At 48.0% G+C, this 54,594-nt stretch overlaps 2 protein-coding genes across 2 annotated transcripts in view; both read right to left on the bottom strand.

Annotated features, from left to right (window-relative positions):
* Positions 1 to 1,452: 1,452 nt before the first annotated feature.
* Positions 1,453 to 49,770, bottom strand: LOC120035948 (lysosomal-trafficking regulator-like). Its single transcript, XM_038982434.1, has 11 exons — positions 49,185 to 49,770; positions 48,789 to 48,979; positions 46,195 to 46,440; positions 44,729 to 44,776; positions 40,739 to 40,864; positions 33,370 to 33,519; positions 32,315 to 32,452; positions 7,597 to 7,795; positions 1,958 to 2,089; positions 1,559 to 1,738; positions 1,453 to 1,472 (listed from the first exon to the last, which is right to left on the bottom strand). Exons 1-11 carry the CDS (start codon positions 49,768 to 49,770, stop codon positions 1,453 to 1,455), a joined length of 2,016 nt encoding a protein of 671 aa, XP_038838362.1.
* Positions 49,771 to 53,201: 3,431 nt separating this feature from the next.
* The window catches only part of LOC120035947 (lysosomal-trafficking regulator-like), a 9,180-nt gene continuing 7,787 nt past the window's right edge, over positions 53,202 to 54,594 (bottom strand). The window contains exon 4 of the mRNA XM_038982433.1: positions 53,202 to 53,382. Within this exon, the coding sequence (XP_038838361.1) occupies positions 53,202 to 53,382 (181 nt within the window). The remainder of the gene's footprint in view (positions 53,383 to 54,594) is intronic.

Raw genomic sequence — 54,594 nt, 5'->3', positions numbered from 1 at the left:
AACAGGGTAGTCTATCTAACAGGGTAGTCTGTATAAGAGCATGAGATCTAACAGGGTAGTCTGTATAGGAGCATGAGATCTAACAGGGTAGTCTGTATAGGAGCATGAGATCTAACAGGGTAGTCTGTATTGGAGCATGAGATCTAACAGGGTAGTCTGTATTGGAGCATGAGATCTAACAGGATAGTCTGTATAAGAGCATGAGATCTAACAGGGTAGTCTGTATAAGAGCATGAGATCTAACAGGGTAGTCTGTATAAGAGCATGAGATCTGACAGGGTAGTCTGTATAGGAGCATGAGATCTAACAGGGTAGTCTGTATTGGAGCATGAGATCTGACAGGGTAGTCTGTATTGGAGCATGAGATCTAACAGGGTAGTCTGTATAAGAGCATGAGATCTAACAGGGTAGTCTGTATAAGAGCATGAGATCTAACAGGGTAGTCTGTATAAGAGCATGAGATCTAACAGGGTAGTCTGTATAGGAGCATGAGATCTAACAGGGTAGTCTGTATAGGAGCATGAGATCTAACAGGGTAGTCTGTATAAGAGCATGAGATCTAACAGGGTAGTCTGTATAGGAGCATGAGATCTAACAGGGTAGTCTGTATAGGAGCATGAGATCTAACAGGGTAGTCTGTATAGGAGCATGAGATCTAACAGGGTAGTCTGAATAAGAGCATGAGATCTAACAGGGTAGTCTGTATAGGAGCATGAGATCTAACAGGGTAGTCTGTATAGGAGCATGATATCTAACAGGGTAGTCTGTATAGGAGCATGATATCTAACAGGGTAGTCTGTATAAGAGCATGAGATCTGACAGGTGTAGTGGGTGTGTTATTCTATAGAGTAGTGTACCTGTCGTTGCTAGAGTCTTTGCTGTAGGCCCTCTCGTATCCAGGGGAGTATGAGTAGCTCTCCCAGTCTTCTGGTAGCGTGCCACGGTCGGCCACGCTGGGCCAGCGACCCAGGGCCAGGCTCCCATTCTGGGCAGGGAAGGCCAGGCCCAGGCTGGATGAAGGAAGGTATTAGACATATTTTAAAAGGCAGAGTCAGTGATGTACAAAATAAACAGCAATATCAGTTTGATTTCTGCGACTATTATGAGAGGTGAAGTACGAGGCTAAACGTCTGATTTGGTTCCTATGGGCCCCAAAAGCACTTTATAAGGAAAAGGTGCCGTTTGGGAGCAACATATCCAGTCACCTGGCCAGGTTAGAGGAGCTCCTCTGAAACGATGTGATCCCCTTCAGACTGTCCGGCCTCTGTGGCACTTCATCGCTCGCCCAATCAAAACGGTCCTCAGATTCGGCACCGCCCACGCTGCCCTCAACCAGACTATCCACCTCCCCCCTCTCCTCCACCCCCTCCTCCCCATCTACCTCCCCCCCTCCCCTCCACCTCCTCGATACTGATGGACGGGGTATGTGGTGCCTCTCCTCCCTCTCGGGAGTCACAGATGGTTTTCGCCGACTCACAGCTCGACAGAAGCTGTTCCTCCCCAACCCCTCCTCCTCCTCCTCCTCCTCCTCCTCCTCCTCTCTTTAGAGTCTCTGTGCTTCCCAGAATCACCCCCTCTCCCTCCTGGCCCTCCCTGGGGCTCCCAGCCCCTCCATGGCTCACACAGGGCCTGAGCAACGGGGAGGAGTTGGGCGAGGGCGTCAGGTTGGCGGGCCGGAGGGACAGGGACTGGTCGTCTCCTCCGTGTTCAGGTGACGGAGGCTGAAGGTGGATGGTACCTTCAGAGGGAAACAGATGTACCTCAATATAAATCTCATGCCGCTCCCAACATGTTTAACAGGAAAGGGAAAAGGTAATGGACAGGACAAGGTAATAACAAAGTGCAGAAGAACATGTATATTTGTTTCCTGGGCGGATATTCGCGTACAGGTGTTCTGCACCAATGGAGAGTGAGAAACATGTCACTGCACGAAGACAAAAAGAATGATTCTAGGTACCTTCAGGAAGAGGGTCCTCAGTGAAGACAGCCGTGGAGAGAGAGACAGCTGAGCTACCAGCTGACTTCCATCCACTGTTGATATTTCTCATATACATTATGGACTGGACTTTCTCCTGGTACAGCTTACCATCTACAGGACAACAGACAACATATATATATACTGGTCCTGGTACAGCCTCACCATCTACAGGACAACAGACAACATATATATACTGGTCCTGGTACAGCCTCACCATCTACAGGACAACAGACAACATATATATACTGGTCCTGGTACAGCCTCACCATCTACAGGACAACAGACAACATATATATACTGGTCCTGGTACAGCCTCACCATCTACAGGACAACAGACAACATATATATACTGGTCCTGGTACAGCCTCACCATCTACAGGACAACATATATATACTGGTCCTGGTACAGCCTCACCATCTACAGGACAACAGACAACATATATATACTGGTCCTGGTACAGCCTCACCATCTACAGGACAACAGACAACATATATATACTGGTCCTGGTACAGCCTCACCATCTACAGGACAACAGACAACATATATATACTGGTCCTGGTACAGCCTCACCATCTACAGGACAACAGACACCATATATATACTGGTCCTGGTACAGCCTCACCATCTACAGGACAACAGACAACATATATATACTGGTCCTGGTACAGCCTCACCATCTACAGGACAACAGACAACATATATATACTGGTCCTGGTACAGCCTCACCATCTACAGGACAACAGACAACATATATATACTGGTCCTGGTACAGCCTCATCATCTACAGGACAACAGACAACATATATATACTGGTCCTGGTACAGCCTCACCATCTACAGGACAACAGACAACATATATATATACTGGTCCTGGTACAGCCTCACCATCTACAGGACAACAGACAACATATATATACTGGTCCTGGTACAGCCTCACCATCTACAGGACAACAGACAACATATATATATACTGGTCCTGGTACAGCCTCACCATCTACAGGACAACAGCCAACATATATATACTGGTCCTGGTACAGCCTCATCATCTACAGGACAACATATATATACTGGTCCTGGTACAGCCTCATCATCTACAGGACAACATATATATACTGGTCCTGGTACAGCCTCACCATCTACAGGACAACATATATATACTGGTCCTGGTACAGCCTCACCATCTACAGGACAACAGACAACATATATATACTGGTCCTGGTACAGCCTCACCATCTACAGGACAACAGACAACATATATATACTGGTCCTGGTACAGCCTCACCATCTACAGGACAACAGACAACATATATATACTGGTCCTGGTACAGCCTCACCATCTACAGGACAACAGACAACATATATATACTGGTCCTGGTACAGCCTCACCATCTACAGGACAACAGACAACATATATATATACTGGTCCTGGTACAGCCTCACCATCTACAGGACAACAGACAACATATATATACTGGTCCTGGTACAGCCTCATCATCTACAGGACAACAGACAACATATATATACTGGTCCTGGTACAGCCTCACCATCTACAGGACAACAGACAACATATATATATACTGGTCCTGGTACAGCCTCACCATCTACAGGACAACAGACAACATATATATACTGGTCCTGGTACAGCCTCACCATCTACAGGACAACAGACAACATATATATACTGGTCCTGGTACAGCCTCACCATCTACAGGACAACATATATATACTGGTCCTGGTACAGCCTCACCATCTACAGGACAACATATATATACTGGTCCTGGTACAGCCTCATCATCTACAGGACAACAGACAACATATATATACTGGTCCTGGTACAGCCTCACCATCTACAGGACAACATATATATACTGGTCCTGGTACAGCCTCACCATCTACAGGACAACATATATATACTGGTCCTGGTACAGCCTCATCATCTACAGGACAACAGACAACATATATATACTGGTCCTGGTACAGCCTCACCATCTACAGGACAACAGACAACATATATATACTGGTCCTGGTACAGCCTCACCATCTACAGGACAACATATATATACTGGTCCTGGTACAGCCTCACCATCTACAGGACAACAGACAACATATATATACTGGTCCTGGTACAGCCTCACCATCTACAGGACAACAGACAACATATATATACTGGTCCTGGTACAGCCTCACCATCTACAGGACAACAGACAACATATATATACTGGTCCTGGTACAGCCTCACCATCTACAGGACAACAGACAACATATATATACTGGTCCTGGTACAGCCTCACCATCTACAGGACAACATATATATACTGGTCCTGGTACAGCCTCATCATCTACAGGACAACAGACAACATATATATACTGGTCCTGGTACAGCCTCACCATCTACAGGACAACAGACAACATATATATACTGGTCCTGGTACAGCCTCACCATCTACAGGACAACAGACAACATATATATACTGGTCCTGGTACAGCCTCACCATCTACAGGACAACAGACAACATATATATACTGGTCCTGGTACAGTCTCACCATCTACAGGACAACAGACAACATATATATACTGGTCCTGGTACAGCCTCACCATCTACAGGACAACAGACAACATATATATACTGGTCCTGGTACAGCCTCACCATCTACAGGACAACAGACAACATATATATACTGGTCCTGGTACAGCCTCACCATCTACAGGACAACAGACAACATATATATACTGGTCCTGGTACAGTCTCACCATCTACAGGACAACAGACAACATATATATACTGGTCCTGGTACAGCCTCACCATCTACAGGACAACAGACAACATATATATACTGGTCCTGGTACAGCCTCACCATCTACAGGACAACAGACAACATATATATACTGGTCCTGGTACAGCCTCACCATCTACAGGACAACAGACAACATATATATACTGGTCCTGGTACAGCCTCACCATCTACAGGACAACAGACAACATATATATATACTGGTCCTGGTACAGCCTCACCATCTACAGGACAACAGACACCATATATATACTGGTCCTGGTACAGCCTCACCATCTACAGGACAACAGACAACATATATATACTGGTCCTGGTACAGCCTCACCATCTACAGGACAACATATATATACTGGTCCTGGTACAGCCTCACCATCTACAGGACAACAGACAACATATATATACTGGTCCTGGTACAGCCTCACCATCTACAGGACAACATATATATACTGGTCCTGGTACAGCCTCACCATCTACAGGACAACAGACAACATATATATACTGGTCCTGGTACAGCCTCACCATCTACAGGACAACAGACAACATATATATACTGGTCCTGGTACAGCCTCATCATCTACAGGACAACAGACAACATATATATACTGGTCCTGGTACAGCCTCACCATCTACAGGACAACAGACAACATATATATACTGGTCCTGGTACAGCCTCACCATCTACAGGACAACAGACAACATATATATACTGGTCCTGGTACAGCCTCACCATCTACAGGACAACAGACAACATATATATACTGGTCCTGGTACAGCCTCACCATCTACAGGACAACAGACAACATATATATACTGGTCCTGGTACAGCCTCACCATCTACAGGACAACAGACAACATATATATACTGGTCCTGGTACAGCCTCACCATCTACAGGACAACAGACAACATATATATATACTGGTCCTGGTACAGCCTCATCATCTACAGGACAACAGACAACATATATATACTGGTCCTGGTACAGCCTCACCATCTACAGGACAACAGACAACATATATATATACTGGTCCTGGTACAGCCTCACCATCTACAGGACAACATATATATACTGGTCCTGGTACAGCCTCACCATCTACAGGACAACAGACAACATATATATACTGGTCCTGGTACAGCCTCACCATCTACAGGACAACAGACAACATATATATATACTGGTCCTGGTACAGCCTCACCATCTACAGGACAACAGACAACATATATATACTGGTCCTGGTACAGCCTCACCATCTACAGGACAACAGACAACATATATATACTGGTCCTGGTACAGCCTCACCATCTACAGGACAACAGACAACATATATATACTGGTCCTGGTACAGCCTCACCATCTACAGGACAACATATATATACTGGTCCTGGTACAGCCTCACCATCTACAGGACAACAGACAACATATATATACTGGTCCTGGTACAGCCTCACCATCTACAGGACAACATATATATACTGGTCCTGGTACAGCCTCACCATCTACAGGACAACAGACACCATATATATACTGGTCCTGGTACAGCCTCATCATCTACAGGACAACAGACAACATATATATATACTGGTCCTGGTACAGCCTCACCATCTACAGGACAACATATATATACTGGTCCTGGTACAGCCTCACCATCTACAGGACAACAGACAACATATATATACTGGTCCTGGTACAGCCTCACCATCTACAGGACAACAGACAACATATATATATACTGGTCCTGGTACAGCCTCACCATCTACAGGACAACATATATATACTGGTCCTGGTACAGCCTCACCATCTACAGGACAACAGACAACATATATATACTGGTCCTGGTACAGCCTCATCATCTACAGGACAACAGACAACATATATATATACTGGTCCTGGTACAGCCTCACCATCTACAGGACAACAGACAACATATATATACTGGTCCTGGTACAGCCTCACCATCTACAGGACAACAGACAACATATATATACTGGTCCTGGTACAGCCTCACCATCTACAGGACAACAGACAACATATATATATACTGGTCCTGGTACAGCCTCACCATCTACAGGACAACATATATATACTGGTCCTGGTACAGCCTCACCATCTACAGGACAACAGACAACATATATATACTGGTCCTGGTACAGCCTCATCATCTACAGGACAACAGACAACATATATATACTGGTCCTGGTACAGCCTCACCATCTACAGGACAACAGACAACATATATATACTGGTCCTGGTACAGCCTCACCATCTACAGGACAACAGACAACATATATATACTGGTCCTGGTACAGCCTCACCATCTACAGGACAACAGACAACATATATATACTGGTCCTGGTACAGCCTCACCATCTACAGGACAACAGACAACATATATATACTGGTCCTGGTACAGCCTCACCATCTACAGGACAACATACAACATATATATACTGGTCCTGGTACAGCCTCACCATCTACAGGACAACAGACAACATATATATACTGGTCCTGGTACAGCCTCACCATCTACAGGACAACAGACAACATATATATACTGGTCCTGGTACAGCCTCACCATCTACAGGACAACAGACAACATATATATACTGGTCCTGGTACAGCCTCACCATCTACAGGACAACAGACAACATATATATACTGGTCCTGGTACAGCCTCACCATCTACAGGACAACAGACACAATACTGTCTGTGGTGTTCAGTAACAGCAGACACCTTAGTAGAAAATTACTATTCAAAGTAAAAGTCACCTATTAAAATAGCCGATTTTGACTTTATTAATTGAACCAGGAAGTGTGTAAAAAACCCACCTATGTGTAGTGAGAAGTAGAAGCTTGTAGGCGTATGACAGACGTAGGTGTTAGTGGGCGGGTGCACGGCGAGGAGGAAGTTGTAGACCAATCGGAGGAGGTCTAGGTCCGGAGGTGAACCCAACACTTCCTGGATGATCTTAACGAAAGACAGACACACTTCCTGTGGGATGGAGGTCAGGTGCTCGTCCCGATGCTCCTGGGGGACAAACACAGAGGATAAGGAAGTCTGATAGTTAACGTGTTAGAAAAGGCCAGAGGAACGTGCAGTCGTTTAATTACATTGACTTAAATAGTGAGTCATTTAGCAGACTCTCTGATCCAGAGACACTACAGTAGTGAGTCATTTAGCAGACTCTCTGATCCAGAGCCACTACAGTAGTGAGTCATTTAGCAGACTCTCTGATCCAGAGACACTACAGTAGTGAGTCATTTAGCAGACTCTCCTATCCAGAGTCATTTAGCAGACTCTCTGATCCAGAGACACTTACAGTAGTGAGTCATTTAACAGACTCTCTGATCCAGAGCCACTACAGTAGTGAGTCATTTAGCAGACTCTCTGATCCAGAGACACTTACAGTAGTGAGTCATTTAACAGACTCTCTGATCCAGAGCCACTACAGTAGTGAGTCATTTAGCAGACTCTCCTATCCAGAGCCACTACAGTAGTGAGTCATTTAACAGACTCTCCTATCCAGAGATACTACAGTAGGGAGTCATTTAGCAGACTCTCCTATCCAGAGGACACTACAGTAGTGAGTCATTTAGCAGACTCTCTGATCCAGAGACACTACAGTAGTGAGTCATTTAGCAGACTCTCTGATCCAGAGACACTACAGTAGTGAGTCATTTAGCAGACTCTCTGATCCAGAGCCACTACAGTAGTGAGTCATTTAGCAGACTCTCCTATCCAGAGACACTACAGTAGTGAGTCATTTAACAGACTCTCCTATCCAGAGACACTACAGTAGGGAGTCATTTAGCAGACTCTGATCAAGAGTCACTACAGTAGTGAGTCATTTAGCAGACTCTCCTATCCAGAGACACTACAGTAGGGAGTCATTTAACAGACTCTCCTATCCAGAGACACTACAGTAGGGAGTCATTTAACAGACTCCCTGATCCAGAGATACTACAGTAGGGAGTCATTTAACAGACTCTCCTATCCAGAGTCATTTAGCAGACTCTCTGATCCAGAACCACTACAGTAGTGAGTCATTTAGCAGACTCTCCTATCCAGAGACACTACAGTAGTGAGTCATTTAGCAGACTCTCTGATCCAGAACCACTACAGTAGTGAGTCATTTAGCAGACTCTCTTATCCAGAGACACTAACTCTTCCGGTTCCGGTTTGGAGCGAGTAGTCGCATTCCCGCTGGGCTCCCCAGGTAGTATTTCCATTTCATTTCATTTTCATTACAGTACAACGGTTTGATTTGTTTGATCTTAGCTAGCTACATAGCCGTCTTTGTATCAAAGATAATTGTGTAGTTATTGAGGTTCGCTAGCCAGCTATTTTCGTCGTAACGTCGTAACGTAACGTAACGTAGTCAACACTGCTAGCTAGCCAGCTAGCCACCGAATAGCAGCACTGCAGTAACGATTACATTACAACGGAACGACTTGATTAGTGTAGTGTAGTGTTAGCTAGCTACATAGTTGTCTTTGCTATCTTTGTATCTAAGATAATTGTGTAGCTTAGAGTAGTTTAGAGTAATTATTCGGTTAGCTTCGGTTAGCTTATTCGGTTAGTTAGCTAGCCAGCTATTTTCGTCCGCCGCGCTGCCGTTCTCCTACCTAGTCAACACTGCTAGCTAACACTGCTAACTAGCCAACTTCTACCGAATAGCAGCACTGTAGAAACTCACATTACAACTTACATTGCAACGGAACGACTTGATTAGCGTAGTGTTAGCTAGCTACATAGTTGTCTTTGCTGTCCTTGTATCCAAGATAATTGTGTAGTTTTGAGAAATTGTCGAGGTTACCTAGCCAGCTATAGGTTACCTAGCCAGCTACACTTTCAAACAGTCAACAACGCAGCCACTGCTAGCCAGCCTACTTCACCGCCAGCAGTACTATATCATTTTAGTCAATAAGATTTTATTTTATTTTTGCAACGTAAGCTTAACTTTCTGAACATTCGAGACGTGTAGTCCACTTGTCATTCTAATCTCCTTTGCATTAGCGTAGCCTCTTCTGTAGCCTGTCAACTATGTGTCTGTCTATCCCTCTTCTCTCCTCTCTGCACAGACCATACAAACGCTTCACACCGCGTGGCCGCCGCTACTCTAACCTGGTGGTCCCAGCGCGCACGACCCACGTGGAGTTCCAGGTCTCCGGCAGCCTCTGGAACTGCCGATCTGCGGCCAACAAGGCAGAGTTCATCTCAGCCTATGCGTCCCTCCAGTCCCTCGACTTCTTGGCACTGACGGAAACATGGATTACCACTGATAACACTGCTACTCCTACTGCTCTCTCCTCGTCTGCCCACGTGTTCTCGCACACCCCGAGAGCTTCTGGTCAGCGGGGTGGTGGCACTGGGATCCTCATCTCTCCCAAGTGGACATTCTCTCTTTCTCCCCTGACCCATCTGTCTATCGCCTCCTTTGAATTCCATGCTGTCACAGTTACCAGCCCTTTCAAGCTTAACATCCTTATCATTTATCGCCCTCCAGGTTCCCTTGGAGAGTTCATCAATGAGCTTGACGCCCTGATAAGTTCCTTTCCTGAGGATGGCTCACCTCTCACAGTTCTGGGTGACTTTAACCTCCCCACGTCTACCTTTGACTCATTCCTCTCTGCCTCCTTCTTTCCACTCCTCTCCTCTTTTGACCTCACCCTCTCACCTTCCCCCCCTACTCACAAGGCAGGCAATACGCTTGACCTCATCTTTACTAGATGCTGTTCTTCCACTAATCTCATTGCAACTCCCCTCCAAGTCTCCGACCACTACCTTGTATCCTTTTCCCTCTCGCTCTCATCCAACACTTCCCACACTGCCCCTACTCGGATGGTATCGCGCCGTCCCAACCTTCGCTCTCTCTCCCCCGCTACTCTCTCCTCTTCCATCCTATCATCTCTTCCCTCTGCTCAAACCTTCTCCAACCTATCTCCTGATTCTGCCTCCTCAACCCTCCTCTCCTCCCTTTCTGCATCCTTTGACTCTCTATGTCCCCTATCCTCCAGGCCGGCTCGGTCCTCCCCTCCTGCTCCGTGGCTCGACGACTCACTGCGAGCTCACAGAACAGGGCTCCGGGCAGCCGAGCGGAAATGGAGGAAAACTCGCCTCCCTGCGGACCTGGCATCCTTTCACTCCCTCCTCTCTACATTCTCCTCTTCTGTCTCTGCTGCTAAAGCCACTTTCTACCACTCTAAATTCCAAGCATCTGCCTCTAACCCTAGGAAGCTCTTTGCCACCTTCTCCTCCCTCCTGAATCCTCCTCCCCCTCCTCCCCCCTCCTCCCTCTCTGCGGATGACTTCGTCAACCATTTTGAAAAGAAGGTCGACGACATCCGATCCTCGTTTGCTAAGTCAAACGACACCGCTGGTTCTGCTCACACTGCCCTACCCTGTGCTTTGACCTCTTTCTCCCCTCTCTCTCCAGATGAAATCTCGCGTCTTGTGACGGCCGGCCGCCCAACAACCTGCCCGCTTGACCCTATCCCCTCCTCTCTTCTCCAGACCATTTCCGGAGACCTTCTCCCTTACCTCACCCATCAACTCATCCTTGACCGCTGGCTACGTCCCTTCCGTCTTCAAGAGAGCGAGAGTTGCACCCCTTCTGAAAAAACCTACACTCGATCCCTCCGATGTCAACAACTACAGACCAGTATCCCTTCTTTCTTTTCTCTCCAAAACTCTTGAACGTGCCGTCCTTGGCCAGCTCTCCTGCTATCTCTCTCAGAATGACCTTCTTGATCCAAATCAGTCAGGTTTCAAGACTAGTCATTCAACTGAGACTGCTCTTCTCTGTGTCACGGAGGCGCTCCGCACTGCTAAAGCTAACTCTCTCTCCTCTGCTCTCATCCTTCTAGACCTATCGGCTGCCTTTGATACTGTGAACCATCAGATCCTCCTCTCCACCCTCTCCGAGCTGGGCATCTCCGGCGCGGCCCACGCTTGGATTGCGTCCTACCTGACAGGTCGCTCCTACCAGGTGGCGTGGCGAGAATCTGTCTCCGCACCACGTGCTCTCACCACTGGTGTCCCCCAGGGCTCTGTTCTAGGCCCTCTCCTATTCTCGCTATACACCAAGTCACTTGGCTCTGTCATATCCTCACATGGTCTCTCCTATCATTGCTATGCAGACGACACACAATTAATCTTCTCCTTTCCCCCCTCTGATAACCAGGTGGCGAATCGCATCTCTGCATGTCTGGCAGACATATCAGTGTGGATGACGGATCACCACCTCAAGCTGAACCTCGGAAAGACGGAGCTGCTCTTCCTCCCGGGGAAGGACTGCCCGTTCCATGATCTCGCCATCACGGTTGACAACTCCATTGTGTCCTCCTCCCAGAGTGCTAAGAACCTTGGCATGATCCTGGACAACACCCTGTCGTTCTCAACTCACATCAAGGCGGTGACCCGTTCCTGTAGGTTCATGCTCTACAACATTCGCAGAGTACGACCCTGCCTCACACAGGAAGCAGCGCAGGTCCTAATCCAGGCACTTGTCATCTCCCGTCTGGACTACTGCAACTCGCTGTTGGCTGGGCTCCCTGCCTGTGCTATTAAACCCCTACAACTCATCCAGAACGCCGCAGCCCGTCTGGTGTTCAACCTTCCCAAGTTCTCTCACGTCACCCCGCTCCTCCGCTCTCTCCACTGGCTTCCAGTTGAAGCTCGCATCCGCTACAAGACCATGGTGCTTGCCTACGGAGCTGTGAGGGGAACGGCACCTCCGTACCTTCAGGCTCTGATCAGGCCCTACACCCAAACAAGGGCACTGCGTTCATCCACCTCTGGCCTGCTCGCCTCCCTACCTCTGAGGAAGTACAGTTCCCGCTCAGCCCAGTCAAAACTGTTCGCTGCTCTGGCACCCCAATGGTGGAACAAACTCCCTTACGACGCCAGGTCAGCGGAGTCAATCACCACCTTCCGGAGACACCTGAAACCCCACCTCTTTAAGGAATACCTAGGATAGGATAAAGTAATCCGTCTAACCCCCCCCTCCCCCTTAAAAGAGTTAGATGCACTATTGTAAAGTGGTTGTTCCACTGGATATCATAAGGTGAATGCACCAATTTGTAAGTCGCTCTGGATAAGAGCGTCTGCTAAATGACTTAAATGTAAATGTACTACAGTAGTGAGTCATTTAGCAGACTCTCCTATCCAGAGACACTACAGTAGGGAGTCATTTAGCAGACTCTCCTATCCAGAGGACACTACAGTAGTGAGTCATTTAACAGAATCTCTGATCCAGAGACACTACAGTAGTGAGTCATTTAGCAGACTCTCTGATCCAGAGCCACTACAGTAGTGAGTCATTTAGCAGACTCTCCTATCCAGAGCCACTACAGTAGGGAGTCATTTAGCAGACTCTCCTATCCAGAGTCATTTAGCAGACTCTCTGATCCAGAGCCACTACAGTAGTGAGTCATTTAGCAGACTCTCCTATCCAGAGCCACTACAGTAGTGAGTCATTTAACAGACTCTCCTATCCAGAGACACTACAGTAGGGAGTCATTTAGCAGACTCTCCTATCCAGAGGACACTACAGTAGTGAGTCATTTAGCAGACTCTCTGATCCAGAGACACTACAGTAGTGAGTCATTTAACAGACTCTCTTATCCAGAGACACTACAGTAGTGAGTCATTTAGCAGACTCTCTGATCCAGAGACACTACAGTAGTGAGTCATTTAACAGACTCTCTTATCCAGAGACACTACAGTAGTGAGTCATTTAGCAGACTCTCTGATCCAGAGACACTACAGTAGTGAGTCATTTAGCAGACTCTCTGATCCAGAGACACTACAGTAGTGAGTCATTTAGCAGACTCTCCTATCCAGAGACACTACAGTAGTGAGTCATTTAGCAGACTCTCTGATCCAGAGACACTACAGTAGTGAGTCATTTAGCAGACTCTCTGATCCAGAGACACTACAGTAGTGAGTCATTTAGCAGACTCTCCTATCCAGAGTCATTTAGCAGACTCTCTGATCCAGAGACACTTACAGTAGTGAGTCATTTAACAGACTCTCTGATCCAGAGCCACTACAGTAGTGAGTCATTTAGCAGACTCTCCTATCCAGAGCCACTACAGTAGTGAGTCATTTAACAGACTCTCCTATCCAGAGATACTACAGTAGGGAGTCATTTAGCAGACTCTCCTATCCAGAGGACACTACAGTAGTGAGTCATTTAGCAGACTCTCTGATCCAGAGACACTACAGTAGTGAGTCATTTAGCAGACTCTCTGATCCAGAGACACTACAGTAGTGAGTCATTTAGCAGACTCTCTGATCCAGAGCCACTACAGTAGTGAGTCATTTAGCAGACTCTCCTATCCAGAGACACTACAGTAGTGAGTCATTTAACAGACTCTCCTATCCAGAGACACTACAGTAGGGAGTCATTTAGCAGACTCTGATCAAGAGTCACTACAGTAGTGAGTCATTTAGCAGACTCTCCTATCCAGAGACACTACAGTAGGGAGTCATTTAACAGACTCTCCTATCCAGAGACACTACAGTAGGGAGTCATTTAACAGACTCCCTGATCCAGAGATACTACAGTAGGGAGTCATTTAACAGACTCTCCTATCCAGAGTCATTTAGCAGACTCTCTGATCCAGAACCACTACAGTAGTGAGTCATTTAGCAGACTCTCCTATCCAGAGACACTACAGTAGTGAGTCATTTAGCAGACTCCCTGATCCAGAACCACTACAGTAGTGAGTCATTTAGCAGACTCTCTTATCCAGAGACACTAACTCTTCCGGTTCCGGTTTGGAGCGAGTAGTCGCATTCCCGCTGGGCTCCCCAGGTAGTATTTCCATTTCATTTCATTTTCATTACAGTACAACGGTTTGATTTGTTTGATCTTAGCTAGCTACATAGCCGTCTTTGTATCAAAGATAATTGTGTAGTTATTGAGGTTCGCTAGCCAGCTATTTTCGTCGTAACGTCGTAACGTAACGTAACGTAGTCAACACTGCTAGCTAGCCAGCTAGCCACCGAATAGCAGCACTGCAGTAACGATTACATTACAACGGAACGACTTGATTAGTGTAGTGTAGTGTTAGCTAGCTACATAGTTGTCTTTGCTATCTTTGTATCTAAGATAATTGTGTAGCTTAGAGTAGTTTAGAGTAATTATTCGGTTAGCTTCGGTTAGCTTATTCGGTTAGTTAGCTAGCCAGCTATTTTCGTCCGCCGCGCTGCCGTTCTCCTACCTAGTCAACACTGCTAGCTAACACTGCTAACTAGCCAACTTCTACCGAATAGCAGCACTGTAGAAACTCACATTACAACTTACATTGCAACGGAACGACTTGATTAGCGTAGTGTTAGCTAGCTACATAGTTGTCTTTGCTGTCCTTGTATCCAAGATAATTGTGTAGTTTTGAGAAATTGTCGAGGTTACCTAGCCAGCTATAGGTTACCTAGCCAGCTACACTTTCAAACAGTCAACAACGCAGCCACTGCTAGCCAGCCTACTTCACCGCCAGCAGTACTATATCATTTTAGTCAATAAGATTTTATTTTATTTTTGCAACGTAAGCTTAACTTTCTGAACATTCGAGACGTGTAGTCCACTTGTCATTCTAATCTCCTTTGCATTAGCGTAGCCTCTTCTGTAGCCTGTCAACTATGTGTCTGTCTATCCCTCTTCTCTCCTCTCTGCACAGACCATACAAACGCTTCACACCGCGTGGCCGCCGCTACTCTAACCTGGTGGTCCCAGCGCGCACGACCCACGTGGAGTTCCAGGTCTCCGGCAGCCTCTGGAACTGCCGATCTGCGGCCAACAAGGCAGAGTTCATCTCAGCCTATGCGTCCCTCCAGTCCTTCGACTTCTTGGCACTGACGGAAACATGGATTACCACTGATAACACTGCTACTCCTACTGCTCTCTCCTCGTCTGCCCACGTGTTCTCGCACACCCCGAGAGCTTCTGGTCAGCGGGGTGGTGGCACTGGGATCCTCATCTCTCCCAAGTGGACATTCTCTCTTTCTCCCCTGACCCATCTGTCTATCGCCTCCTTTGAATTCCATGCTGTCACAGTTACCAGCCCTTTCAAGCTTAACATCCTTATCATTTATCGCCCTCCAGGTTCCCTTGGAGAGTTCATCAATGAGCTTGACGCCCTGATAAGTTCCTTTCCTGAGGATGGCTCACCTCTCACAGTTCTGGGTGACTTTAACCTCCCCACGTCTACCTTTGACTCATTCCTCTCTGCCTCCTTCTTTCCACTCCTCTCCTCTTTTGACCTCACCCTCTCACCTTCCCCCCCTACTCACAAGGCAGGCAATACGCTTGACCTCATCTTTACTAGATGCTGTTCTTCCACTAATCTCATTGCAACTCCCCTCCAAGTCTCCGACCACTACCTTGTATCCTTTTCCCTCTCGCTCTCATCCAACACTTCCCACACTGCCCCTACTCGGATGGTATCGCGCCGTCCCAACCTTCGCTCTCTCTCCCCCGCTACTCTCTCCTCTTCCATCCTATCATCTCTTCCCTCTGCTCAAACCTTCTCCAACCTATCTCCTGATTCTGCCTCCTCAACCCTCCTCTCCTCCCTTTCTGCATCCTTTGACTCTCTATGTCCCCTATCCTCCAGGCCGGCTCGGTCCTCCCCTCCTGCTCCGTGGCTCGACGACTCACTGCGAGCTCACAGAACAGGGCTCCGGGCAGCCGAGCGGAAATGGAGGAAAACTCGCCTCCCTGCGGACCTGGCATCCTTTCACTCCCTCCTCTCTACATTCTCCTCTTCTGTCTCTGCTGCTAAAGCCACTTTCTACCACTCTAAATTCCAAGCATCTGCCTCTAACCCTAGGAAGCTCTTTGCCACCTTCTCCTCCCTCCTGAATCCTCCTCCCCCTCCTCCCCCCTCCTCCCTCTCTGCGGATGACTTCGTCAACCATTTTGAAAAGAAGGTCGACGACATCCGATCCTCGTTTGCTAAGTCAAACGACACCGCTGGTTCTGCTCACACTGCCCTACCCTGTGCTTTGACCTCTTTCTCCCCTCTCTCTCCAGATGAAATCTCGCGTCTTGTGACGGCCGGCCGCCCAACAACCTGCCCGCTTGACCCTATCCCCTCCTCCAGACCATTTCCGGAGACCTTCTCCCTTACCTCACCCATCAACTCATCCTTGACCGCTGGCTACGTCCCTTCCGTCTTCAAGAGAGCGAGAGTTGCACCCCTTCTGAAAAAACCTACACTCGATCCCTCCGATGTCAACAACTACAGACCAGTATCCCTTCTTTCTTTTCTCTCCAAAACTCTTGAACGTGCCGTCCTTGGCCAGCTCTCCTGCTATCTCTCTCAGAATGACCTTCTTGATCCAAATCAGTCAGGTTTCAAGACTAGTCATTCAACTGAGACTGCTCTTCTCTGTGTCACGGAGGCGCTCCGCACTGCTAAAGCTAACTCTCTCTCCTCTGCTCTCATCCTTCTAGACCTATCGGCTGCCTTTGATACTGTGAACCATCAGATCCTCCTCTCCACCCTCTCCGAGCTGGGCATCTCCGGCGCGGCCCACGCTTGGATTGCGTCCTACCTGACAGGTCGCTCCTACCAGGTGGCGTGGCGAGAATCTGTCTCCGCACCACGTGCTCTCACCACTGGTGTCCCCCAGGGCTCTGTTCTAGGCCCTCTCCTATTCTCGCTATACACCAAGTCACTTGGCTCTGTCATATCCTCACATGGTCTCTCCTATCATTGCTATGCAGACGACACACAATTAATCTTCTCCTTTCCCCCCTCTGATAACCAGGTGGCGAATCGCATCTCTGCATGTCTGGCAGACATATCAGTGTGGATGACGGATCACCACCTCAAGCTGAACCTCGGAAAGACGGAGCTGCTCTTCCTCCCGGGGAAGGACTGCCCGTTCCATGATCTCGCCATCACGGTTGACAACTCCATTGTGTCCTCCTCCCAGAGTGCTAAGAACCTTGGCATGATCCTGGACAACACCCTGTCGTTCTCAACTCACATCAAGGCGGTGACCCGTTCCTGTAGGTTCATGCTCTACAACATTCGCAGAGTACGACCCTGCCTCACACAGGAAGCAGCGCAGGTCCTAATCCAGGCACTTGTCATCTCCCGTCTGGACTACTGCAACTCGCTGTTGGCTGGGCTCCCTGCCTGTGCTATTAAACCCCTACAACTCATCCAGAACGCCGCAGCCCGTCTGGTGTTCAACCTTCCCAAGTTCTCTCACGTCACCCCGCTCCTCCGCTCTCTCCACTGGCTTCCAGTTGAAGCTCGCATCCGCTACAAGACCATGGTGCTTGCCTACGGAGCTGTGAGGGGAACGGCACCTCCGTACCTTCAGGCTCTGATCAGGCCCTACACCCAAACAAGGGCACTGCGTTCATCCACCTCTGGCCTGCTCGCCTCCCTACCTCTGAGGAAGTACAGTTCCCGCTCAGCCCAGTCAAAACTGTTCGCTGCTCTGGCACCCCAATGGTGGAACAAACTCCCTTACGACGCCAGGTCAGCGGAGTCAATCACCACCTTCCGGAGACACCTGAAACCCCACCTCTTTAAGGAATACCTAGGATAGGATAAAGTAATCCGTCTAACCCCCCCCTCCCCCTTAAAAGAGTTAGATGCACTATTGTAAAGTGGTTGTTCCACTGGATATCATAAGGTGAATGCACCAATTTGTAAGTCGCTCTGGATAAGAGCGTCTGCTAAATGACTTAAATGTAAATGTACTACAGTAGTGAGTCATTTAGCAGACTCTCCTATCCAGAGCCACTACAGTAGTGAGTCATTTAGCAGACTCTCCTATCCAGAGACACTACAGTAGGGAGTCATTTAGCAGACTCTCCTATCCAGAGTCATTTAGCAGACTCTCCTATCCAGAGCCACTACAGTAGTGAGTCATTTAACAGACTCTCCTATCCAGAGACACTACAGTAGGGAGTCATTTAGCAGACTCTCCTATCCAGAGGACACTACAGTAGTGAGTCATTTAACAGACTCTCTGATCCAGAGACACTACAGTAGTGAGTCATTTAGCAGACTCTCTGATCCAGAGCCACTACAGTAGTGAGTCATTTAGCAGACTCTCCTATCCAGAGCCACTACAGTAGGGAGTCATTTAGCAGACTCTCCTATCCAGAGTCATTTAGCAGACTCTCTGATCCAGAGCCACTACAGTAGTGAGTCATTTAGCAGACTCTCCTATCCAGAGCCACTACAGTAGTGAGTCATTTAACAGACTCTCCTATCCAGAGACACTACAGTAGGGAGTCATTTAGCAGACTCTCCTATCCAGAGGACACTACAGTAGTGAGTCATTTAGCAGACTCTCTGATCCAGAGACACTACAGTAGTGAGTCATTTAGCAGACTCTCTGATCCAGAGACACTACAGTAGTGAGTCATTTAGCAGACTCTCCTATCCAGAGCCACTACAGTAGTGAGTCATTTAACAGACTCTCCTATCCAGAGACACTACAGTAGGGAGTCATTTAGCAGACTCTCTGATCCAGAGTCAATACAGTAGTGAGTCATTTAGCAGACTCTGATCAAGAGTCACTACAGTAGTGAGTCATTTAGCAGACTCTCTGATCCAGAGACACTACAGTAGTGAGTCATTTAACAGACTCTCTTATCCAGAGACACTACAGTAGTCAGTCATTTAGCAGACTCTCTGATCCAGAGACACTACAGTAGTGAGTCATTTAACAGACTCTCTTATCCAGAGACACTACAGTAGTGAGTCATTTAGCAGACTCTCTGATCCAGAGACACTACAGTAGTGAGTCATTTAGCAGACTCTCTGATCCAGAGACACTACAGTAGTGAGTCATTTAGCAGACTCTCCTATCCAGAGTCATTTAGCAGACTCTCTGATCCAGAGACACTTACAGTAGTGAGTCATTTAACAGACTCTCTGATCCAGAGCCACTACAGTAGTGAGTCATTTAGCAGACTCTCCTATCCAGAGCCACTACAGTAGTGAGTCATTTAACAGACTCTCCTATCCAGAGATACTACAGTAGGGAGTCATTTAGCAGACTCTCCTATCCAGAGGACACTACAGTAGTGAGTCATTTAGCAGACTCTCTGATCCAGAGACACTACAGTAGTGAGTCATTTAGCAGACTCTCTGATCCAGAGCCACTACAGTAGTGAGTCATTTAGCAGACTCTCCTATCCAGAGACACTACAGTAGTGAGTCATTTAACAGACTCTCCTATCCAGAGACACTACAGTAGGGAGTCATTTAGCAGACTCTGATCAAGAGTCACTACAGTAGTGAGTCATTTAGCAGACTCTCCTATCCAGAGACACTACAGTAGGGAGTCATTTAACAGACTCTCCTATCCAGAGACACTACAGTAGGGAGTCATTTAACAGACTGCCTGATCCAGAGATACTACAGTAGGGAGTCATTTAACAGACTCTCCTATCCAGAGTCATTTAGCAGACTCTCTGATCCAGAACCACTACAGTAGTGAGTCATTTAGCAGACTCTCCTATCCAGAGACACTACAGTAGTGAGTCATTTAGCAGACTCCCTGATCCAGAACCACTACAGTAGTGAGTCATTTAGCAGACTCTCTTATCCAGAGACACTAACTCTTCCGGTTCCGGTTTGGAGCGAGTAGTCGCATTCCCGCTGGGCTCCCCAGGTAGTATTTCCATTTCATTTCATTTTCATTACAGTACAACGGTTTGATTTGTTTGATCTTAGCTAGCTACATAGCCGTCTTTGTATCAAAGATAATTGTGTAGTTATTGAGGTTCGCTAGCCAGCTATTTTCGTCGTAACGTCGTAACGTAACGTAACGTAGTCAACACTGCTAGCTAGCCAGCTAGCCACCGAATAGCAGCACTGCAGTAACGATTACATTACAACGGAACGACTTGATTAGTGTAGTGTAGTGTTAGCTAGCTACATAGTTGTCTTTGCTATCTTTGTATCTAAGATAATTGTGTAGCTTAGAGTAGTTTAGAGTAATTATTCGGTTAGCTTCGGTTAGCTTATTCGGTTAGTTAGCTAGCCAGCTATTTTCGTCCGCCGCGCTGCCGTTCTCCTACCTAGTCAACACTGCTAGCTAACACTGCTAACTAGCCAACTTCTACCGAATAGCAGCACTGTAGAAACTCACATTACAACTTACATTGCAACGGAACGACTTGATTAGCGTAGTGTTAGCTAGCTACATAGTTGTCTTTGCTGTCCTTGTATCCAAGATAATTGTGTAGTTTTGAGAAATTGTCGAGGTTACCTAGCCAGCTATAGGTTACCTAGCCAGCTACACTTTCAAACAGTCAACAACGCAGCCACTGCTAGCCAGCCTACTTCACCGCCAGCAGTACTATATCATTTTAGTCAATAAGATTTTATTTTATTTTTGCAACGTAAGCTTAACTTTCTGAACATTCGAGACGTGTAGTCCACTTGTCATTCTAATCTCCTTTGCATTAGCGTAGCCTCTTCTGTAGCCTGTCAACTATGTGTCTGTCTATCCCTCTTCTCTCCTCTCTGCACAGACCATACAAACGCTTCACACCGCGTGGCCGCCGCTACTCTAACCTGGTGGTCCCAGCGCGCACGACCCACGTGGAGTTCCAGGTCTCCGGCAGCCTCTGGAACTGCCGATCTGCGGCCAACAAGGCAGAGTTCATCTCAGCCTATGCGTCCCTCCAGTCCTTCGACTTCTTGGCACTGACGGAAACATGGATTACCACTGATAACACTGCTACTCCTACTGCTCTCTCCTCGTCTGCCCACGTGTTCTCGCACACCCCGAGAGCTTCTGGTCAGCGGGGTGGTGGCACTGGGATCCTCATCTCTCCCAAGTGGACATTCTCTCTTTCTCCCCTGACCCATCTGTCTATCGCCTCCTTTGAATTCCATGCTGTCACAGTTACCAGCCCTTTCAAGCTTAACATCCTTATCATTTATCGCCCTCCAGGTTCCCTTGGAGAGTTCATCAATGAGCTTGACGCCCTGATAAGTTCCTTTCCTGAGGATGGCTCACCTCTCACAGTTCTGGGTGACTTTAACCTCCCCACGTCTACCTTTGACTCATTCCTCTCTGCCTCCTTCTTTCCACTCCTCTCCTCTTTTGACCTCACCCTCTCACCTTCCCCCCCTACTCACAAGGCAGGCAATACGCTTGACCTCATCTTTACTAGATGCTGTTCTTCCACTAATCTCATTGCAACTCCCCTCCAAGTCTCCGACCACTACCTTGTATCCTTTTCCCTCTCGCTCTCATCCAACACTTCCCACACTGCCCCTACTCGGATGGTATCGCGCCGTCCCAACCTTCGCTCTCTCTCCCCCGCTACTCTCTCCTCTTCCATCCTATCATCTCTTCCCTCTGCTCAAACCTTCTCCAACCTATCTCCTGATTCTGCCTCCTCAACCCTCCTCTCCTCCCTTTCTGCATCCTTTGACTCTCTATGTCCCCTATCCTCCAGGCCGGCTCGGTCCTCCCCTCCTGCTCCGTGGCTCGACGACTCACTGCGAGCTCACAGAACAGGGCTCCGGGCAGCCGAGCGGAAATGGAGGAAAACTCGCCTCCCTGCGGACCTGGCATCCTTTCACTCCCTCCTCTCTACATTCTCCTCTTCTGTCTCTGCTGCTAAAGCCACTTTCTACCACTCTAAATTCCAAGCATCTGCCTCTAACCCTAGGAAGCTCTTTGCCACCTTCTCCTCCCTCCTGAATCCTCCTCCCCCTCCTCCCCCCTCCTCCCTCTCTGCGGATGACTTCGTCAACCATTTTGAAAAGAAGGTCGACGACATCCGATCCTCGTTTGCTAAGTCAAACGACACCGCTGGTTCTGCTCACACTGCCCTACCCTGTGCTTTGACCTCTTTCTCCCCTCTCTCTCCAGATGAAATCTCGCGTCTTGTGACGGCCGGCCGCCCAACAACCTGCCCGCTTGACCCTATCCCCTCCTCTCTTCTCCAGACCATTTCCGGAGACCTTCTCCCTTACCTCACCCATCAACTCATCCTTGACCGCTGGCTACGTCCCTTCCGTCTTCAAGAGAGCGAGAGTTGCACCCCTTCTGAAAAAACCTACACTCGATCCCTCCGATGTCAACAACTACAGACCAGTATCCCTTCTTTCTTTTCTCTCCAAAACTCTTGAACGTGCCGTCCTTGGCCAGCTCTCCTGCTATCTCTCTCAGAATGACCTTCTTGATCCAAATCAGTCAGGTTTCAAGACTAGTCATTCAACTGAGACTGCTCTTCTCTGTGTCACGGAGGCGCTCCGCACTGCTAAAGCTAACTCTCTCTCCTCTACTCTCATCCTTCTAGACCTATCGGCTGCCTTTGATACTGTGAACCATCAGATCCTCCTCTCCACCCTCTCCGAGCTGGGCATCTCCGGCGCGGCCCACGCTTGGATTGCGTCCTACCTGACAGGTCGCTCCTACCAGGTGGCGTGGCGAGAATCTGTCTCCGCACCACGTGCTCTCACCACTGGTGTCCCCCAGGGCTCTGTTCTAGGCCCTCTCCTATTCTCGCTATACACCAAGTCACTTGGCTCTGTCATATCCTCACATGGTCTCTCCTATCATTGCTATGCAGACGACACACAATTAATCTTCTCCTTTCCCCCCTCTGATAACCAGGTGGCGAATCGCATCTCTGCATGTCTGGCAGACATATCAGTGTGGATGACGGATCACCACCTCAAGCTGAACCTCGGAAAGACGGAGCTGCTCTTCCTCCCGGGGAAGGACTGCCCGTTCCATGATCTCGCCATCACGGTTGACAACTCCATTGTGTCCTCCTCCCAGAGTGCTAAGAACCTTGGCATGATCCTGGACAACACCCTGTCGTTCTCAACTCACATCAAGGCGGTGACCCGTTCCTGTAGGTTCATGCTCTACAACATTCGCAGAGTACGACCCTGCCTCACACAGGAAGCAGCGCAGGTCCTAATCCAGGCACTTGTCATCTCCCGTCTGGACTACTGCAACTCGCTGTTGGCTGGGCTCCCTGCCTGTGCTATTAAACCCCTACAACTCATCCAGAACGCCGCAGCCCGTCTGGTGTTCAACCTTCCCAAGTTCTCTCACGTCACCCCGCTCCTCCGCTCTCTCCACTGGCTTCCAGTTGAAGCTCGCATCCGCTACAAGACCATGGTGCTTGCCTACGGAGCTGTGAGGGGAACGGCACCTCCGTACCTTCAGGCTCTGATCAGGCCCTACACCCAAACAAGGGCACTGCGTTCATCCACCTCTGGCCTGCTCGCCTCCCTACCTCTGAGGAAGTACAGTTCCCGCTCAGCCCAGTCAAAACTGTTCGCTGCTCTGGCACCCCAATGGTGGAACAAACTCCCTTACGACGCCAGGTCAGCGGAGTCAATCACCACCTTCCGGAGACACCTGAAACCCCACCTCTTTAAGGAATACCTAGGATAGGATAAAGTAATCCGTCTAACCCCCCCCTCCCCCTTAAAAGAGTTAGATGCACTATTGTAAAGTGGTTGTTCCACTGGATATCATAAGGTGAATGCACCAATTTGTAAGTCGCTCTGGATAAGAGCGTCTGCTAAATGACTTAAATGTAAATGTACTACAGTAGTGAGTCATTTAGCAGACTCTCCTATCCAGAGCCACTACAGTAGTGAGTCATTTAGCAGACTCTCCTATCCAGAGACACTACAGTAGGGAGTCATTTAGCAGACTCTCCTATCCAGAGTCATTTAGCAGACGGCTCCTATCCAGAGTCATTTAACAGACTCTCCTATCCAGAGACACTACAGTAGGGAGTCATTTAGCAGACTCTCCTATCCAGAGGACACTACAGTAGTGAGTCATTTAACAGACTCTCTGATCCAGAGACACTACAGTAGTGAGTCATTTAGCAGACTCTCTGATCCAGAGCCACTACAGTAGTGAGTCATTTAGCAGACTCTCCTATCCAGAGCCACTACAGTAGGGAGTCATTTAGCAGACTCTCCTATCCAGAGTCATTTAGCAGACTCTCTGATCCAGAGCCACTACAGTAGTGAGTCATTTAGCAGACTCTCCTATCCAGAGCCACTACAGTAGTGAGTCATTTAACAGACTCTCCTATCCAGAGACACTACAGTAGGGAGTCATTTAGCAGACTCTCCTATCCAGAGGACACTACAGTAGTGAGTCATTTAGCAGACTCTCTGATCCAGAGACACTACAGTAGTGAGTCATTTAGCAGACTCTCTGATCCAGAGACACTACAGTAGTGAGTCATTTAGCAGACTCTCCTATCCAGAGCCACTACAGTAGTGAGTCATTTAACAGACTCTCCTATCCAGAGACACTACAGTAGGGAGTCATTTAGCAGACTCTCTGATCCAGAGTCAATACAGTAGTGAGTCATTTAGCAGACTCTGATCAAGAGTCACTACAGTAGTGAGTCATTTAGCAGACTCTCTGATCCAGAGACACTACAGTAGTGAGTCATTTAACAGACTCTCTTATCCAGAGACACTACAGTAGTGAGTCATTTAGCAGACTCTCTGATCCAGAGACACTACAGTAGTGAGTCATTTAACAGACTCTCTTATCCAGAGACACTACAGTAGTGAGTCATTTAGCAGACTCTCTGATCCAGAGACACTACAGTAGTGAGTCATTTAGCAGACTCTCTGATCCAGAGACACTACAGTAGTGAGTCATTTAGCAGACTCTCCTATCCAGAGTCATTTAGCAGACTCTCTGATCCAGAGACACTTACAGTAGTGAGTCATTTAACAGACTCTCTGATCCAGAGCCACTACAGTAGTGAGTCATTTAGCAGACTCTCCTATCCAGAGCCACTACAGTAGTGAGTCATTTAACAGACTCTCCTATCCAGAGATACTACAGTAGGGAGTCATTTAGCAGACTCTCCTATCCAGAGGACACTACAGTAGTGAGTCATTTAGCAGACTCTCTGATCCAGAGACACTACAGTAGTGAGTCATTTAGCAGACTCTCTGATCCAGAGACACTACAGTAGTGAGTCATTTAGCAGACTCTCTGATCCAGAGCCACTACAGTAGTGAGTCATTTAGCAGACTCTCCTATCCAGAGACACTACAGTAGTGAGTCATTTAACAGACTCTCCTATCCAGAGACACTACAGTAGGGAGTCATTTAGCAGACTCTGATCAAGAGTCACTACAGTAGAGTCATTTAGCAGACTCTCCTATCCAGAGACACTACAGTAGGGAGTCATTTAACAGACTCTCCTATCCAGAGACACTACAGTAGGGAGTCATTTAACAGACTCCCTGATCCAGAGATACTACAGTAGGGAGTCATTTAACAGACTCTCCTATCCAGAGTCATTTAGCAGACTCTCTGATCCAGAACCACTACAGTAGTGAGTCATTTAGCAGACTCTCCTATCCAGAGACACTACAGTAGTGAGTCATTTAGCAGACTCCCTGATCCAGAACCACTACAGTAGTGAGTCATTTAGCAGACTCTCTTATCCAGAGACACTAACTCTTCCGGTTCCGGTTTGGAGCGAGTAGTCGCATTCCCGCTGGGCTCCCCAGGTAGTATTTCCATTTCATTTCATTTTCATTACAGTACAACGGTTTGATTTGTTTGATCTTAGCTAGCTACATAGCCGTCTTTGTATCAAAGATAATTGTGTAGTTATTGAGGTTCGCTAGCCAGCTATTTTCGTCGTAACGTAACGTAACGTAGTCAACACTGCTAGCTAGCCAGCTAGCCACCGAATAGCAGCACTGCAGTAACGATTACATTACAACGGAACGACTTGATTAGTGTAGTGTAGTGTTAGCTAGCTACATAGTTGTCTTTGCTATCTTTGTATCTAAGATAATTGTGTAGCTTAGAGTAGTTTAGAGTAATTATTCGGTTAGCTTCGGTTAGCTTATTCGGTTAGTTAGCTAGCCAGCTATTTTCGTCCGCCGCGCTGCCGTTCTCCTACCTAGTCAACACTGCTAGCTAACACTGCTAACTAGCCAACTTCTACCGAATAGCAGCACTGTAGAAACTCACATTACAACTTACATTGCAACGGAACGACTTGATTAGCGTAGTGTTAGCTAGCTACATAGTTGTCTTTGCTGTCCTTGTATCCAAGATAATTGTGTAGTTTTGAGAAATTGTCGAGGTTACCTAGCCAGCTATAGGTTACCTAGCCAGCTACACTTTCAAACAGTCAACGCAGCCACTGCTAGCCAGCCTACTTCACCGCCAGCAGTACTATATCATTTTAGTCAATAAGATTTTATTTTATTTTTGCAACGTAAGCTTAACTTTCTGAACATTCGAGACGTGTAGTCCACTTGTCATTCTAATCTCCTTTGCATTAGCGTAGCCTCTTCTGTAGCCTGTCAACTATGTGTCTGTCTATCCCTCTTCTCTCCTCTCTGCACAGACCATACAAACGCTTCACACCGCGTGGCCGCCGCTACTCTAACCTGGTGGTCCCAGCGCGCACGACCCACGTGGAGTTCCAGGTCTCCGGCAGCCTCTGGAACTGCCGATCTGCGGCCAACAAGGCAGAGTTCATCTCAGCCTATGCGTCCCTCCAGTCCCTCGACTTCTTGGCACTGACGGAAACATGGATTACCACTGATAACACTGCTACTCCTACTGCTCTCTCCTCGTCTGCCCACGTGTTCTCGCACACCCCGAGAGCTTCTGGTCAGCGGGGTGGTGGCACTGGGATCCTCATCTCTCCCAAGTGGACATTCTCTCTTTCTCCCCTGACCCATCTGTCTATCGCCTCCTTTGAATTCCATGCTGTCACAGTTACCAGCCCTTTCAAGCTTAACATCCTTATCATTTATCGCCCTCCAGGTTCCCTTGGAGAGTTCATCAATGAGCTTGACGCCCTGATAAGTTCCTTTCCTGAGGATGGCTCACCTCTCACAGTTCTGGGTGACTTTAACCTCCCCACGTCTACCTTTGACTCATTCCTCTCTGCCTCCTTCTTTCCACTCCTCTCCTCTTTTGACCTCACCCTCTCACCTTCCCCCCCTACTCACAAGGCAGGCAATACGCTTGACCTCATCTTTACTAGATGCTGTTCTTCCACTAATCTCATTGCAACTCCCCTCCAAGTCTCCGACCACTACCTTGTATCCTTTTCCCTCTCGCTCTCATCCAACACTTCCCACACTGCCCCTACTCGGATGGTATCGCGCCGTCCCAACCTTCGCTCTCTCTCCCCCGCTACTCTCTCCTCTTCCATCCTATCATCTCTTCCCTCTGCTCAAACCTTCTCCAACCTATCTCCTGATTCTGCCTCCTCAACCCTCCTCTCCTCCCTTTCTGCATCCTTTGACTCTCTATGTCCCCTATCCTCCAGGCCGGCTCGGTCCTCCCCTCCTGCTCCGTGGCTCGACGACTCACTGCGAGCTCACAGAACAGGGCTCCGGGCAGCCGAGCGGAAATGGAGGAAAACTCGCCTCCCTGCGGACCTGGCATCCTTTCACTCCCTCCTCTCTACATTCTCCTCTTCTGTCTCTGCTGCTAAAGCCACTTTCTACCACTCTAAATTCCAAGCATCTGCCTCTAACCCTAGGAAGCTCTTTGCCACCTTCTCCTCCCTCCTGAATCCTCCTCCCCCTCCTCCCCCCTCCTCCCTCTCTGCGGATGACTTCGTCAACCATTTTGAAAAGAAGGTCGACGACATCCGATCCTCGTTTGCTAAGTCAAACGACACCGCTGGTTCTGCTCACACTGCCCTACCCTGTGCTTTGACCTCTTTCTCCCCTCTCTCTCCAGATGAAATCTCGCGTCTTGTGACGGCCGGCCGCCCAACAACCTGCCCGCTTGACCCTATCCCCTCCTCCAGACCATTTCCGGAGACCTTCTCCCTTACCTCACCCATCAACTCATCCTTGACCGCTGGCTACGTCCCTTCCGTCTTCAAGAGAGCGAGAGTTGCACCCCTTCTGAAAAAACCTACACTCGATCCCTCCGATGTCAACAACTACAGACCAGTATCCCTTCTTTCTTTTCTCTCCAAAACTCTTGAACGTGCCGTCCTTGGCCAGCTCTCCTGCTATCTCTCTCAGAATGACCTTCTTGATCCAAATCAGTCAGGTTTCAAGACTAGTCATTCAACTGAGACTGCTCTTCTCTGTGTCACGGAGGCGCTCCGCACTGCTAAAGCTAACTCTCTCTCCTCTGCTCTCATCCTTCTAGACCTATCGGCTGCCTTTGATACTGTGAACCATCAGATCCTCCTCTCCACCCTCTCCGAGCTGGGCATCTCCGGCGCGGCCCACGCTTGGATTGCGTCCTACCTGACAGGTCGCTCCTACCAGGTGGCGTGGCGAGAATCTGTCTCCGCACCACGTGCTCTCACCACTGGTGTCCCCCAGGGCTCTGTTCTAGGCCCTCTCCTATTCTCGCTATACACCAAGTCACTTGGCTCTGTCATATCCTCACATGGTCTCTCCTATCATTGCTATGCAGACGACACACAATTAATCTTCTCCTTTCCCCCCTCTGATAACCAGGTGGCGAATCGCATCTCTGCATGTCTGGCAGACATATCAGTGTGGATGACGGATCACCACCTCAAGCTGAACCTCGGAAAGACGGAGCTGCTCTTCCTCCCGGGGAAGGACTGCCCGTTCCATGATCTCGCCATCACGGTTGACAACTCCATTGTGTCCTCCTCCCAGAGTGCTAAGAACCTTGGCATGATCCTGGACAACACCCTGTCGTTCTCAACTCACATCAAGGCGGTGACCCGTTCCTGTAGGTTCATGCTCTACAACATTCGCAGAGTACGACCCTGCCTCACACAGGAAGCAGCGCAGGTCCTAATCCAGGCACTTGTCATCTCCCGTCTGGACTACTGCAACTCGCTGTTGGCTGGGCTCCCTGCCTGTGCTATTAAACCCCTACAACTCATCCAGAACGCCGCAGCCCGTCTGGTGTTCAACCTTCCCAAGTTCTCTCACGTCACCCCGCTCCTCCGCTCTCTCCACTGGCTTCCAGTTGAAGCTCGCATCCGCTACAAGACCATGGTGCTTGCCTACGGAGCTGTGAGGGGAACGGCACCTCCGTACCTTCAGGCTCTGATCAGGCCCTACACCCAAACAAGGGCACTGCGTTCATCCACCTCTGGCCTGCTCGCCTCCCTACCTCTGAGGAAGTACAGTTCCCGCTCAGCCCAGTCAAAACTGTTCGCTGCTCTGGCACCCCAATGGTGGAACAAACTCCCTTACGACGCCAGGTCAGCGGAGTCAATCACCACCTTCCGGAGACACCTGAAACCCCACCTCTTTAAGGAATACCTAGGATAGGATAAAGTAATCCGTCTAACCCCCCCCTCCCCCTTAAAAGAGTTAGATGCACTATTGTAAAGTGGTTGTTCCACTGGATATCATAAGGTGAATGCACCAATTTGTAAGTCGCTCTGGATAAGAGCGTCTGCTAAATGACTTAAATGTAAATGTACTACAGTAGTGAGTCATTTAGCAGACTCTCCTATCCAGAGCCACTACAGTAGGGAGTCATTTAGCAGACGGCTCCTATCCAGAGTCACTACAGTAGGGAGTCATTTAACAGACTCTCCTATCCAGAGTCATTTAACAGACTCTCCTATCCAGAGTCATTTAACAGACTCTCCTATCCAGAGTCATTTAACAGACTCTCCTATCCAGAGTACACTACAGTAGTGAGTCATTTAACAGACTCTCTGATCCAGAGACACTACAGTAGTGAGTCATTTAGCAGACTCTCTGATCCAGAGCCACTACAGTAGTGAGTCATTTAGCAGACTCTCCTATCCAGAGCCACTACAGTAGGGAGTCATTTAGCAGACTCTCCTATCCAGAGTCATTTAGCAGACTCTCTGATCCAGAGCCACTACAGTAGTGAGTCATTTAGCAGACTCTCCTATCCAGAGCCACTACAGTAGTGAGTCATTTAACAGACTCTCCTATCCAGAGACACTACAGTAGGGAGTCATTTAGCAGACTCTCCTATCCAGAGGACACTACAGTAGTGAGTCATTTAGCAGACTCTCTGATCCAGAGACACTACAGTAGTGAGTCATTTAGCAGACTCTCTGATCCAGAGACACTACAGTAGTGAGTCATTTAGCAGACTCTCCTATCCAGAGCCACTACAGTAGTGAGTCATTTAACAGACTCTCCTATCCAGAGACACTACAGTAGGGAGTCATTTAGCAGACTCTCTGATCCAGAGTCAATACAGTAGTGAGTCATTTAGCAGACTCTGATCAAGAGTCACTACAGTAGTGAGTCATTTAGCAGACTCTCTGATCCAGAGACACTACAGTAGTGAGTCATTTAACAGACTCTCTTATCCAGAGACACTACAGTAGTCAGTCATTTAGCAGACTCTCTGATCCAGAGACACTACAGTAGTGAGTCATTTAACAGACTCTCTTATCCAGAGACACTACAGTAGTGAGTCATTTAGCAGACTCTCTGATCCAGAGACACTACAGTAGTGAGTCATTTAGCAGACTCTCTGATCCAGAGACACTACAGTAGTGAGTCATTTAGCAGACTCTCCTATCCAGAGTCATTTAGCAGACTCTCTGATCCAGAGACACTTACAGTAGTGAGTCATTTAACAGACTCTCTGATCCAGAGCCACTACAGTAGTGAGTCATTTAGCAGACTCTCCTATCCAGAGCCACTACAGTAGTGAGTCATTTAACAGACTCTCCTATCCAGAGATACTACAGTAGGGAGTCATTTAGCAGACTCTCCTATCCAGAGGACACTACAGTAGTGAGTCATTTAGCAGACTCTCTGATCCAGAGACACTACAGTAGTGAGTCATTTAGCAGACTATCCTATCCAGAGACACTACAGTAGGGAGTCATTTAACATACTCCCTGCTCCAGAGAGACTACAGTAGTGAGTGAATACATATGTACATTTATTGTACTGGTCCCCAGTGGGAATCGAACCCACAACCCTGGCATTGCAAGAGTTATGCTCTACCAACAGAGCCACACGGGACGACTGCCAATTATAGCTGAGACTATAATCTACCAACAGAGCCACACGGGACGACTGTCAATGATAGCTCAGACTATAATCTACCAACGGAGCCACACGGGACGACTGTCAATGATAGCTCAGACTATAATCTACCAACGGAGCCACACGGGACGACTGTCAATGATAGCTCAGACTATAATCTACCAATGGAGCCACACGGGACGACTGTCAATGATGGCTCAGACTATAATCTACCAACGGAGCCACACGGGACGACTGTCAATGATGGCTCAGACTATAATCTACCAACGGAGCCACACGGGACGACTGTCAATGATGGCTCAGACTATAATCTACCAACGGAGCCACACGGGACGACTGTCAATGATGGCTCAGACTATAATCTACCAACGGAGCCACACGGGACGACTGTCAATGATGGCTCAGACTATAATCTACCAACGGAGCCACAGGTTGCTCCCTAGGCAGAGTTTTGAAAGGTCATGGGACCAAAGCGTTGCTGCAACCTGATTTGTTAGTAAAAAACAAGTGGCTCTCTAAATGCATCTTGTTCATTCAGAACGGATACAGTTCTCACCTGTAGTACTTGACAGGTGAGCAGGAAGTGGTGGACCACCTCGGCTTTGAGAAACTGTCTGATGTTGAACACCTGCTGGGGGTGGTGAACCCTGATGAGGATCTCTAACGCTGCCAGCAGAGTCTCCCAGACACCACCCTGTTAGAGACACATAACTTAGATTAATACACAGCTACTGTAACCCTGACCCTAACCCTGACCCTAACCCAACCCTGACCCTGACCCAACCCTAACCCTGACCCTGACCCAGAGTCTCCCAGACACCACCCTGTTAGACACATAACCTATATTAATACACAGCTACTGTAACCCTGACCCTGACCCTAACCCAACCCTGACCCTAACCCTGACCCTAACCCAACCCTGACCCTAACCTAACCCAACCCTGACCCAGAGTCTCCCAGACACCACCCTGTTAGAGACACATAACTTAAATTAATACACAGCTACTGTAACCCTGACTCTAACCCGACCCTGACCCAACCCTAACCCAACCCTGACCCTAACCCAACCCTGACCCTAACCCAACCCTGACCCAGAGTCTCCCAGACACCACCCTGTTAGAGACACATAACCTATATTAATACACAGCTACTGTAACCATAACCCAACCCTGACCCTAACCCAACCCTGACCCTAACCCAACCCTGACCCTAACCTAACCCAACCCTAACCCAACCCTGACCCAGAGTCTCCCAGACACCACCCTGTTAGAGACACATAACCTATATTAATACACAGCTACTGTAACCATAACCCAACCCTGACCCTAACCCAACCCTGACCCTAACCCAACCCTGACCCTAACCTAACCCAACCCTAACCCAACCCTGACCCAGAGTCTCCCAGACACCACCCTGTTAGAGACACATAACCTATATTAATACACAGCTACTGTAACCATAACCCAACCCTGACCCTAACCCAACAGTTTTAACAAAATATAAATAAATTGTGTTTCAAATGGTATTGGTAAATCCTACCTGCAGTATTTCAAAATATCCTGGTATAGAGTAATACTAAATACCTGCCCATGCATCCATCAGTGAGTTTACCTGAGCCTTGGCCCAGATCTTCCAGTCCAGCAGAACCTCAGACAGTAGCTTGATGTCCTGGACCACGGCTGTAGACTCTGTGTCCAGGTGGAACTGACCGTCTTCCCCTAGAGTTAGGATAGGACTACTACAGCTCCCATCTAACAAGGTCTAGAGCGAGAAAGACAGAGCGAGAGAGACAGAGACAGAGAGAGAGAGACAGAGACAGAGAAGGGAAGAGCAAAAAGATAAATACATGACACATTGGAAATAATTAACGAACAAACTAGAATGCTATTTGTCCCTAAACAGAGAGTACACATTGGCAGAACACCTGACAACTGTGACTGACACAAACTTAAGGAAAGCTTTGACTATGTACAGACTCGGTGAGCATAGCCTTACTATTGAGAAAGGCCGCCGTAGGCAGACCTGGCTCTCAAGAGAAGACAGGCTATGTGCACACTGCCCACAAAATGAGGTGGAAACTGAGCTGCACTTCTTAACCTCCTGCCAAATGTATGGCAGCTATATAACCATAACCACATTAGAGTAAATCTGAGGAAAACGCTACTGAAGTTCTACCAACACATTGAGTACTCGCGCTGGGAAAACATTGGATCACTGCTACTCAACTCTTCAAAATGCCTACAAGTCCCTCCCCCACCCTCCCTTTGGCAAATCAGATCACAACTCCATTTTGCTCCTCCTTTCCTATAGGCAAAAACTCAAACAGGAAGTACACGTGCTAAGGCCTATTCAACGCTGGTCTGACCAATCGGAATCCACGCATCAAGATTGTTTTGATCATGCGGACTGGGATATGTTCCGCCTCTGAGAATAACATCGACGAATACGGTGACTGAGTTCACCAGGAAGTGTATAGGAGATGTTTTACCCACTGTGACTATTAAAATCTACCCACACCAGAAACCATGGATAGATGGCTGCATTCGCGCAAAACTGAAAGCGTGAACCACCGCATTTAACCACGGCAAGGTGACTGGGAATATGGTCGAATACAAACAGTGTAGTTATTCCCTCCGCAAGGCAATCAAACAGGCAAAACGTCAGTATAGAAACAAAGTGGAGTCGCAAAATACAACGGCTCAGACCCGAGACGTATGTGGCAGGGACTCCAGACAATCACGGACTACAAAGGGAAAACCAGCCACGTCACAGACACCGACGTCTTGCTTCCGGACAAGCTAAACACGCTTTGAGAATAACACGGTGCCAACAACGCGGACAGCTAACAAGGACTGTGGGCTGTTAAGGACTGTTAAGCGTGTTAACCCTCGCAAGGTTGCTGGCCCAGATGACATCCCTAACCGTGTTGTCAGAGCATGCGCAGACCAGCTGGATGGAGTGTTTACAGACATATACAATGCTGTTCATTGACTAGAGCTCAGCCTTCAACACCATAGTACCCTCCAAGCTCATCATTAAACTGGAGGCCCTGGATCTGAACTACGCCCTGTGCAATTGGGTCCTGGATTCCTGATGGGCCGCCCCCAGGTGGTGAAGGTAGGAAATAACACCTCCACTTCGCTGATCCTCGTGTGTGCTCAGCCCCCTCCTGTACTCCCTGTTCACCCATGACTGCGTGGCCATGCACGCCTCCAACTCAATCATCAGGAGATGAGGGCCCCGGGGCCAGGAAAATAACCTCTCCCTCAACAAAGCAAAGGAGATGATCGCGGACTTCAGGAAACAGCAGAGGGAGCAGCCCCCTATCCACATCGAAGGGACCGCAGTGGAGAAGGTGGAAAGCTTCAAGTTCCTCGTCGTACACATCACTGACAATCTGAAATGGTCCACCCACACAGACAGCGTGGTGAAGAAGGCCACAGCCAGGTCCATTTATAACGTCCACTGCAGTGGCAATACAGCACCAGACCTACTTCTGTTTTCACAACGTCCTACACGCAGAAACAGATGCACGGATGAATACAGACAGCATTGATGTTTTCACCCAGCACAGTTACAGACAGAAACGGACGGACAGAGACAGACATACAGATGGACAAAGACACAGGCAGACCGACAGGCAAATAGACAGACATATAAATACAGACAGGCAAACCGACAGGCAGACAGACAGGCAGACCGACAGGCAGGCAGGCAGGCAAATAGAGAGACAGGCAGACCGACAGGCAGACAGACATTGATGTCATTACTCAGCTCAGGTAAAAGACAGGAACATCAGTACACTGCCTCTCAGCAGAGAAAACCACTGGATATCACAGTTGCAGTAGTAGCAACTCACTGCACATGCATAGCAGATAACTGAGGCCCAAAGCAGATGAGATGAAACTGATCCATGGGGATTCAGAGCATCAACAGAACCAAGGACTAGATGAGATGAAACTGATCCATGGGGATTCAGAACATCAACAGAACCAAGGACTAGATGAGATGAAACTGATCCATGGGGATTCAGAGCATCAACAGCACCAAGGATGATATGAAACTGATCCATGGGGATTCAGAACATCAACAGAACCAAGGATGATATGAAACTGATCCATGGGGATTCAGAGCATCAACAGAACCAAGGACTAGATGAAACTGATCCATGGGGATTCAGAGCATCAACAGAACCAAGGATGATATGAAACTGATCCATGGGGATTCAGAACATCAACAGAACCAAGGATGAGATGAAACTAATCCATGGGGATTCAGAACATCAACAGAACCAAGGACTAGATGAAACTGATCCATGGGGATTCAGAACATCAACAGAACCAAGGACTAGATGAGATGAAACTGATCCATGGGGATTCAGAGCATCAACAGAACCAAGGACTAGATGAGATGAAACTGATCCATGGGGATTCAGAACATCAACAGAACCAAGGATGAGATGAAACTGATCCATGGGGATTCAGAACATCAACAGAACCAAGGATGAGATGAAACTGATCCATGGGGATTCAGAACATCAACAGAACCAAGGATGAGATGAAACTGATCCATGGGGATTCAGAGCATCAACAGAACCAAGGACTAGATGAAACTGATCCATGGGGATTCAGAAAATCAACAGAACCAAGGATGAGATGAAACTGATCCATGGGGATTCAGAACATCAACAGAACCAAGGATGAGATGAAACTGATCCATGGGGATTCAGAGCATCAACAGAACCAAGGACTAGATGAAACTGATCCATGGGGATTCAGAGCATCAACAGAACCAAGGATGATATGAAACTGATCCATGGGGATTCAGAGCATCAACAGAACCAAGGACTAGATGAAACTGATCCATGGGGATTCAGAGCATCAACAGAACCAAGGATGATATGAAACTGATCCATGGGGATTCAGAGCATCAACAGAACCAAGGACTAGATGAGATGAAACTGATCCATGGGGATTCAGAGCATCAACAGAACCAAGGACTAGATGAGATGAAACTGATCCATGGGGATTCAGAGCATCAACAGAACCAAGGACTAGATGAGATGAAACTGATCCATGGGGATTCAGAGCATCAACAGAACCAAGGACTAGATGAGATGAAACTGATCCATGGGGATTCAGAGCATCAACAGAACCAAGGACTAGATGAGATGAAACTGATCCATGGGGATTCAGAGCATCAACAGAACCAAGGACTAGATGAGATGAAACTGATCCATGGGGATTCAGAGCATCAACAGAACCAAGGACTAGATGAGATGAAACTGATCCATGGGGATTCAGATCATCAACAGAACCAAGGACTAGATGAGATGAAACTGATCCATGGGGATTCAGAGCATCAACAGAACCAAGGACTAGATGAGATGAAACTGATCCATGGGGATTCAGAGCATCAAAAGAACCAAGGACTAGATGAAACTGATCCATGGGGATTCAGAACATCAACAGAACCAAGGATGAGATGAAACTGATCCATGGGGATTCAGAACATCAACAGAACCAAGGATGAGATGAAACTGATCCATGGGGATTCAGAACATCAACAGAACCAAGAATGAGATGAAACTGATCCATGGGGATTCAGAACATCAACAGAACCAAGGATGAGATGAAACTGATCCATGGGGATTCAGAGCATCAACAGAACCAAGGACTAGATGAAACTGATCCATGGGGATTCAGAACATCAACAGAACCAAGGACTATATGAGATGAAACTGATCCATGGGGATTCAGAGCATCAACAGAACCAAGGACTAGATGAGATGAAACTGATCCATAGGGATTCAGAACATCAACAGAACCAAGGATGAGATGAAACTGATCCATGGGGATTCAGAACATCAACAGAACCAAGGATGAGATGAAACTGATCCATGGGGATTCAGAGCATCAACATAACCAAGGACTAGATGAAACTGATCCATGGGGATTCAGAGCATCAACAGAACCAAGGACTAGATGAAACTGATCCATGGGGATTCAGAACATCAACAGAACCAAGGATGAGATGAAACTGATCCATGGGGATTCAGAGCATCAACAGAACCAAGGACTAGATGAAACTGATCCATGGGGATTCAGAGCATCAACAGAACCAAGGATGATATGAAACTGATCCATGGGGATTCAGAGCATCAACAGAACCAAGGACTAGATGAAACTGATCCATGGGGATTCAGAGCATCAACAGAACCAAGGATGATATGAAACTGATCCATGGGGATTCAGAGCATCAACAGAACCAAGGACTAGATGAGATGAAACTGATCCATGGGGATTCAGAGCATCAACAGAACCAAGGACTAGATGAGATGAAACTGATCCATGGGGATTCAGAGCATCAACAGAACCAAGGACTAGATGAGATGAAACTGATCCATGGGGATTCAGAGCATCAACAGAACCAAGGACTAGATGAGATGAAACTGATCCATGGGGATTCAGAGCATCAATAGAACCAATGACTAGATGAGATGAAACTGATCCATGGGGATTCAGAGCATCAACAGAACCAAGGACTAGATGAAACTGATCCATGGGGATTCAGAGCATCAACAGAACCAAGGATGATATGAAACTGATCCATGGGGATTCAGAGCATCAACAGAACCAAGGACTAGATGAAACTGATCCATGGGGATTCAGAGCATCAACAGAACCAAGGATGATATGAAACTGATCCATGGGGATTCAGAGCATCAACAGAACCAAGGATGAGATGAGATGAAACTGATCCATGGGGATTCAGAGCATCAACAGAACCAAGGACTAGATGAGATGAAACTGATCCATGGGGATTCAGAGCATCAACAGAACCAAGGACTAGATGAGATGAAACTGATCCATGGGGATTCAGAACATCAACAGAACCAAGGATGAGATGAAACTGATCCATGGGGATTCAGAACATCAACAGAACCAAGGATGAGATGAAACTGATCCATGGGGATTCAGAGCATCAACAGAACCAAGGACTAGATGAAACTGATCCATGGGGATTCAGAACATCAACAGAACCAAGGATGAGATGAAACTGATCCATGGGGATTCAGAACATCAACAGAACCAAGGACTAGATGAAACTGATCCATGGGGATTCAGAGCATCAACAGAACCAAGGACTAGATGAAACTGATCCATGGGGATTCAGAGCATCAACAGAACCAAGGATGATATGAAACTGATCCATGGGGATTCAGAGCATCAACAGAACCAAGGACTAGATGAAACTGATCCATGGGGATTCAGAGCATCAACAGAACCAAGGACTAGATGAGATGAAACTGATCCATGGGGATTCAGAGCATCAACAGAACCAAGGATGATATGAAACTGATCCATGGGGATTCAGAGCATCAACAGAACCAAGGACTAGATGAGATGAAACTGATCCATGGGGATTCAGAGCATCAACAGAACCAAGGACTAGATGAGATGAAACTGATCCATGGGGATTTAGAGCATCAACAGAACCAAGGACTAGATGAGATGAAACTGATCCATGGGGATTCAAAGCATCAACAGAACCAAGGACTAGATGAAACTGATCCATGGGGATTCAGAACATCAATAGAACCAAGGATGAGATGAAACTGATCCATGGGGATTCAGAACATCAACAGAACCAAGGATGAGATGAAACTGATCCATGGGGATTCAGAGCATCAACAGAACCAAGGACTAGATGAAACTGATCCATGGGGATTCAGAACATCAACAGAACCAAGGACTAGATGAAACTGATCCATGGGGATTCAGAGCATCAACAGAACCAAGGACTAGATGAAACTGATCCATGGGGATTCAGAACATCAACAGAACCAAGGACTAGATGAAACTGATCCATGGGGATTCAGAGCATCAACAGAACCAAGGACTAGATGAAACTGATCCATGGGGATTCAGAGCATCAACAGAACCAAGGATGATATGAAACTGATCCATGGGGATTCAGAACATCAACAGAACCAAGATGAGATGAAACTGATCCATGGGGATTCAGAGCATCAACAGAACCAAGAATGAGATGAAACTGATCCATGGGGATTCAGAGCATCAACAGAACCAAGGATGATATGAAACTGATCCATGGGGATTCAGAGCATCAACAGAACCAAGGACTAGATGAAACTGATCCATGGGGATTCAGAACATCAACAGAACCAAGGATGAGATGAAACTGATCCATGGGGATTCAGAACATCAACAGAACCAAGGACTAGATGAAACTGATCCATGGGGATTCAGAGCATCAACAGAACCAAGGACTAGATGAAACTGATCCATGGGGATTCAGAACATCAACAGAACCAAGGACTAGATGAAACTGATCCATGGGGATTCAGAGCATCAACAGAACCAAGGACTAGATGAAACTGATCCATGGGGATTCAGAGCATCAACAGAACCAAGGATGATATGAAACTGATCCATGGGGATTCAGAACATCAACAGAACCAAGGATGAGATGAAACTGATCCATGGGGATTCAGAGCATCAACAGAACCAAGGACGAGATGAAACTGATCCATGGGGATTCAGAACATCAACAGAACCAAGGATGATATGAAACTGATCCATGGGGATTCAGAACATCAACAGAACCAAGGACTAGATGAAACTGATCCATGGGGATTCAGAACATCAACAGAACCAAGGATGAGATGAAACTGATCCATGGGGATTCAGAACATCAACAGAACCAAGGATGAGATGAAACTGATCCATGGGGATTCAGAACATCAACAGAACCAAGGATGAGATGAAACTGATCCATGGGGATTCAGAGCATCAACAGAACCAAGGATGATATGAAACTGATCCATGGGGATTCAGAACATCAACAGAACCAAGGATGATATGAAACTGATCCATGGGGATTCAGAGCATCAACAGGACCAACAACAACAAAAACCAATACAAAGATTCATCATATGTCTGGTCACATGACTCACCTTGAGAATATGATATCCCACGATGCACTTGGACTTGATGAGGACCTGGTGTATCATGGAGTAACCGTGGTAACAGTCCATCTCATTGATACGGTGCTGGTTGTACTTGGCCAGAGAGAGTAGCACCTGGACATAGAATTACATATTACAAATCTAGAATGGACATAGAATCACATATTACAAATCTAGAATGGACATAGAATTACATATTACAAATCTAGAATGGACATAGAATCACATATTACAAATCTAGAATGGACATAGAATCACATATTACAAATCTAGAATGGACATATTACAAATCTAGAATGGACATAGAATTACATATTACAAATCTAGAATGGACATAGAATTACATATTACAAATCTAGAATGGACATAGAATTACATATTACAAATCTAGAATGGACATAGAATTACATATTACAAATCTAGAATGGACATAGAATTACATATTACAAATCTAGAATGGACATAGAATCACATATTACAAATCTAGAATGGACATAGAATTACATATTACAAATCTAGAATGGACATAGAATCACATGTTACAAATCTAGAATGGACATAGAATCACATATTACAAATCTAGAATGGACATAGAATTACATATTACAACTCACCGGGGGTCCCAGTGACACGCCACGTTACGACTCACCGGGGGTCCCAGTGACACGCCACGTTACGACTCACCGGGGGTCCCAGTGACACGCCACGTTACGACTCACCGGGGTCCCAGTGACACGCCACGTTACGACTCACCGGGGGTCCCAGTGACACGCCACGTTACGACTCACCGGGGTCCCAGTGACACGCCACGTTACGACTCACCGGGGTCCCAGTGACACGCCACGTACGACTCACCGGGGTCCCAGTGACACGCCACGTTACGACTCACCGGGGTCCCAGTGACACGCCACGTTACGACTCACCGGGGTCCCAGTGACACGCCACGTTACGACTCACCGGGGTCCCAGTGACACGCCACGTTACGACTCACCGGGGTCCCAGTGACACGCCACGTTACGACTCACCGGGGTCCCAGTGACACGCCACGTTACGACTCACCGGGGTCCCAGTGACACGCCACGTTACGACTCACCGGGGTCCCAGTGACACGCCACGTTACGACTCACCGGGGTCCCAGTGACACGCCACGTTACGACTCACCGGGGTCCCAGTGACACGCCACGTTACGACTCACCGGGGTCCCAGTGACACGCCACGTTACGACTCACCGGGGTCCCAGTGACACGCCACGTTACGACTCACCGGGGTCCCAGTGACACGCCACGTTACGACTCACCGGGGTCCCAGTGACACGCCACGTTACGACCTCACCGGGGTCCCAGTGACACGCCACGTTACGACTCACCGGGGTCCCAGTGACACGCCACGTTACGACTCACCGGGGTCCCAGTGACACGCCACGTTACGACTCACCGGGGTCCCAGTGACACGCCACGTTACGACTCACCGGGGTCCCAGTGACACGCCACGTTACGACTCACCGGGGTCCCAGTGACACGCCACGTTACGACTCACCGGGGTCCCAGTGACACGCCACGTTACGACTCACCGGGGTCCCAGTGACACGCCACGTTACGACTCACCGGGGTCCCAGTGACACGCCACGTTACGACTCACCGGGGTCCCAGTGACACGCCACGTTACGACTCACCGGGGGTCCCAGTGACACGCCACGTTACGACTCACCGGGGGTCCCAGTGACACGCCACGTTACGACTCACCGGGGGTCCCAGTGACACGCCACGTTACGACTCACCGGGGGTCCCAGTGACACGCCACGTTACGACTCACCGGGGTCCCAGTGACACGCCACGTTACGACTCACCGGGGGTCCCAGTGACACGCCACGTTACGACTCACCGGGGGTCCCAGTGACACGCCACGTTACGACTCACCGGGGGGTCCCAGTGACACGCCACGTTACGACTCACCGGGGGTCCCAGTGACACGCCACGTTACGACTCACCGGGGGTCCCAGTGACACGCCACGTTACGACTCACCGGGGGTCCCAGTGACACGCCACGTTACGACTCACCGGGGGTCCCAGTGACACGCCACGTTACGACTCACCGGGGGTCCCAGTGACACGCCACGTTACGACTCACCGGGGGTCCCAGTGACACGCCACGTTACGACTCACCGGGGGTCCCAGTGACACGCCACGTTACAACTCACCGGGGGTCCCAGTGACACGCCACAACTCACTGGGGTCCCAGTGACACGCCACAACTCACTGGGGTCCCAGTGACACGCCACAACTCACTGGGGTCCCAGTGACACGCCACAACTCACTGGGGTCCCAGTGACACGCCACGTTACAACTCACTGGGGTCCCAGTGACACGCCACGTTACAACTCACTGGGGTCCCAGTGACACGCCACGTTACAACTCACTGGGGTCCCAGTGACACGCCACGTTACAACTCACTGGGGTCCCAGTGACACGCCACGTTACAACTCACGGGGGTCCCAGTGACACGCCACGTTACAACTCACGGGGGTCCCAGTGACACGCCACGTTACAACTCACGGGGGTCCCAGTGACACGCCACGTTACAACTCACGGGGGTCCCAGTGACACGCCACGTTACAACTCACGGGGGTCCCAGTGACACGCCACGTTACAACTCACGGGGGTCCCAGTGACACGCCACGTTACAACTCACGGGGGTCCCAGTGACACGCCACGTTACAACTCACGGGGGTCCCAGTGACACGCCACGTTACAACTCACGGGGGTCCCAGTGACACGCCACGTTACAACTCACGGGGGTCCCAGTGACACGCCACGTTACAACTCACGGGGGTCCCAGTGACACGCCACGTTACAACTCACGGGGGTCCCAGTGACACGCCACGTTACAACTCACGGGGGTCCCAGTGACACGCCACGTTACAACTCACTGGGGTCCCAGTAACACGCCACGTTACAACTCACTGGGGTCCCAGTAACACGCCACGTTACAACTCACTGGGGTCCCAGTAACACGCCACGTTACAACACACTGGGGTCCCAGTAACACGCCACGTTACAACACACTGGGGTCCCAGTGACACGCCACGTTACAACACACTGGGGGTCCCAGTGACACGCCACGTTACAACTCACGGGGGTCCCAGTAACACGCCACGTTACAACACACTGGGGTCCCAGTGACACGCCACGTTACAACTCACTGGGGTCCCAGTAACACGCCACGTTACAACTCACGGGGGTCCCAGTGACACGCCACGTTACAACTCACGGGGGACCCAGTGACACGCCACGTTACAACTCACTGGGGTCCCAGTGACACGCCACATTACAACTCACTGGGGTCTCAGTAACACGCCACGTTACAACTCACTGGGGTCCCAGTAACACGCCACGTTACAACTCACTGGGGTCCCAGTAACACGCCACGTTACAACTCACTGGGGTCCCAGTAACACGCCACGTTACAACTCACTGGGGTCCCAGTAACACGCCACGTTACAACTCACTGGGGTCCCAGTAACACGCCACGTTACAACACACTGGGGGTCCCAGTGACACGCCACGTTACAACTCACCGGGGTCCCAGTGACACGCCACGTTACAACTCACTGGGGTCCCAGTAACACGCCAAAACTTATCCACCTTGGTAAAGGAGAACTTTCATTCGAGATCAAATATGGTCAAATATTGTATAAAACAATGAATTTGTATTTATATCGGCACAGGTGCTTTGTTAACCTGCTAGCCAGACAGTAATTCAACCCAGTGGTTCTGAAACCTCTCCTCCGGGACCGCCAGTCGTTCCAGATATGTGATCTATTCCAGAGCCAGCACCTGATTCCACCTGTCTAGTAATCATCAAGCCCTTGACAAGGTGAATCAGGTGAGCTAGTTCAGAGCCACCACAACAGTGTGAAACGTCTGGAGGTGCCAGAGGAGAAGCCTGAGAATCACTGATTTAATAAGGATAGCTGTGTACCTGGAGGGCTAGGGCCTGGGTCTGCTCACTGTCACTTAGCTCCACCACCTGGAAACACACACACACACAGACACGAGAGAGAGAGAGGGGAGGGACATGATACAACAGAAAGAGAGAGATTGGCTTAATAAGAACACAGTGAGAAGAACACAGTGAGAAGAACACAGTGAATCCAGCCTGTCTTGTCATTTCCTTCAAGTAGAAATGACATGACAGTTACGTTCAAGAAGCTTTCTCACAAAAACACAGAAAAAACCTTTCTAGGCCTTCCACACCAAATGAAACCAGCAGAGAGACTAACATCATCAACAGACCCAAAGAGGACCACGAAGGACCCGGTTCCTCCTATCAATAGTATGTAGACTATGTCCTACCCGTGCAAAGAGGAACACGAAGGACCCGGTTCCTCCTATCAATAGTATGTAGACTATGTCCTACCCGTGCAAAGAGGAATACGAAGGACCCGGTTCCTCCTATCAATAGTATGTAGACTATGTCCTACCCGTGCAAAGAGGAACACGAAGGACCCGGTTCCTCCTATCAATAGTATGTAGACTATGTCCTACCCGTGCAAAGAGGAACACGAAGGACCCGGTTCCTCCTATCAATAGTATGTAGACTATGTCCTACCCGTGCAAAGAGGAACACGAAGGACCCGGTTCCTCCTATCAATAGTATGTAGACTATGTCCTACCCGTGCAAAGAGGAATACGAAGGACCCGGTTCCTCATATCAATAGTATGTAGACTATGTCCTACCCGTGCAAAGAGGAACACGAAGGACCCGGCTCCTCCTATCAATAGTATGTAGACTATGTCCTACCCGTGCAAAGAGGAATATGAAGGACCCGGTTCCTCCTATCAATAGTATGTAGACTATGTCCTACCCGTGCAAAGAGGGACACGAAGGACCCGGTTCCTCCTATCAATGGTATGTAGACTATGTCCTACCCGTGCAAAGAGGAACACGAAGGACCCGGTTCCTCCTATCAATAGTATGTAGACTATATGTCCTACCCGTGCAAAGAGGAACACGAAGGACCCGGTTCCTCCTATCAATAGTATGTAGACTATGTCCTACCCGTGCAAAGAGGAACACGAAGGACCCGGTTCCTCCTATCAATAGTATGTAGACTGTGTCCTACCAGTGCAAAGAGGAATACGAAGGACCCGGTTCCTCCTATCAATAGTATGTAGACTATTTCCTACCCGTGCAAAGAGGAACACGAAGGACCCGGTTCCTCATATCAATAGTATGTAGACTATGTCCTACCCGTGCAAAGAGGAACACGAAGGACCCGGTTCCTCCTATCAATAGTATGTAGACTATATGTCCTACCCGTGCAAAGAGGAACACGAAGGACCCGGTTCCTCCTATCAATAGTATGTAGACTATGTCCTACCCGTGCAAAGAGGAATACGAAGGACCCGGTTCCTCCTATCAATAGTATGTAGACTATGTCCTACCCGTGCAAAGAGGAACACGAAGGACCCGGTTCCTCCTATCTTGTGTAGGACGTTCTGCAGGCCCTGTGGTTCTGCAGGCAGCATGGTCCTGAGGACGTGTGTCTCCAGCACCGCAGACTGGACCTCTCTAGAGCTGAAGGGTCTCTGAGACACCATGGTCTTAGCCTGACCCTTCAGACGGATCACTGGCTCATAGATGGTATACACCCTGGGGCTGCTGGGGGCGTACACTACTGCCAGACACTCCTGTAGAAACATAGAGATATAGTACCATAGAACAGACACTACTGCCAGACACTCCTGTAGAAACATAGAGATATAGTACCATAGAACAGACACTCCTGTAGAAACATAGAGATATAGTACCATAGAACAGACACTACTGCCAGACACTCCTGTAGAAACATAGAGATATAGTACCATAGAACAGACACTACTGCCAGACACTCCTGTAGAAACATAGAGATATAGTACCATAGAACAGACACTCCTGTAGAAACATAGAGATATAGTACCATAGAACAGACACTACTGCCAGACACTCCTGTAGAAACATAGAGATATAGTACCATAGAACAGACACTACTGCCAGACACTCCTGTAGAAACATAGAGATATAGTACCATAGAACAGACACTACTGCCAGACACTCCTGTAGAAACATAGAGATATAGTACCATAGAACAGACACTACTGCCAGACACTCCTGTAGAAACATAGAGATATAGTACCATAGAACAGACACTACTGCCAGACACTCCTGTAGAAACATAGATATATAGTACCATAGAACAGACACTCCTGTAGAAACATAGATATATAGTACCATAGAACAGACACTACTGCCAGACACTCCTGTAGAAACATAGAGATATAGTACCATAGAACAGACACTCCTGTAGAAACAGAGATATAGTACCATAGAACAGACACTACTGCCAGACACTCCTGTAGAAACATAGAGATATAGTACCATAGAACAGACACTACTGCCAGACACTCCTGTAGAAACATAGATATATAGTACCATAGAACAGACACTCCTGTAGAAACATAGATATATAGTACCATAGAACAGACACTCCTGTAGAAACATAGAGATATAGTACCATAGAACAGACACTACTGCCAGACACTCCTGTAGAAACATAGAGATATAGTACCATAGAACAGACACTACTGCCAGACACTCCTGTAGAAACATAGAGATATAGTACCATAGAACAGACACTACTGCCAGACACTCCTGTAGAAACATAGAGATATAGTACCATAGAACAGACACTCCTGTAGAAACATAGAGATATAGTACCATAGAACAGACACTACTGCCAGACACTCCTGTAGAAACATAGAGATATAGTACCATAGAACAGACACTACTGCCAGACACTCCTGTAGAAACATAGAGATATAGTACCATAGAACAGACACTCCTGTAGAAACATAGAGATATAGTATGAAGGTCAGTCAATCCGGAAATGTCAAGAACTTTGAAAGTTTCTTCAAGTGCAGTCGGCAAAAACCATCAAGCGCTTTGATGAAACTGGCTCTCATGAGGACCGCCACAGGAAAGGAAGACCCAGAGTTACCTCTGCTGCAGAGGATAAGTCCATTAGAGTTACCAGCCTCAGACATTGCAGCCCAAATAAATGCTTCAGAGTTCAAGCAACAGACACATATCAACATCAACTGTTCAGAGGAGACTGCGTGAATCAGGCCTTCATGGTCGAAATGCTGCAAATGAACCACTACTAAAGGACACCAATAAGAAGAGACTTGCTTGGGCCAAGAAACACAAGCAATGGACATTAGACCTGTGGAAATCTGTCCTTTGGTCTGATGAGTCTAAATTTGAGATATTTGGTTCCAACCGCCGTGTCTTTGTGAGAGTACTCTTTGGGAGTAGGTGAACGGATGATCTCCACATGTGTGGTTCGTAACATGAAGCATGTAGGAGAAGGTGTGATGGTGCTTTTCTGGTTACACTGTCTGTGATTTATTTAGAATTCAAGGCACACTTAACCAGCATGGCCTCCACAGCATTCTTCAGTGATAGGTCAGGTCATCCCATCTGGTTTGGGCTTAGTGGGACTATCATTTGTTTTTCAACAGGACAATGACCCAACACACCTCCAGGCTGTGTAAGGGCTATTTGACCAAGAAGGAGAGTGGTGGAGTGCTGCATCAGATGACCTGGCCTCCACAATCCCCCGACCTCAACCCAATTGAGATGGTTTGGGATGAGTTTGACCACAGAGTGAAGGAAAAGCAGCCAACAAGTGATCAGTATATGTGGGAACAACTTCAAGACTGATGGAAAAGCATTCCAGGTGAAGCTGGTTGAGAGAATGCCAAGATTGTGCAACACTGTCATCAAGGCAAAGGGTGGCTACTTTGAAGAATCTAAAATATAATTTAACACTTTTTTGGTTACTACATAATTCCATATGTGTTATTTCATAGTTTTGATGTCTTGACTATTATTTTACAATGTAGAAAACAGTAAAAATAAAGAAAAACCTTGGAATGAGTAGGAGTGTCCAAACTGTTGACTGGTAGTGTATATTATTAGCAGAAAGAGGGAGACTTACTATGAGAGCTGCTGTGTCCACATCCTTGTTCTTCATCATTAGCTCTCTGACAGTGTCACACTTCAACCCGTCCGTGGTGACGTACTTGGAGAAGGTCCCGCTGGGCTTACCGTACTTACAGGGCATGATAGACGTGAGGTCTGGACCAGAGGCATACAGGTAGAATGCCTCCTCTGACCCGATACGGGAGCCTAGTGGGGACAGACAGACAGACAGACAGACAGATTCAGATAAGTCCCTCATTTAATTTCATTTAAGAAATGTTTTGCAACAGAATAGGCAGAATGAATACACCCCTGTTCTCCAGCCCAGAGAACACCTCTGTCCTCCAGAAGGCATGGTCCCAGAGGACAGCCCTGACCTCCAGAAGGCATGGTCCCAGAGAACAGCCCTGACCTCCAGAAGGCATGGTCCCAGAGAACACCTCTGTCCTCCAGAAGGCATGGTCCCAGAGAACACCTCTGTCCTCCAGAAGGCATGGTCCCAGAGAACACCTCTGTCCTCCAGAAGGCATGGTCCCAGAGAACAGCCCTGACCTCCAGAAGGCATGGTCCCAGAGAACAGCCCTGACCTCCAGAAGGGATGGTCCCAGAGAACAGCCCTGACCTCCAGAAGGCATGGTCCCAGAGAACACCTCTGTCCTCCAGAAGGCATGGTCCCAGAGAACACCTCTGTCCTCCAGAAGGCATGGTCCCAGAGAACACCTCTGTCCTCCAGAAGGCATGGTCCCAGAGAACACCTCTGTCCTCCAGAAGGCATGGTCCCAGAGAACAGCCCTGACCTCCAGAAGGCATGGTCCCAGAGAACAGCCCTGACCTCCAGAAGGCATGGTCCCAGAGAACAGCCCTGACCTCCAGAAGGCATGGTCCCAGAGAACACCTCTGTCCTCCAGAAGGCATGGTCCCAGAGAACACCTCTGTCCTCCAGAAGGCATGGTCTCAGAGGACACCTCTGTCCTCCAGCCCAGGAAGCTGGTCAACATGCTAGCAACAAGATTACCTTACACAATAAAAACACCCAGGCCATAACACAGAGCTTGAGAAGTTGACAGCAAGTAAGATATGCCTTTTTCAATAAAAAATATTTTATAAGATACACTTAGGTTGGAGTCATTAAAACTCGTTTTTCAACCACTCCACAAATTTCTTGTTAACAAACTATAGTTTTGGCAAATCGGTTAGGACATCTACTTTGTGCATGACACAAGTAATATCTCCAACAACTGTTTACAGACAGATTATTTCACTGTATCACAATTCCAGTGGGTCAGAAGTTTACATACACTAAGTTGACTATGCCTTTAAACAGCTTGGAAAATTCCAGAAAATTATGTCATGGCTTTTGAAGCTTCTGATAATCTAATTGACATAATTTGAGTCAATTGGAGGTGTACCTGTGGATGTATTTCAAGGCCTACCTTCAAACTCAGTGCCTCTTTGCTTGACATCATGGGTAAATCAAAAGAAATCAGCCAAGACCTCAGAAAAAAATTGTAGACCTCCACAAGTCTGGTTCATCCTTGAGAGCAATTTCCAAACGCCTGAAGGTACCACGTTCAACTGTACAAACAATAGTACGCAAGTATAAACACCATGGGACCATGCAGCCGTCATACCGCTCAGGAAGGAGACACGTTCTGTCTCCTAGAGATGAACGTACTTTAGTGCGAAAAGTGCAAATCAATCCCAGAACAACAGCAATGGACCTTGTGAAGATGCTGGAGGAAACGGGTACAAAAGTATCTATAGCCACAGTAAAACGAGTCCTATATCGACATACCCTGAAAGGCCGCTCAGCAAGGAAGCCACTGCTCCAAAACCGCCATAAAAAAGACAGACTACGGTTTGCAACTGCACATGGGGACAAAGATCGTACTTTTTGGAGAAATGTCCTCTGGTCTGATGAAACAAAAATAGAACTGTTTTGCCATAATGACCATCGTTATGTTTGGAGGAAAAAGGGGGAGGCTTGCAAGCCGAAGAACATCATCCCAACCGTGAAGCACGGGGGTGGCAGCATCATGTTGTGGGGGTGCTTTGCTGCAGAAGGTACTGGTACACAAAATAGATGGCATCATGAGGTAGGAAAATTATGTGGATATATTGAAGCATCATCTCAAGACATCAGTCAGGAAGTTAAAGCTTGGTCGCAAATGGGTCTTCCAAATGGACAATGACCCCAAGCATACTTCCAAAGTTGTGGCAAAATGGCTTAAGGACAACAAAGTCAAGGTATTGGAGTGACCATCACAAAGCCCTGACCTCAATCATATAGAACATTTGTGGGCAGAACTGAAAAAGCGTGTGCGAGCAAGAAGGCCTACAAACCTGACTTAGTTACACCAGCTCTATCAGGAGGAATGGGCCAAAATTCACCCAACTTATTGTGGGAAGCTTGTGGAAGGCTACCCGACGCATTTGACCCAAGTTAAACAATTTAAAGGCAATGCTACCAAATACTAATTGAGTGTATGTAAACTTCTGACCCACTGGGAATATGATGAAAGAAATCAAAGCTGAAATAAATAATTCCCTCTACTATTATTCTGACATTTCACATTCTTAAAATAAAGTGGTGATCCTAACTGACCTAAGACAGGGAATTTTTACTAGGATTAAATGTCAGGAATTGTGGAAAAACTGAGTTTAAATGTATTTGGCAGAGGTGTATGTAAACTTCCGACTTCTACTGTATTTGCGAGAGATGGAATAACAATGTCAACTCCACGGTAACAGAGTGATGCTGAGACTCTGTCAAATGGATGCTGAACAAAAAGCAATGATTGCAAAGGTAAACAAACCACACAACTCTATGCACTAGTACTACTACCAAAGAGACCCAGCTTCAATCTGTTACCGTGGAGTTGGCTATCATACTACTACCAAAGAGACCCAGCTTCAATCTGTTACCGTGGAGTTGGCTATCATTGAAGTGAGAAAGAAGCAGAGTTATGCTCCCGAGTGGCGCAGCGGTCTAAGGCACTGCATCTAGAGACGGCACCACAGACCTGGTTCCATTCCAGGCTGTACCACAGCGGTCTAAGGCACTGCATCTAGAGACGGCACTACAGACCTGGTTCCATTCCAGGCTGTACCACAGCGGTCTAAGGCACTGCATCTAGAGACGGCACTACAGACCTGGTTCCATTCCAGGCTGTACCACAGCGGTCTAAGGCACTGCATCTAGAGACGGCACTACAGACCTGGTTCCATTCCAGGCTGTACCACAGCGGTCTAAGGCACTGCATCTAGAGACGGCACTACAGACCTGGTTCCATTCCAGGCTGTACCACAGCGGTCTAAGGCACTGCATCTAGAGACGGCACTACAGACCTGGTTCCATTCCAGGCTGTACCACAGCGGTCTAAGGCACTGCATCTAGAGGCGGCACTACAGTCCCTGGTTCAATTCCAGTCTGTAGCACAGCGGTCTAAGGCACTGCATCTAGAGGCGGCACTACAGTCCCTGGTTCAATTCCAGTCTCTACCACAGCGGTCTAAGGCACTGCATCTAGAGGGGGCACCACAGACCTGGTTCCATTCCAGGCTGTACCACAGCGGTCTAAGGCACTGCATCTAGAGGGGGCACTACAGTCCCTGGTTCCATTCCAGGCTGTACCACAGCGGTCTAAGGCACTGCATCTAGAGGGGGCACTACAGTCCCTGGTTCCATTCCAGGCTGTACCACAGCGGTCTAAGGCACTGCATCTAGAGACGGCACTACAGACCTGGTTCCATTCCAGGCTGTACCACAGCGGTCTAAGGCACTGCATCTAGAGGGGGCACTACAGTCCCTGGTTCCATTCCAGGCTGTACCACAGCGGTCTAAGGCACTGCATCTAGAGGGGGCACTACAGTCCCTGGTTCCAATCAAGGCTGTATCACAACCGGCCATGATTGGGAGTCCCATAGGGTGGCGCACAATTTGCCCAGCGTCGTACCGGTTTGCCCAGGGTAGGCCGTCATTGTAATTAAGATTTTCTTCTTAACTGACTTGCCTAGTTAAATAAAGGTAAAATAAATAATATGTGCTTTAAATGACCAGCAGAGAGCAATGTTGAGTTATAGCCCCAACAACAACACAGAGAGACAGATGTGTGCAAGTGAGAGAGAAAAGGTACAAAGTGGTTGGCTGGGACAGATTAAAATACAGACAGAGACACAGCCCAGAGGCAGGATGCCAGCCAAGGCTAGCTCAGCCCAGGGCAGGATGCCAGCCAAGGCTAGCTCAGGGCAGGGCAGGATGCCAGCCAAGGCTAGCTCAGCCCAGAGGCAGGATGCCAGCCAAGGCTAGCTCAGGGCAGGGCAGGATATGTGTTTTATTACTGGTTGTTGAATGTGTATGTTTCATTTATTCCTTATGGGTTTTACAGCTTTTTTTTAAATGGTGAGACCTCAGAGTAGCTATCTTTCTCTCACACACACAGCTTGGTACCGTTAAAGAGCAGCACAGTGCCCATGTCGTACTGTCCACCCTGTCTGGTCACGTCCTCACTGTGTCCCGTACAGTGTCCCAGCAGACAGAAGGTCTTGTTGCTGTCTGAAGACAGGCTGGACTTCCTGGGTAACGTGTAGTCCAGAGACACCTCACACTTCCTGGATGGGCACCAATCAGAAAACAAGAAAAACACATCATGGTCATGTTCATTAGGTATTAAATTGAAGAAAATGGACGGAAACAGGGAAGGATTCCCCAAAGAACACAGTCCTGTTTAGTCAGGGCTATCTTTACTGAAACACACACGTTGTCAAGGCCACCTTTAGTCCGGGCTATCTTTAGTCAGGGCTATCTTTACTGAAACACACACGTTGTCAAGGCCACCTTTAGTCCGGGCTATCTTTAGTCAGGGCTATCTTTACTGAAACACACATGTTGTCAAGGCCACCTTTAGTCCGGGCTATCTTTACTGAAACACACACGTTATCAAGGCCATCTTTAGTCAGGGCTATCTTTACTGAAACACACATGTTGTCAAGGCCATCTTTAGTCAGGGCTATCTTTACTGAAACACACATGTTGTCAAGGCCATCTTTAGTCAGGGCTATCTTTACTGAAACAAGCATCTTGTCAAGGCCATCTTTAGTCAGGGCTATCTTTACTGAAACACACATGTTGTCAAGGCCATCTTTAGTCAGGGCTATCTTTACTGAAACAAGCATGTTGTCAAGGCCACCTTTAGTCCGGGCTATCTTTACTGAAACACACACGTTATCAAGGCCATCTTTAGTCCGGGCTATCTTTACTGAAACAAGCATCTTGTCAAGGCCATCTTTAGTCCGGGCTATCTTTACTGAAACACACGTTGTCAAGGCCATCTTTAGTCAGGGCTATCTTTACTGAAACAAGCATGTTGTCAAGGCCATCTTTAGTCCGGGCTATCTTTACTGAAACACACGTTGTCAAGGCCATCTTTAGTCAGGGCTATCTTTACTGAAACAAGCATCTTGTCAAGGCCATCTTTAGTACGGGCTATCTTTACTGAAACAAGCATGTTGTCAAGGCCACCTTTAGTCCGGGCTATCTTTACTGAAACACACATGTTGTCAAGGCCACCTTTAGTCCGGGCTATCTTTAGTCTGGGCTATCTTTACTGAAACACACATGTTGTCAAGGCCATCTTTAGTCCGGGCTATCTTTACTGAAACACACACGTTATCAAGGCCATCTTTAGTCAGGGCTATCTTTACTGAAACACACATGTTGTCAAGGCCATCTTTAGTCCGGCCCATCTTTACTGAAACACACATGTTGTCAAGGCCATCTTTAGTCAGGGCTATCTTTACTGAAACACACGTTGTCAAGGCCAT

The sequence above is a fragment of the Salvelinus namaycush genome, unplaced genomic scaffold, assembly GCF_016432855.1.
Source record: "Salvelinus namaycush isolate Seneca unplaced genomic scaffold, SaNama_1.0 Scaffold1162, whole genome shotgun sequence".
NCBI classification, from domain to species: Eukaryota; Metazoa; Chordata; class Actinopteri; order Salmoniformes; family Salmonidae; genus Salvelinus; species Salvelinus namaycush.
Note: the sequence above shows the minus strand (reverse complement) of the source record. Positions and strands in the feature narration are given on the sequence as shown.

What these genes read in the sequence shown, in the direction of transcription:
- LOC120035948 (XM_038982434.1), bottom strand. Translation starts at nt 49,770, where the DNA reads ATGTTGACCAGCTTCCTGGGCTGGAGGACAGAGGTGTCCTCTGAGACC. An exon ending in TGGGACCATGCCTTCTGGAG is followed by an intron (nt 48,980 to 49,184) that starts GTCAGGGCTGTT and finishes TGTCCCCACTAG; the next exon opens with GCTCCCGTATCGGGTCAGAG. An exon ending in TGAGGACCCTCTTCCTGAAG is followed by an intron (nt 1,739 to 1,957) that starts GTACCTAGAATC and finishes TTCCCTCTGAAG; the next exon opens with GTACCATCCACCTTCAGCCT.